Consider the following 71,349-nt stretch of genomic DNA (forward strand, 5'->3'; position numbering starts at 1 on the left):
CAACTTTGTCCTACTGTGTATCCAGGTATTGGAAAATCTACTAAAATAACAACTTTGTCCTAGTGTGTATCCAGGTATTGGAAAATCTGCTATAATAGCAACTTTGTCCTAGTGTGTATCCAGGTATTGGAAAATCTACTGTAATAGCAACTTTGTCCTAGTGTGTATCCAGGTATTGGAAAATCTACTATAATAGCAACTTTGTCCTAGTGTGTATCCAGGTATTGGAAAATCTACTATAATAGCAACTTTGTCCAAGTGTGTATTCCAGGTATTGGAAAATCTACTATAATAGCAACTTTGTCCTAGTGTGTATCCTGGTATTGGAAAATCTACTATAATAGCAACTTTGTCCTAGTGTGTATCCAGGTATTGGAAAATCTACTATAATAGCAACTTTGTTCTAGTGTGTATCCAGGTATTGGAAAGTCTACTATAATAGCAACTGTGTCCTAGTGTGTATCCAGGTATTGGAAAATCTACTATAATAGCAACTTTGTTCTAGTGTGTATCCAGGTATTGGAAAATCTACTATAATAGCAACTTTGTCCTAGTGTGTATCCAGGTATTGGAAAATATACTATAATAGCAACTTTGTCCTAGTGTGTATCCTGGTATTGGAAAATCTACTATAATAGCAACTTTGTCCTACTGTGTATCCAGGTATTGGAAAATCTACTATAATAGCAACTTTGTCCCAGTGTATATCCAGGTATTGGAAAATCTACTATAATAGCAACTTTGTCCTAGTGTGTATCCAGGTATTGGAAAATCTACTATAATAGCAACTTTGTCCTACTGTGTATCCAGGTATTGGAAAATCTACTATAATAGCAACTTTGTCCTACTGTGTATCCAGGTATTGGAAAATCTACTATAATAACAACTTTGTCCTAGTGTGTATCCAGGTATTGGAAAATCTGCTATAATAGCAACTTTGTCCTAGTGTGTATCCAGGTATTGGAAAAATCTACTATAATAGCAACTTTGTCCTAGTGTGTATCCAGGTATTGGAAAATCTACTATAATAGCAACTTTGTCCTACTGTGTATCCAGGTATTGGAAAATCTACTATAATAGCAACTTTGTCCAAGTGTGTATCCAGGTATTGGAAAATCTACTATAATAGCAACTTTGTCCAAGTGTGTATTCCAGGTATTGGAAAATCTACTATAATAGCAACTTTGTCCTAGTGTGTATCCAGGTATTGGAAAATCTACTATAATAGCAACTTTGTCCAAGTGTGTATCCAGGTATTGGAAAATCTACTATAATAGCAACTTTGTCCAAGTGTGTATTCCAGGTATTGGAAAATCTACTATAATAGCAACTTTGTCCAAGTGTGTATCCAGGTATTGGAAAGTCTACTATAATAGCAACTTTGTCCTAGTGTGTATCCAGGTATTGGAAAATCTGCTATAATAGCAACTTTGTCCCAGTGTGTATCCAGGTATTGGAAAATCTACTATAATAGCAACTTTGTCCTAGTGTGTATCCAGGTATTGGAAAATCTACTATAATAGCAACTTTGTCCAAGTGTGTATTCCAGGTATTGGAAAATCTACTATAATAGCAACTTTGTCCAAGTGTGTATCCAGGTATTCGAAAGTCTACTATAATAGCTACTTTGTTCAAGTGTGTATCCAGGTATTGGAAAATCTACTATATTAGCAACTTTGTCCTAGTGTGTATCCAGGTATTGGAAAATCTACTATATTAGCAACTTTGTCCTATTGTGTATCCAGGTATTGGAAAATCTACTATAATAGCAACTTTGTCCTAGTGTGTATCCAGGTATTGGAAAATCTACTATAATAGCAACTTTGTCCAAGTGTGTATCCAGGTATTGGAAAATCTACTATAATAGCAACTTTGTCCAAGTGTGTATTCCAGGTATTGGAAAATCTACTATAATAGCAACTTTGTCCTAGTGCGTATCCAGGTATTGGAAAATCTACTATAATAGCAACTTTGTTCTAGTGTGTATCCAGGTATTGGAAAGTCTACTATAATAGCAACTGTGTCCTAGTGTGTATCCAGGTATTGGAAAATCTACTATAATAGCAACTTTGTTCTAGTGTGTATCCAGGTATTGGAAAATCTACTATAATAGCAACTTTGTCCTAGTGTGTATCCAGGTATTGGAAAATATACTATAATAGCAACTTTGTCCTAGTGTGTATCCTGGTATTGGAAAATCTACTATAATAGCAACTTTGTCCTACTGTGTATCCAGGTATTGGAAAATCTACTATAATAGCAACTTTGTCCCAGTGTATATCCAGGTATTGGAAAATCTACTATAATAGCAACTTTGTCCTAGTGTGTATCCAGGTATTGGAAAATCTACTATAATAGCAACTTTGTCCTACTGTGTATCCAGGTATTGGAAAATCTACTATAATAGCAACTTTGTCCTACTGTGTATCCAGGTATTGGAAAATCTACTATAATAACAACTTTGTCCTAGTGTGTATCCAGGTATTGGAAAATCTGCTATAATAGCAACTTTGTCCTAGTGTGTATCCAGGTATTGGAAAAATCTACTATAATAGCAACTTTGTCCTAGTGTGTATCCAGGTATTGGAAAATCTACTATAATAGCAACTTTGTCCTACTGTGTATCCAGGTATTGGAAAATCTACTATAATAGCAACTTTGTCCAAGTGTGTATCCAGGTATTGGAAAATCTACTATAATAGCAACTTTGTCCAAGTGTGTATTCCAGGTATTGGAAAATCTACTATAATAGCAACTTTGTCCTAGTGTGTATCCAGGTATTGGAAAATCTACTATAATAGCAACTTTGTCCAAGTGTGTATCCAGGTATTGGAAAATCTACTATAATAGCAACTTTGTCCAAGTGTGTATTCCAGGTATTGGAAAATCTACTATAATAGCAACTTTGTCCAAGTGTGTATCCAGGTATTGGAAAGTCTACTATAATAGCAACTTTGTCCTAGTGTGTATCCAGGTATTGGAAAATCTGCTATAATAGCAACTTTGTCCCAGTGTGTATCCAGGTATTGGAAAATCTACTATAATAGCAACTTTGTCCTAGTGTGTATCCAGGTATTGGAAAATCTACTATAATAGCAACTTTGTCCAAGTGTGTATTCCAGGTATTGGAAAATCTACTATAATAGCAACTTTGTCCAAGTGTGTATCCAGGTATTCGAAAGTCTACTATAATAGCTACTTTGTTCAAGTGTGTATCCAGGTATTGGAAAATCTACTATATTAGCAACTTTGTCCTAGTGTGTATCCAGGTATTGGAAAATCTACTATATTAGCAACTTTGTCCTATTGTGTATCCAGGTATTGGAAAATCTACTATAATAGCAACTTTGTCCTAGTGTGTATCCAGGTATTGGAAAATCTACTATAATAGCAACTTTGTCCAAGTGTGTATCCAGGTATTGGAAAATCTACTATAATAGCAACTTTGTCCAAGTGTGTATTCCAGGTATTGGAAAATCTACTATAATAGCAACTTTGTCCTAGTGTGTATCCAGGTATTGGAAAATCTACTATAATAGCAACTTTGTCCAAGTGTGTATCCAGGTATTGGAAAATCTACTATAATAGCAACTTTGTCCAAGTGTGTATTCCAGGTATTGGAAAATCTACTATAATAGCAACTTTGTCCAAGTGTGTATCCAGGTATTGGAAAGTCTACTATAATAGCAGCTTTGTCCTAGTGTGTATCCAGGTATTGGAAAATCTGCTATAATAGCAACTTTGTCCCAGTGTGTATCCAGGTATTGGAAAATCTACTATAATAGCAACTTTGTCCTAGTGTGTATCCAGGTATTGGAAAATCTACTATAATAGCAACTTTGTCCAAGTGTGTATCCAGGTATTGGAAAATCTACTATAATAGCAACTTTGTTCTAGTGTGTATCCAGGTATTGGAAAGTCTACTATAATAGCAACTGTGTCCTAGTGTGTATCCAGGTATTGGAAAATCTACTATAATAGCAACTTTGTTCTAGTGTGTATCCAGGTATTGGAAAATCTACTATAATAGCAACTTTGTCCTAGTGTGTATCCAGGTATTGGAAAATATACTATAATAGCAACTTTGTCCTAGTGTGTATCCTGGTATTGGAAAATCTACTATAATAGCAACTTTGTCCTACTGTGTATCCAGGTATTGGAAAATCTACTATAATAGCAACTTTGTCCCAGTGTATATCCAGGTATTGGAAAATCTACTATAATAGCAACTTTGTCCTAGTGTGTATCCAGGTATTGGAAAATCTACTATAATAGCAACTTTGTCCTACTGTGTATCCAGGTATTGGAAAATCTACTATAATAGCAACTTTGTCCTACTGTGTATCCAGGTATTGGAAAATCTACTATAATAACAACTTTGTCCTAGTGTGTATCCAGGTATTGGAAAATCTGCTATAATAGCAACTTTGTCCTAGTGTGTATCCAGGTATTGGAAAAATCTACTATAATAGCAACTTTGTCCTAGTGTGTATCCAGGTATTGGAAAATCTACTATAATAGCAACTTTGTCCTACTGTGTATCCAGGTATTGGAAAATCTACTATAATAGCAACTTTGTCCAAGTGTGTATCCAGGTATTGGAAAATCTACTATAATAGCAACTTTGTCCAAGTGTGTATTCCAGGTATTGGAAAATCTACTATAATAGCAACTTTGTCCTAGTGTGTATCCAGGTATTGGAAAATCTACTATAATAGCAACTTTGTCCAAGTGTGTATCCAGGTATTGGAAAATCTACTATAATAGCAACTTTGTCCAAGTGTGTATTCCAGGTATTGGAAAATCTACTATAATAGCAACTTTGTCCAAGTGTGTATCCAGGTATTGGAAAGTCTACTATAATAGCAACTTTGTCCTAGTGTGTATCCAGGTATTGGAAAATCTGCTATAATAGCAACTTTGTCCCAGTGTGTATCCAGGTATTGGAAAATCTACTATAATAGCAACTTTGTCCTAGTGTGTATCCAGGTATTGGAAAATCTACTATAATAGCAACTTTGTCCAAGTGTGTATTCCAGGTATTGGAAAATCTACTATAATAGCAACTTTGTCCAAGTGTGTATCCAGGTATTCGAAAGTCTACTATAATAGCTACTTTGTTCAAGTGTGTATCCAGGTATTGGAAAATCTACTATATTAGCAACTTTGTCCTAGTGTGTATCCAGGTATTGGAAAATCTACTATATTAGCAACTTTGTCCTATTGTGTATCCAGGTATTGGAAAATCTACTATAATAGCAACTTTGTCCTAGTGTGTATCCAGGTATTGGAAAATCTACTATAATAGCAACTTTGTCCAAGTGTGTATCCAGGTATTGGAAAATCTACTATAATAGCAACTTTGTCCAAGTGTGTATTCCAGGTATTGGAAAATCTACTATAATAGCAACTTTGTCCTAGTGTGTATCCAGGTATTGGAAAATCTACTATAATAGCAACTTTGTCCAAGTGTGTATCCAGGTATTGGAAAATCTACTATAATAGCAACTTTGTCCAAGTGTGTATTCCAGGTATTGGAAAATCTACTATAATAGCAACTTTGTCCAAGTGTGTATCCAGGTATTGGAAAGTCTACTATAATAGCAGCTTTGTCCTAGTGTGTATCCAGGTATTGGAAAATCTGCTATAATAGCAACTTTGTCCCAGTGTGTATCCAGGTATTGGAAAATCTACTATAATAGCAACTTTGTCCTAGTGTGTATCCAGGTATTGGAAAATCTACTATAATAGCAACTTTGTCCAAGTGTGTATTCCAGGTATTGGAAAATCTACTATAATAGCAACTTTGTCCAAGTGTGTATCCAGGTATTGGAAAGTCTACTATAATAGCAACTTTGTCCTAGTGTGTATCCAGGTATTGGAAAATCTACTATAATAGCAACTTTGTTCTAGTGTGTATCCAGGTATTGGAAAATCTACTATAATAGCAACTTTGTCCTAGTGTGTATCCAGGTATTGGAAAATCTACTATAATAGCAACTTTGTCCTACTGTGTATCCAGGTATTGGAAAATCTACTATAATAGCAACTTTGTCCTAGTGTGTATCCAGGTATTGGAAAATCTGCTATAATAGCAACTTTGTCCTAGTGTGTATCCAGGTATTGGAAAATCTGCTATAATAGCAACTTTGTCCTAGTGTGTATCCAGGTATTGGAAAATCTACTATAATAGCAACTTTGTCCTAGTGTGTATCCAGGTATTGGAAAATCTACTATAATAGCAACTTTGTCCTAGTGTGTATCCAGGTATTGGAAAATCTACTATAATAGCAACTTTGTCCTACTGTGTATCCAGGTATTGGAAAATCTACTATAATAGCAACTTTGTCCTAGTGTGTATCCAGGTATTGGAAAATCTGCTATAATAGCAACTTTGTCCTAGTGTGTATCCAGGTATTGGAAAATCTGCTATAATAGCAACTTTGTCCTAGTGTGTATCCAGGTATTGGAAAATCTACTATAATAGCAACTTTGGCCAAGTGTGTATTCCAGGTATTGGAAAATCTACTATAATAGCAACTTTGTCCCAGTGTGTATCCAGGTATTGGAAAATCTACTATAATAGCAACTTTGTCCTAGTGTGTATCCAGGTATTGGAAAATCTGCTATAATAGCAACTTTGTCCCAGTGTGTATCCAGGTATTGGAAAATCTTCTATATTAGCAACTTTGTCCCAGTGTGTATCCAGGTATTGGAAAATCTGCTATAATAGCAACTTTGTCCCAGTGTGTATCCAGGTATTGGAAAATCTACTATATTAGCAACTTTGTCCCAGTGTGTATCCAGTTATTGGAAAATCTACTATAATAGCAACTTTGTTCTAGTGTGTATCCAGGTATTGGAAAATCTACTATAATAGCAACTTTGTCCTAATGTGTATCGTATCCATGTATTGGACGATCTAATATAATAGCAACTTTGTCCAAGTGTGTATCCAGGTATTGGAAAATCTACTATAATAGCAACTTTGTCCCAGTGTGTATCTACACAGTAAAAAATATTTTAAACAACTGTTTAAAACTTTTAAACAACACTGTTTACGCCGGTCACTCTAACAACTTCTGTTCAAAGTTTAAACAACCTTGGGTTGTTTAAACTTTAAACATCCAATTGCTTAAAATTTTAAACAATTTTTTAAACAACAGTTTTTAAACATTAGTTGTTTAAATGTCCACAGTTGTTTAAAGTATTTTAAACAACAAATGTTTAAAAGAAACAGTTGTTTAAAACAGTTGTTTAAAACAATTGTTTAAAATATACATAGTTGTTTAAACTTGCTGTTTAAAAATTTTAAAAATTTTTGTTTGTTGAAATCAATTTACTTGGGAGAATGGGCAAGAAGAACTAACTATAAAACATGCACATCAGCCCCATGCATCTGTGCATGAGCAGTGTGAATGTGATACATTCAGAGGTAAGTGTTTGGTTTAAATATTGTTTGATGTGGTTAAGCTTACACTCACACTGTACTTGTCACGGCTGCATACTACTGCACAGCTTGCATCATTTAGCATGTACAACACACAACTGTGTGTTTATATAATACTCTATCACATCAAACAATATTTAATTTTTTAAACCAAACACTCACCTCTGAATGTCTCAATTAGGTCTAGCATTTCCCACTTTTGGAGCAAGTCAATCACATAGTCATCCGCCATGATGATGAATCTGACCCTGATTTCAAGGAAGGAAACACCTCTTTGCAAATTCGATCTTTTTAAACAACGTTCCTTTTTGGTATTGTTCATGAATTAAACACACTGTTTAAAATTCAAGGACTGTCTTTTAAACAATGTTGTTCAAAGTTTGAACAACATCGTTTTAAACAGCGACATTTTAAACAGTGTTTTTGCTGTGTATAATAGCAACTTTTTTGCTATATTAGGCATCCAGTTGTTGGGGACAAGACTACTTAAATAGAAAATGTGTCCTAAATGGCCACCCAGTTGTTTGTTAACACTCCTCTATAACAACTCTGTCCTAAATAGGCATCCAGTTGTTTGTTAACACTCCTCTATAACAACTTTGTCCTAAATGACCACCCAGTTGTTTGTAAACACTCCTCTATAACATCTTTGTCCTAAATGGCCACCCAGTTGATTGTAAACACTCCTCTATAACATCTTTGTCCTAAATGGACACCCAGTGGTTTGTTAACACTCCTCTATAACAACTTTGTCCTAAGTGGCCACCCAGTTGTTTGTAAACACTCCTCTATAACATCTTTGTCCTAAATGACCACCCAGTTGTTTGTAAACACTCCTCTATAACAACTTTGTCCTAAGTGGCCACCCAGTTGTTTGTAAACACTGCTCTATAACAACTTTGTCCTAAGTGGCCACCCAGTTGTTTGTAAACACTCCTCTATAACATCTTTGTCCTAAATGACCACCCAGTTGTTTGTAAACACTCCTCTATAACAACTTTGTCCTAAGTGGCCACCCAGTTGTTTGTAAACACTGCTCTATAACATCTTTGTCCTAAATGGCCACCCAGTTGATTGTAAACACTCCTCTATAACAACTTTGTCCTAAATGACCACCCAGTTGTTTGTAAACACTCCTCTATAACAACTTTGTCCTAACTGGCCACCCAGTTGTTTGTAAATACTCTTCTATAACAACTTTGTCCTAAATGACCACCCAGTTGTTTGTAAACACTCCTCTATAACAACTTTGTCCTAACTGGCCACCCAGTTGTTTGTAAATACTCTTCTATAACAACTTTGTCCTAAATGACCACCCAGTTGTTTGTTAACACTCCTCTATAACAACTTTGTCCTAAATGACCACCCAGTTGTTTGTTAACACTCCTCTATAAAAACTTTGTCCTAAATGACCACCCAGTTGTTTGTTAACACTCCTCTATAACAAATTTTAAACAGTGTTTTTGCTGTGTATAATAGCAACTTTTTTGCTATATTAGGCATCCAGTTGTTGGGGACAAGACTACTTAAATAGAAAATGTGTCCTAAATGGCCACCCAGTTGTTTGTTAACACTCCTCTATAACAACTCTGTCCTAAATAGGCATCCAGTTGTTTGTTAACACTCCTCTATAACAACTTTGTCCTAAATGACCACCCAGTTGTTTGTAAACACTCCTCTATAACATCTTTGTCCTAAATGGCCACCCAGTTGATTGTAAACACTCCTCTATAACATCTTTGTCCTAAATGGACACCCAGTGGTTTGTTAACACTCCTCTATAACAACTTTGTCCTAAGTGGCCACCCAGTTGTTTGTAAACACTCCTCTATAACATCTTTGTCCTAAATGACCACCCAGTTGTTTGTAAACACTCCTCTATAACAACTTTGTCCTAAGTGGCCACCCAGTTGTTTGTAAACACTGCTCTATAACAACTTTGTCCTAAGTGGCCACCCAGTTGTTTGTAAACACTCCTCTATAACATCTTTGTCCTAAATGACCACCCAGTTGTTTGTAAACACTCCTCTATAACAACTTTGTCCTAAGTGGCCACCCAGTTGTTTGTAAACACTGCTCTATAACATCTTTGTCCTAAATGGCCACCCAGTTGATTGTAAACACTCCTCTATAACAACTTTGTCCTAAATGACCACCCAGTTGTTTGTAAACACTCCTCTATAACAACTTTGTCCTAACTGGCCACCCAGTTGTTTGTAAATACTCTTCTATAACAACTTTGTCCTAAATGACCACCCAGTTGTTTGTTAACACTCCTCTATAACAACTTTGTCCTAAATGACCACCCAGTTGTTTGTTAACACTCCTCTATAAAAACTTTGTCCTAAATGACCACCCAGTTGTTTGTTAACACTCCTCTATAACAACTTTGTCCTAAATGGTCACCCAGTTGTTTGTAAACACTCCTCTATAACATCTTTGTCCTAACTGACCACCCAGTTGTTTGTTAACACTCCTCTATAAAAACTTTGTCCTAAATGGTCACCCAGTTGTTTGTAAACACTCCTCTATAACAACTTTGTCCTAACTGACCACCCAGTTGTTTGTAAACACTCCTCTATAACAACTTTGTCCTAAATGACCACCCAGTTGTTTGTAAACACTCCTCTATAACAACTTTGTCCTAAATGACCACCCAGTTGTTTGTTAACACTCCTCTATAACATCTTTGTCCTAACTGGCCACCCAGTTGTTTGTTAACACTCCTCTATAACAGCTTTGTCCTAAATGGCCACCCAGTTGTTTGTAAACACTCGTCTATAACAACTTTGTCCTAACTGGCCACCCAGTTGTTTGTAAACACTCCTCTATAACAACTTTGTCTTAAATCGTCACCCAGTTGTTTGTTAACACTCCTTTATAACAACTTTGTCCTAACTGGCCACCCAGTTGTTTGTTAACACTCCTCTATAACATCTTTGTCCTAACTGGCCACCCAGTTGTTTGTTAACACTCTATAACAACTTTGTCCTAAATGGCCAACCAGTTGTGTGTAAACGCTCCTCTATAACAACTTTTTCCTAACTGGCCACCCAGTTGTTTGTTAACACTCCTCTATAACATCTTTGTCCTAACTGGCCACCCAGTTGTTTGTTAACACTCCTCTATAACAACTTTGTCCTAACTGGCCACCCAGTTGTTTGTTAACACTCCTCTATAACATCTTTGTCCTAACTGGCCACCCAGTTGTTTGTTAACACTCCTCTATAACATCTTTGTCCTAAATGGCCACCCAGTTGTTTGTTAACACTCCTTTATAACGACTTTGTCCTAAATGATCACCCAGTTGTTTGTAAACACTCCTCTATAACAACTTTGTCTTAAATGGTCACTCAGTTGTTTGTTAACACTCCTCTATAACGACTTTGTCCTAAATGGGCATCCAGTTGTTTGTTAACACTCCTCTATAACAACTTTGTCCTAACTGGCCACCCAGTTGTTTGTTAACACTCCTCTATAACAATTTTGTCCTAAATGGCCACCCAGTTGTTTGTTAACACTCCTCTATAACAACCTTGTCCTAAATGGCCACCCAGTTGTGTGTAAACACTCCTCTATAACAACTTTGTCCTAAATGGCCACCCAGTTGTTTGTAAATACTTATCTAGTAACAATTTTGTCCTAAATGGCCACCCAGTTGTTTGTAAACACTCCTCTATAACAACTCTGTCCTAAATGGCCACCCAGTTGTTTGTTAACACTCCTCTAAAACAACTCTGTCGTAAATGGCCACCCAGTTGTTTGTAAATACTTATCTAGTAACAACTTTGTCCTAAATGGCCACCCAGTTGTTTGTAAACACTTCTCTATAACAACTTTGTCCTAAATGGGCATCCAGTTGTTTGTAAACACTCCTCTATAACAACTTTGTCCTAAATGGCCACCCAGTTGTTTGTAAACACTCCTCTATAACAACTCTGTCCTAACTGACCACCCAGTTGTTTGTAAACACTCCTCTATAACAACTCTGTCCTAAATGGCTACCCAGTTGTTTGTAAATACTTATCTAGTAACAACGTTGTCCTAAATGGACATCCAGTTGTTTGTTAACACTCCCCTATAACAACGTTGTCCTAAATGACCACCCAGTTGTTTGTAAACACTCCTCTATAACATCTTTGTCCTAACTGACCACCCAGTTGTTTGTTAACACTCCTCTATAACATCTATGTCCTAAATGGCCACCCAGTTGTTTGTAAACACTCCTCTATAACATCTTTGTCCTAAATGGCCACCCAGTTGTTTGTTAACACTCCTCTATAACATCTTTGTCCTAACTGACCACCCAGTTGTTTGTAAACACTCCTCTATAACAACTTTGTCCTAAATGACCACCCAGTTGTTTGTTAACACTCCTCTATAACAACGTTGTCCTAACTGGCCACCCAGTTGTTTGTAAACACTCCTCTATAACAACTCTGTCCTAAATGGTCACCCAGTTGTTTGTTAACACTCCTCTATAACAACTCTGTCCTAAATGGCTACCCAGTTGTTTGTTAACACTCCTCTATAACAACTTTGTCCTAAATGGCCACCCAGTTGTTTGTAAACACTCCTCTATAACAACTTTGTCCTACATGGTCACCCAGTTGTTTGTTAACACTCCTCTATAACAACTCTGTCCTAAATGGCTACCCAGTTGTTTGTTAACACTCCTCTATAACAACTTTGTCCTAACTGGCCACCCAGTTGTTTGTAAACACTCCTCTATAACATCTTTGTCCTAAATGACCACCCAGTTGTTTGTTAACACTCCTCTATAACATCTTTGTCCTAACTGGCCACCCAGTTGTTTGTAAACACTCCTCTATAACATCTTTGTCCTAACTGGCCACCCAGTTGTTTGTAAACACTCCTCTATAACAACTTTGTCTTAAATCGTCACCCAGTTGTTTGTTAACACTCCTTTATAACAACTTTGTCCTAACTGGCCACCCAGTTGTTTGTTAACACTCCTCTATAACAACGTTGTCCTAAATGACCACCCAGTTGTTTGTAAACACGTATCTAGGAACAACTTTGTCCTAAATGGCCACCCAGTTGTTTGTAAACACTTATCTAGTAACAACTTTTTCCTAAATGGGCATCCAGTTGTTGGCACGAACTACTTGAATAACAACTTTGTCATATAGACATGCAGGTGCTCGAAAACATTGACATAGCAGTGGCATATTATAGCTGTAGGTTGTGGCGCCCCACCGCAATTATGGAAACAATTGTGAGCGGAACGCGCGAAAATTTGCACCAATAGGACATACGAGGGTTGGTCAATAATATCCCGCAACCATTATTTACCTCCACTCGTGCATGACTTAGATGACTGTTACTTACGATCAATAAAGTTTGTACCTTTGTCTTTCAAAACACACAACAATTAGTATCAGAGTACCTTTAATTACGTAATCTCATTTGCATAAAGTCATTGCCATATGTACACTGATAATTGTCAACATTGGCGGGAAATTTGAATTGTAGTTAAGGAACAAAGCAATTTACAAGCCCTATGTTTGGTATGAGGTAATCTGAGTATATTCAATTGATAATTGTGAAAGAAGAAATGTATCCGTCAACAGATCAGGAAAGGGAATGTCTTTGAACTTCACCAAAAAATAGGCCTTAACGACAAACAAAAATGGTGTGAAAATCGGGAGAAAAGAGCCCACACGGTAGACTAAAGAATCCAAATTATCTCCAAAATAAAACAAAAACAAATAATGATTATTGGTATGGTATGAGAGATCATAGTCAGGACAATAGAATGTGTTGCAATAAAAATAGAAATATGCGCATGCGTTGATGGTACGCATGATTGAAAGTACCAAAAATGTATGAAAAAAGTAAAATTTCATCAAAAAAGCGCTAAAAATATGACTAATACAAGGTTTGCGGAAAAGTAGCTGTGTGAGTGAATTGCTATACCGAGTCTTATGCTAGAATTAGACATACCTTTCGAAATTCAAATTTCTTATTCAATCCAGAGCCTCTCTATGGTGTGCTACTTTGGTTACAAAAACAAAACCTTTTGAAAACAAGGGTTCATTAAGAAAGAAATGTATGTGATTTCACCACTGGGATCTCCCTTTTAATAATCAGTAGATACCCAATCAAACCAGGTACAATTTGTTAAATGTTGTCATCGATTAAACTTTCTATCTCTTATTATGTAATGAACAATGGGTGATAAAGCCTACTCAAAATTGGAGATTTTCAACACGACCCCTTTTTTAAATAAAATGGTATAGATGTAAAAAGAGTACAGCATCATTTCTATGTTATCAGTCTACAAAGTTGCAAAAACCGCACCAGATTTCATACTTTTATTCTCGAGATATTTGGAATTATGTAACAATACCTCAATTTGGCGCGAGATTTTCTTGACTATTTTTCACCATAAATCAGGCAGTGTCCATACACTATTGTGTTTATGCTAATGTCATTACGTAATCAAATATTCAGCATCACTAATACATATTTGTTTTGAAAGACAAAAGTACAAACTTGTATTTAGCGTAAGTAACAGTCATCCAAGTCATGCATGAGCAGAGATACACCATAGTTGCGGGAACTTATTGACCAGCCCTCGTACCACTAATTAATTTTTTTATAATGAAGTTGAATATCGGTATTAAACATCACGACATCCGGACGAAAATTGTTAGAGCATCATCAGCCCTTTCTTGGAAATATAACACATGTGGGAATATAGGTAATCCAGTGTTTATTGGTGAGGAAAAAACCAAAATAGGATACATTTTACACGCGCTTTGCGTGCAATGGCCCATTAGATAGCAAATCTCACCTTCATTTGAGGCTAAAATAGTCTGAAATTGACAATTTCCCAGTAAAATCTAGAACAAAATATGCTCAACCCCCCCCCCCCCCAATTTTAGTGCTTCCGCCGCCATTGACTTAATTAACCTGTTCAACAGTTAATCGTTTTGAATTCTTTTGTGATATTATTTCAACTAAGGACCGTTCACAAACACTTGTTGGGGGGGGGGGGCTGATGCAAAAAGGGGGCCCTTAAAAGTTTTGACCCTCCTAAAGGGGCCCTGAAAAATTACCACAAATTATATGCTTTTCTATGGGGTTGCCCCATAATTTTCATGTCAAAAAGGGGGGCCTGAAATTTTTTGGCATCAGCCCCCCCCTAAAAAGTGTTTGTGAACGATCCCTAACTATGGAAATACCTCACACACAAAAATATAACACTAACAGTAATAGAAACATCTGTATTGTTTTAAACTTCTTTATTAAACAACTGACGGGACATAATACAATATGGTGATGTATATTGGTTTATCATGTTTATTAGCATTTATATAGTTGAAAGACCGACAATATTTTCCCACAAAGCACGCAATTTTTCGCTTGAATCGTAGGCTACTCTTTTGTGATGTTCAAAGTAGAACGATCGGATGTATCATACATATATCAGATTCATTCATCTGAAAGTAGTAACTGTTTTTAACAGTTTTGTAAACTAGGGACCACATGTCTATAACAAGTCAAACAACATTAAAATACATAAAATACTTCATTAACACAACTTCAATGGCCCATTGGATAGCAAATCTCACCTTCATTTGAGGCTAAAATAGTCTGAAATTGACAATTTCCCAGTAAAATCTGGAACAAAATATGCTCCCCCCCATTTTAGTGCCATTTTCAGGCTTTTTGATATAATTTTGGTGTGCAATATTTCACAAAACTGGTTTAAAGATGGGTATATTATCCAATTTGTCCAAAAAAATCTGAAAAAAGTGCATATTTTTCATTGCCTTTTAGCCAAGTTGTTTTCCAACTTTACTGTAACATAAAAATATTGCATATTTTTTGTGTCAAATTCTGTACATTTTGGGGGTATATATTTTTGAAGTCCAAACCGCACATTCGTTGTGTTTAGTTTATCATGGCCGTTAATAATATAGTTTTATACACGGTATAGTTAGGATTTATTCAAACTTTTTCTATAGTTAGATTTATTTTTTTGTAACCAAGCAAATACACTTTTCTCTAGGCCATTATACAATTCATACGGTATAGTAGAGTATTTTAGATTTATTTTCCCAACAGCAATACTTTTTGTTACCAGGCCTACTATTATTTGGTTCACCTCAAGTTCATTCGGTAGTTCGGTTCAATATTGCGACCAGCGAATTACGCACCTTTACTACGAACTTGAGGCGAGCCAATAAAGCGTTTTAAAAACATTTAAATGTCGGGTTATGTAAAGGTCATGAAAACGTTTTTAAAACCGTTATCATGGTTATTGTGAAAGAGTTTGGGCAAACATTTTTGAAAAATATTTTTTCAACACAAAAACATTCTGTTAAGGATGTTTTGCATCAAGTTTTCAAAAATGTTTTTTAAAACGTTTTTATACCCTTCATATAACACGACATTTAAACGTTTTCTGTAAAACGTTTTGTGTTTGCTGGGAAGTACCCACATGGCCCATATGAGGAAAGCCTTTTAAACATGTTTAATGGAAGAATAACATAATCACAAGTGACCAAAGTGCTGTCATCTTGGCTGCGTTTCCTTTCAAGATTGGAGCACCGCTGTTCCCGTTGTTGTCGCCGTTACATAAGTTTCCCTGACAGCACTGGAAACCATCATGACCGCACGTGATAGACACTCCTTCAATATCCTGGGACGCACACCCCCTGCTGGTCACACCACCAGAACTAATGACCTGCAAGGGAGAATAATAATTTTAAGACCAGAAGACTGCAAGTTTAGTTGTACACAAGTTATAAAACAAGAAGTAATTTCTTGAAGAAATCAGTAAATAATTAGAATAGCAGAAAAGTTAAAGCATGAAACGCATGAAACAGACTGGTTTCATATTCGACATTATTAATATTCGCAAAAAGTTAGGAAAGGTATAATGGGAAACTTCCTTTGTGAAGGCACCATGTTAACAATGCCTACAAAGGTTGCCTTTGCCTTGCAAATATACCGACGCGACATATCGTCCTCAATTTTCCGCACCAAATTAATCAACCTCCTTTTGCGCGCTACTAACCAATCACGGGCCGTGGGGACTTTGATTGACAGAATTGTCAGACGCGAACTATATAGTTTCTTCTGACTTATTTTATTTTATTTTATATATTTTATTTCCAGATGTAACGGTATACTTAATGTGCAGTTTGAAAGTGCGCCTTACATAGCATTGTCCACCTTGACACGATAACTTGGCTACGGTTGACGAATCCGGATCTAAGTTTCCTGGAGAGCAGTTGTCAGTTCCTCCTTCTATGTAGCTACACACGTAACACTGATCAGTTGCACCGCCGGCACCTGTCGGAAACAAACATTTTTATTTATTTTATTTATCGCTATTTGCATATTTGGAAATTGCTTTCATCATCCCAAATATCCTGACCAAATAATTTTATATCAAAATGAAATCAAAATCCTCGTTTTGCGCTGTTCTGCACAGTGTTACGCCCATGCAAGGGAACGTCAGTTAGGAAGACTTATATTTTAGTAATTAAGCCAACACAAAAATATAATTGTTTTTGGTCGCTGAGACACTTGAGAACAGTTGCTAGAGAAAAAAACGTCGCTAATTTAATGCACGCCTGATTACCTTTCCGGAAAGAGCAGAGTTTTTAATTGGTCTAAAACCTGATGCATCTGCTCACCAGTGGTGTATACAATACTGCGCACAAAAGGTTTTACTGCACTTAAAAGCAACTTCTTAAGGGGTGGGGTATGAACGTTTGGACAGTATTTTTTGTGGGACATAAGAGCACATCAGACATATCGAATTGCATTCTGAATACGAAGAATATATGTCCTTCTGATATCAAATAATTTTGATTTTTTGATATAATACACATTTTATGGCAAATGATTAAAAATTTAGATTTTTTAAATTTAACAGTCCTCGAAGTAAACTTTATAAATATAATGATATGTACATTAAGTGTATGTAGCTGGGATGAAAAGCCGACGATCAAATGAAAACTTTGAAGATATGGATTTTCCCCAAAAAATGTGTTTGAGGAAAAATCCATATCTTCAATACGATCGTCATTTGATCGTCGGCTTTTCATCCCAGCTATATATACTTTAGGTACATATCATTATATTTAGAAAGTTTACTTCGAGGACTGTTAAATATCAAAAAAAATTTAAATGATTTAATTTGTCATAAAATTTGTATTATATCGCGAATTTCAACAAATCAAAATTATTTGATATCAGAAGGACATTCCTCGTACTCAGAATTCAATTCGATATGTCTGATGTGCCCTCATGTCCCACAAAAATACTGTCCAAACGTTCATACCCCACCCCTTAAAGCCATATTATAACAATAACGGGAGGGCGAGTTAGCGTAGCGGTAGATCCCTCGCTTTGCACCACTGAGGTCCCGGTTTCGCCCGGCGTGGCCCAAGGACTCATGTGCACTTGGTTTATCCCGATTCCATGCTCGCTCTCGCAGGTTTTCTCCGGGATCTCCTGTTTCCTCCTGTATCGCAAAAATCGGTGATTAGTTGTTTGGTTATCAAAACTTCCTTCACCCAATGGAATTTGGGGAGCTGCACAGATAATTGGTGGATGTTACAATCTAAATGCGGATTGGTGTGCGCCGTTCGGCAGCAACCTAGTTGATGCGATCTGATTGTGATGATTCACCATTGCAGCGAAATTACAGCGCTTTGAGTCCTCTAAGATCTGGAGAAAGGCGCTTTAATTCTGTAAAAATAGATTATTATTTATTTTCCATAAAATGTTAGCTTTTACTGTCAGATGTGTCCCCTTTTAATTTTGAGCCGAACAAGTGAAGTAAAGCAAAGAAAATTGGAATTTACTACTAGCGCCAATGCGTGTTACTCCAGCGGTTGTAATACGTTACGACCCTCTGGGTGTGTGTGTATGCCTGTCCCGCACGCCGTGTACGTACTGTATGAACATCGCATATGTCATGTACGTGTTCGACTAATATTTCCATCGTATAATATAAAAAAACGACGGTTCCTGCGTTTTATTCAAAATCTAGGATTTTGACAAAACTACCACACCTAAAGTCTTGATTTTTGCAAAGTATCTTTGTTTACTAAATTACATTACAATCGTGTAAAAACCAGAATTTAAAACAAATTGAGGGCGTTCTTCTCTGCAAATGTTATAATATGGCTTTAAGAATTTGCTTTTAAGTGTACGGAAACTTTTTGTGCGCAGTACTGTATATATCACTGGTGAGCAGATGTTTCAGGTTTTACACCAATAAATATTTAGAAAACTCGGCTCTTTCCGGAAAGGTAATCGGTGTGCATAAATTAGCTTGTAAAGGAGGTCTTTTGAGCTGCGAACAGTCAAAATCAAAGGCCTTCCTTGGTTTTCTGATTGAAAATCGTCTGAAAAAACAACAACTCAGAAATGTGAGGAATGAGCATTGAGCAATTTAGGGTCTTTTAGAGCTGAAATTATCAAAATCAAGGTTCTTTCGGAGCTCTATTTTGGTCAAATTTAGGGGGTCTTTCAGAGCTGCGAAATCTAAAAATGGGGGGGGGGGTCCGGGGGAGCATACCCGTATGGTCATTTAAGTGCCCCCGGGCCTCAACGGATCTCAGAATGCTTCCAACTATACAGTATTAGTATAAATAATTACCATTGCACAAGTTTCCGTCACAACATGTAATACCGCCTTGACCACATATCACCGATCCGGATGGCACACCTGGTAGTTCGTAAGAGGTACAGGCCCGTGCAAACGATACTAAGTCTCCAAGTTCGCTACTCACAGTCTGAATTGAAAAATAGGAGTTTTAACTTAGTAGGGATGACCATCATAATTTCATGTTTTCGAATTATGAATTTTCAAAGTTTCCCATTCTGACCCGTCATTGGAACGAAATAAATTGACAAAGTCTAAAAATAGCAATGTGAGCAAAATTGGTATAAGCATATATTTACCTTTTTATATTTCTTTATTTTAATATATATGCAAACATGAAACAAGCATATTGTGAAAGTATCAAAGGGGTTTCTTATGAAATGGCACTTTACTATAAATCAATAGCATTAAGTATTTCTTCAAACCGAGGCACTGAAATCATGCTTTCAGAAAACATTTGCCAAAAATCATCCATAATGGCCAAAGTGGCACAATATCAAAAGTCCAGGTGAACCTTTTTTCCACAATAATATAGGCCTACACTACACATAAGAAAAATACTAATGTACTACAAGGGATTTTCAACATAGGAATCCAAACAATCAAGTACCAACATGCACAGCTTTGTCCTGATATCACTTCTGGGGTTTTAACAAAATGTTTAACCTCTATTGTGATTGGCGGCAGCAGCATAAGGTATCTCTTTGATAGCTGATAATGCCCAGCCATTCAGCAAGTGGCTAATAACTGACCTTGATAGGCTTGAATGAATACTGTCATCTGCTACAAAACCATCACACTCTAGGACCTGGTCACTCCATATGCTACAGGGAGCACAGTACTTTAACAATGGAGTGAAAGACTCATTATGGATTAGGCGCGTATTTTAAAAGTACAGCTCCTGTGCGTGTATAGCAGCAAGTCAGTGCAGATGGTATAAATATTATAAGAAAATGTTTAGGGTTGAGATGAGGTGAAAAATACAACAAATGAACACGGAACTTCACATTTATGTTCAGAAAGGTGTCTATTTAACATGATTCGAAAGGTGTATGGAAATTCCAAAGGGAAGCTGGTGATTCAATTTTTAACTCGAGATCTACTTGTCCATTTTTTTAACGGTAATAACGACAACTCTGCCAAATTACAGCTCAGTAGGTCAAGGTTTTTACCTGATCTTATTCATCTGAATATTTTGTGCCATTCTGAGCAGCAGCTGCACTTGGCCACTGGCAATTAAGCGCACTGTGGCGATGGACCAATTTTGACTCACACTTACAGAAAAACCAAATAAGTTATGTTGCTGTAATTTGCAGGATAGTTACAAAACATAACTGGCATTAACATCTCCAATTTTTACAGAAAATGTAATGTTAAAAATCAGGTGGCAAGTACGGTTTTTCAGAAAACATCAAAAAAATACACGAGTCGTTTCTCCCTTCATTTCCATATTGAGCCCATAGACAGTAGACTTCGGTTGTATATATAAATGCGCATTTATAAATGCGCACGTGACCAGATGGCCAGCGCCATATTTGCATTACATCACTGTCAATCACTGAAATGGCGACCATTGAAGGAGTGGCTAAAGTTGTGACCTTGTTTCGTGGCTAGCACTGGCAAGGAACATTGGCTGGAGGTTCGATGCTATAAATTTGCAAGGATAAATCATGGATATCGAAGGATCATGATGATTGCACAGCACCCCCCCAATGTACAAACATAACTAATGTTTATTTATTTTATTTATTTATTTATTTATTTATTTATTTATTTATTTATTTATTTATTTATTTATTTATTTATTTATTTATTTATTTATTTATTTATTATTTATTTATTTAATTATTTATTTATGTACTTAGGCGACGAAAAACGAACAATTTTGAACAAATTGGGAAACAAATTTTTCCTGTACAAATGAATGCCGACCCCAAATTTCGGAAATTTCAGGATAATTTTTTTTGGTATTTTCTCAAAATGAAATTTATTTACAGATTTTTGTGATTTTTTGGGTTATTTAAAAAAATTGAAAAAAATACCAACCGACCGACCGACCCTACTTGAAAGGTCCGTCCGCCCGTAGAACAAGGTTTCTTTTTTTTCTCGCCTTACTTATAATTTTATAAATATTATTTGCCCCCCCCCCCCTTTCCCCCAAAACCACCCTCCCCCCTTTTACACTCATAAATTAATTGTTTTTTGCTAACTTTCCCCTTCCGTGTAAAGTAAAACTTTATAAGCCGGTTGAATCAAACTGAACAAAATTGACGTATACAATTACAATATAATACCATGACAATAATGTGTATGACGAGATCTAACTTACTAGCTGAATAAACCTCAAACCATGCATCACATACGTGATTGTACGTCAAATTGTCATATAACGTATGAGCGTGATGTATATTATGCGAGTCTTCCTCAACATCTTCCAGCCGGAATGATTAGATCATGTACAGTCATCTACGTGTTTATACTCTAAATTGTACGTCAACATGGTCAAAGGGTGTACAGATCACCGATTTAGCATGGGGGACACAAAAAGGTGCTTAAAAACACATTTTGAATTAGTTTTTTGTCAATTTTTGATGTGAGCATCTGTGATGTGAGCGAGCGAATGAGTAAGTTAGGGTTGAGGAGGTCGGGCGGGGACATCTAGCCTATTAGTTCGAGAGGGTCATTATTCCGAAAAGGGCTAAAGTTATAGTTTCGTCAATTGACGATAAAATTAGAGTTAAAATTAGGGTCATGGTTATTGTTCAGTGGCGGCACTACGGGGGTGGGGATATTTATCGTGACTCCCAAATAAATAAATCCATGACCCATTCCTTCCGAAAAAATGACAGCCCCCTAAGTTCCCTATCATCACGTGCAAAAATTATCAAATATTCATAACCTCATTAATAAACGCGATGCGTGCGATCCAATCATATTTTATTATTTGCGAAAACGCGAACGCAAATCGAGGTCATTAATATCTCACAATTGACCGCAAAATGCGTAATTGTTCCAATGTCGCACACAATTGACTTCTGCGTGCGCGATATTGTGCGTCCAACAAACTGCGCGCGCTGGCTGCCGTATTTGGATTGCGCGCTACCATATTTGCACAGATTGTGATACGCACTTTTGTTATTGGTCGTTCTGTTTTAGCCTGATCGATTTTTGGCAAGGGAAGATGTAAAAATCATCTATTTTATAAACTTTTGAGCAAAATTTTGTGTTATTTTGTAAGGTGAAGAGATTAAAGTGACGGTTATGAATGAGGTTAATAACTTTGCATCGGTAATATGTCGGGCATTGTGAAAAAATCTAAACATTTTGCTTTGACCTCGAATATCCTCGGGGCTACGCCCTCGGGATATTCCTCGGTTCCAAAGGCAAAATGTTTAGATTTTTCACAATGCCTCCAAATAACCGATGCGCAGTTATTAACCTCTAAACATCATCGGCAGCTACTCAGTTCTGACCTTAATGCCAGTAAGAATCACATTTCGTCATCAATATAGCCAATTGCCACGCCCATTTAGCACGGAAATAATGAAATATAAGTTTTTAAATCAGCTATATCTAGCTTTTCCGTCATGAATTTTTTTTCCGTGATGGAAAATCCAAATAAAGAGTTTATGTTTCGGGTCAAATTATTTTGCCCTTTGCAATCAATGCCATTATTTTGCAAAAACAATTTTCCTTGTAACCTGTCATTTTCGCCTATACTTTTGCGTGTGGAATTTGTGCACATCCGGGTACCTTACATCGTTGAACACGGTATGGCGACATGCGCATTTATATATCCGAAGTCCACTGATAGATAAGATATGAAACATGTGTATAAGGCAAACAGTAACGTGTAAAAGTCCAATTATTGTGGAGAAAATGAAGGTTTATTGTGCGCGAAGTAGCCTAAACAATGAGAAAAAATGCATGTCACGATCACCAAAATGGTTATATCTGCAACTATGAGCCAACGCCGGTCGTATGCTTTTCTGTAATGATAGATATTAACTAACTTGAGCTTGTATTAAATTTTCAGCGAAAATGATTGGTGGAATAATCGAGTCGTAGGTTGGAAAGTTGCGTGACCATTAGCGACCAGTGTCAGCAGGAAAATTAACAGCCGGCCTTGTCCATATATCGATTAATAATTGTCAAGATCGTCCAGTTGACTACAGTGATATTTATTTATTCATATAAAATATACTGCCCTGTCTTACAAAATATCGAAGTCAATATAAAACGTAATTTCAAGCCATTTGACTGAACTTACAAACAGTTTATAAAAGATTATTGTTGAACGAGACACTGAATTAGAAATAACATTGCAAAAGGTGCGAGAATAGGTTACCAGGTTGTGATGGTCTAGTGGCTAAGCCCGTGCCTGTAGTGCGGGAGGTTGGAAGTTCGAAACCTACCATAGCGGTTTTATTATTTTATTTATTTTTATATTTTTAATTATGAACATATTTATGATATTAGTAAACAACTTTCAGGAAGGGTTTCTGATCATTTGAAGCAGAAATAATGAGGTAAAATGAAAGAAAGCATTTTTTTAAATCTTGACCGCTTAATGGTGTTCTATTGAAGATAATTAAAGTTGCTCTAGACAACGAAACGATGATTCCAATTAGGTGTATGTCTGGGTAGGGTGTAAGGACGGTGTAAAAATTACAAATAATATTATGCCAAAATATCAGGTTTGAAATTCGTAAATTATGGCTGACGCTATCTCATTTTTTTAAATATGTACGCATAAAGAAAAACATTGCAAACGTGTTGCATAGAAATATTTTCAAATGATCATAATATTGACGGGCCTACACACATACACCACAGGCCTAACAGAACAAGAGAGAGAAAAAATCAAAATGCTGTAGGATTCGAACCTTCAACCTATCGCACTAGACCATCACAACCTGCTGGTACCAGACTCGTATCTTTTACATTCTTATTTCTCATTCAGGGACTCGATCAATTTAATATTTTTAAAAGTGCTTTTAAGTTCAGTCAAATGAGGTGATATTACTTTTTATATTGACTTCAATATTTTGTAAGTCAATGCAGTATTTTGCTTGAATAAATAAATATCACTGGAGTCAACTGGACGACAGGCCGGCTGCTATTTTGCTAGTGACACTTGTCACTAACGGGACACGCACGATTGCGACACGGGCCATTTTGAGAGTAACTTTCCAACCTACGACTCGATTATTCCACCAATCATTTTCGCTGAAAATTTAATACAAGCTTAGCTAATATCCATTATTACAGAAAAGCATACGACCGGCGTTTACTCACTGTTGTAGATATAACCATTTTGGTGATCGTGACATGCAATTTTTCTCATTTTCCCGGCTACTTTGGACATGTTCAAGCTTCTTTATTTTCAATATAATTCAACTTTTACTCGTTTTTGTTCTTTGCACAAATGTTTGGTATCTTATCCGTGATCATGGTACGTAATTTAAGCAAAAAACGACCCGTGTTTCCCATTTCTGGAGCTATTTCGCTAAAACATATGTTTGCCGGCCAAATTTTCATCATTTAGTTACGTAACCCGTGTTCACCAACCCGTAAAAATTTTCTATCGAACAAAAGAGGTCACGAAGTTGCCGTCGTACTGTTATAATTAACTTTGCAATAGAGTAATTCGCTGTCGTAGTGCACGTTACAATATGACCGTTGCTAGGCCAACTGGATCACGCTTTCTTTGTTACGAACCACTGATCGAAATGATCACAACACAAAGCCTATGGCATATCAAAATTCGGAACAGGTGTATGAGCCCAGGCTTGGAGCAGTAACCAATGGTTACTAACGTGCACTACGACAGCGAATAAAACACTTTCAATAACACGTGGTTTATGCTACATACTTAAAAAATATGGGATCAAATCAAATCAAATTTGAGTCGGTGCATTTAATTGGCAGTCACTTGCAGAGTCAAAAAAGGACCCTTTTGGAGTTCTTTTCGCCCGTGGTGACCCCCTTTCTGCTACCATGGAAGTATCTACTTTCTTTCTTTTTTTTCGCCGCCGATGGCGGCAAAGTTTTTTTTTGCAATTTTAATGTATACCTTTATATAGAGTTGAGTGGGAAAAATTTGTTTTTTACCTTTTCAGTGTCTCACTAGTGGGCGAAGTTTTTTTTCTTCAAAAAAACTCCCATGCCCCTCCCCCCTGGAAATCAAATGGTGCGCCCATATAATTGTTAACCAACCCCAGTCCATGCCGCTTGTGCTGTAGGCCTATTCCCGGTGTACGTGATCATGCATGCATTGTATAGACGAATCCAACGAGCCAAGTCATGGTCAGGATTTGGTCGGCCATCTTTGGTTTCCCGCTAGCACCAACCTGGGGGTTTGAGCACCCGATTGTGCAAATAAAAGCCGCCTAACCCCTAGAGAAGATGCAAAGACGAGGAGGGTTAATAGAACAATATACAATAGAGGTAATCCTGTCGCATCTATTCATACATAGTCCTTTTGTTCATCCATTTGTACATCTATGAATAGATACGACGGGATTACCTGCGGAATTATCTCTATTGTATTATTCAATTAACCCTCCTCGACCTTCTCAAGGTGTAAGGCGGCTTTTATTTGCACAACTGTTGGAACTGTATTGTGTTGTAAACTTCTTTTGTCTACCTGTGTTTTCGCGGAAGGTGTAAAACGGGTGATGGAATGCAGTTTAAAATTTCCGCCAAGGCCGAATCATTTCACATTTTGGATGCATTGTAGCCGACGGGGACCCAACTAAAGGCTGCTAGTCAGGTGTAGGAATGCGTGAATTTGGATTCCTCTATATGATACATTCTTAAACACTTGATTGAGAACGTTCCTGCAATCTTATTGGTTCTTACCCAGCTTTACCCGTGTGATATGACACGATATCACACGGGACAGCGCGTGTGCGTCGACGCGATACGCGTACTTGCTATTTGGACCAATCGGAGGCGCACAGCAACAACGGGACTGATCGATTTTAAGCCCTAGGTAATTCCTTGCAAAATGTAGGATTTAATTTGATTAAAATTTGTATGATATTTTTATTTGAATTGAAGTGTTTAAGAATGAGAATAAAGGTATCGTTTTTAGCCGCTGTCGTGCATCTATCGTCTGATATAACACGGGCGACATCATTATTTTTGGCGTAAAACAACTCGGCTTCGCCTCGTTGTTTTACTTAAAATAATGATGTCGCCCGTGTTATATGAGACGATAGATGCACTCCAGGGGCTAAAAACAATACCTTTATTCTCTAAACAATAGATCTTGAAGACCCCAATCCACAAGCTTTTCAGCAAGTCACTCGTCGGTCATCTTGTTGTCTGCAATGCATTTCTGCCCAACACAAATGAACACCATGTGATCAAGGTTGGGCAAAACTATACTTTGCCCAACTTTATTGACAGGAAAAGAATGTTCTTTACCAAGGTTGGTAAAATTTTACCCAACATTGGTAATTTTGAACTCTGAATTCACCCAACCTGTGTAAATACCATATTGACAGGTGTGACCATCCATGTATTAAACTGTATTTTGCCCAACTTCAAGAATCTTAACCATTGTTGGGCGTTTTTTAACCAACTGTTTTCTGCCCATCCATTTTTTATCCAATGTTCTGTAGGAATGCAAAAATACCTGTGTCCAAAATATCATAATGTTTGTATGGTCAGCAGCTTATCCCGAGATAATATCTCGAGATAATAAAATTATCTCGAGATAATAAAATTATCTCGAGATAATAAAATTATCCCTAGAAAATATCTCGAGATGATAAAATTATCTCGAGATAATAAAATTATCTCGAGATAATAAAATTATCCTGAGATAATAAAATTATCGGGGATGAAATTTTTTGCATCTCTCCCTACAAGGGTTTGTGAACGGTCCCTAAGGGGAACAAACTTTGACAAAAATGAGCAGGCCTACTAAAAAGGCCTATAGGGGGTAGGCTTGCTTTTAACCCATTTCTCTTGACGGCTGACGGTAAAATTGTTCACTTGATTGTTGGGAGTAACCTTCTGTTCGTTTATCTGCGAATATTTTTCTCTCCTTTTTTTCGAGGTAGGCCTACTAGGCCAGCATGATTATGCTCGATTAGCCTGGATTGAGCACTTTGTTTGAACCTGGCTGGTCCCATCAGGACCCAAGTGTGTCTCCACACGACCGCGACCGTTTAAACAACAAAACAAACAAACAAACAAACAAACAAACCCACCCAGGCCGGGAAGACGACTGCATCAAGCTGTCTTGACCAGCTCCAGGATCTTGTTATCTCATCTTTTCGTCACTAGGAAGTCGACTTGATCAGGTCCAGGATCTTGTTATCTCATCTTTTCGTCACTAGTAAGTTGACTTGATCAGGTCCATGATCTTGTTATCTCATCTTCTGGTCACAAGGAAGTCGACTTGACTATATCCAGGATCTTGTTATCTCATCTTCTGGTCACTTAGGAAGTCGACTTGACCATATCCAGGATCTTGTTATCTCATCTTCTGGTCACAAAGAAGTCGACTTGACCAGATCCAGGATCTTGTTATCTCATCTTCTGGTCACTTAGGAAGTCGACTTGACCAGATCCAGGATCTTGTTATCTCATATTCTGGTCACAAGGAAGTCGATTTGACCAGATCAAGAATCGTGTTATCTCATCTTCTGGTCACAAGGAAGTCGAGTTGACCAGATCCAGGATCTTGTTATATCATCTTCTGGTCACTAGGAAGTCGATTTGACCAGATCCAGGATCTTGTTATCTCATCTTCTGGTCACTAGGAAGTCGACTTGACCAGAACCAGGATCTTGTAATCTCATCTTTTCGTCACTAGTAAGTTGACTTGATCAGGTCCAGGATCTTGTTATCTCATCTTCTGGTCACAAGGAAGTCGACTTGACCATATCCAGGATCTTGTTATCTCATCTTCTGGTCACTTAGGAAGTCGACTTGACCATATCCAGGATCTTGTTATCTCATCTTCTGGTCACAAAGAAGTCGACTTGACCAGAACCAGGATCTTGTTATCTCATCTTCTCACCACTAGGAAGTCGGCTTACCGGGATAATTATCTCGACTTTATTACAGATTACGGTGGCACTTTTAAGCTTCCGTACGATTGAGTCACGCCTTGTCATTCGTTTTAATAACATTCAAAACATTTTTGAACTCAGGGCTTCCAAAGCTTGGAATAAATTGCATGTTACCCAGCGTCCTGTCTAATTTCTCACACATAATATTTCACGAATGGATGAAAATTTCATTTTAGGGAAAAATAATGGGGGATTCCGACCCCCGGGGGGGGGGCACTCCAACTTTGGAGGTGACGCGTATGTAGGGCTGTTAAGACCCCTTTTTCAGCACCGCTGTCACCCAAAGACCCCATATTTTTTTACGAACACATGCTCTGTCACCCGAAGACCCCTATTTTTCCATTTGATCTGTCACCCAAAGACCCTTGCGGTACAAGTTCCATTTGAACAGCAACTTTCATTTACCACTGATTTTGTTACTTATTTTGAAAAAACAAAGACATTTGAAGCCATTTATAACTAGAAATTCGATTTTTGAGGTTTCTGAGGCGCTGTTTCGGTTCTCACCCAAAGATTCCATTAAAAAAAGGTTATGTTCTCACCCAAAGACCCCATATTTTTTACATTTTGCTCTCACCGAATGCCCCTTAGTGCGAAAGTGCCAGCCCTACACCTATATCCATTTCAAATTGAAGTGCCCCCCCCCCCGGGTTTCCGACAAGGCCTTGTTGATTTAGCAATGAGCATTATATCTTTTGCAATCGGAGAGCCTCGTTTTCAATGGTATCACACGTAGTTATGAATCTCATGATCGACTGAGTCACGCCCACAGCCTTAATTATTTCTATTAAAAAAAAACCCGCATTGCGCATTCATTTCGCAACTGCTACGGGCTTTGAGATATACATGTAGTATTATTTTTAGCCATACATTCGAAAAATGAAAACATTTGGTGCATTGGCCCGATAAACATTGCCTCCAATATTGTTGTGTTTGAGTTATGAACCGATTTACCACTCAAATTTTTATGTTCTTTATTGTTTAAATACACAAAGTCTTCAACTAAAAATTGACTTTCACATGTCACGTAACATTTATATTATTAATATGAACTATCTTTATCCTAAATGTACGCTCCTTTGTTGGAAAAAGTACTCTAACGGCAATTTAGTCCTATTATAGTGCCAGGGCACCCAGCCGTTGGCATTATTATGTTTTGATGAATCCAAGTGTGTGAAAATAGTTGATCTAAACATAATAATGATTAAATTGGATGCTTTACGCCCAATATTTATTGGTCTCGTCCAATATTATCTCGACCAAATATGGGCTCAATTGGTCCAATTTTATATAAAACAATAGTTTAATAATATATAGCAGCTTGATGCCAATGAAGATGTTGGAAAAACTACTAAATACCAATTTGTCATAATGGACATAGGCATACATGTGTTGGAAAAACTATACTCAAATAGCAAGTTTGTCCTGAATGGACATCCAGGTGTTGGAAAAACTACTATAATAGCAACTGTGTCCTGAATGGACATCCAGGTATTGGAAAAACTACTATAATAGCAACTTTGTCCTGAATGGACATCCAGGTGTTGGAAAAACTACTATAATAGCAACTTTGTCCTGAATGGACATCCAGGTATTGGAAAAACTACTATAATAGCAACTTTGTCATGAATGGACATCCAGGTGTTGGAAAAACTACTATAATAGCAACTTTGTCCTATGGGCATTCAGGTGTTGGAAAAACTACTATAATAGCAAATTTCTCCTAAATGGTTATTGCCTCTTAATAAGGGGGATTATTAACTTTCTGGGATGTGTTTTAACTACAATACCAATTTCGTACTAGTGGATGAACAGGTTTTGAACATAACTCTAGTACCGTCGTCCTAAATGGGTATCAAGTTGTCCAAATCCCCAAAACGCACAATCATGGTGCAACTTCGTTGTTGGGAAAAAATACATTAATAGCAACTTTAACGTGCGCTAATCACTAAACCAGATACAATTATTGGTACATGTAGGACTACTTCGTTCGTAAGAAATTCGGTAGTATGGCGCCACCATAAAGAAATAAAAGATAGAATAGAAATGGCGGTGTCTTTAAATGTTGACAAAATGTCAGAGCATGCATCATTTATATTGGCCCGTTACCTTGGATGAATCATCCAATGTCAGACACTGTTCTCCCACGAGGCCCTGGTTAGGGTGTATACATTCAGCCAGGCGTTACCCTGATGGGAACTGACTGTGAGGTCTATGTCATTCGCTGCATCTGCCACACAATTCAAAATACAGAGAACGAATAATACAGTTTTTGGATATAAATTGCCCGGGATAAATTGCTGGTGGGTAGGCATATGCTCACCCGGAATTTGAGGTGGTGGGTCTTTGGAAGCTGATGCCGTACGGGTAAAAGGGGGTCTTTTGGAACTGTGAACTGGTAAAATTAAGGGTCACTAGTTGATAATCACCTGAGGAAAAACCCAGAAATGTGAGGAATAGGGCCTAGTTAATTTAGGGGTTCTTTAAGAGCTGGAACTTTACAAATTAAGGGTCTTTCGGAGCTTCATTTTGGTCAAATTTAAGGGGTCGTTCGGAGCTGTGAAATCCAAAAAGGGGGTCTTTCCGGGGAACATAACCGTATGGTCATGTCTTATCACTAGCCTTAACTCTAGCCCTATAGCCCTAACCCTAGCAAACACAGTTTCATATTCTACATAGCGAATCTTATTTTATTTTCGACATGGCGAACCTTATTTCATATTGGACATAGCGGACCTTCGACAAATAGCGAAGTTTTTTATATCCGACATAGCGAACCAAGAATAGCAGTTCGACATAGCGAACCTTCAACATATAACCAAAAAACAAACACGCTGTAACAAAATTTGTAAAAAAAAAAAAGAAAAAAAAGAATTTTATTCTTAATTCTACAAAACAACACACGTAACAAATGTAAACAATATAGGTTTATACAAGTAGTAAATGCCTAATTAGTATATATAATAGGCCAATGCCAATGGATGAAAAGTTAAGTATCAGAAAATAATGACATAGAAGGGGAGAAGAGGAATTGTTGGTCGACCGTCGAAGCAGCCAAGAAAAAAAAATCGATTTTCATTATCTGAATCAATATATTATTGAAAAATAACACTTGGTGTTTTGCAAAAACTCATTCTACAAATCATATACTTTGAAAACTTGCTTAATTTATTGTTGTTAATGAGTTATGTACGTTTTACAAAAGTGTTGTTGTTTCAGCCCTCTTTACAACATAACTCAAGAACCACAGGACCTACAAAAGTATATCTATGATATTTGAATTCTTCTACACGCTCGCTATTAATTGAGCAATGCAATTTTTGCTAAAGCTCACTACCATTCGCAAGATGCTGTGAACTACATTTTTTTGCTGCTTCGACCAAAAATGTTTATCTACCAATTATTTCTTGCAGATTTATAATTCGTTTAGCAAAAATATCGTCAAATTTGAATTTCGTTCTGGTATACCAGAACGAAATTCTATTTTGTCAAAAACCACGCCACAGTATTCCTCTGGTCATAACGATTCAGAAAAAGTATAGTTTGACATATTAGCGCCACTGTTCTTGAGTTAAAAGCAGCCTGAAAAGCAGAATGGTCAAAATTGGGGGCGTTCAGTTTTTATGGCCACACAGGAGTCAAAAACTAAAAGTGCTCTGATTTCAATGAAAAAGGTCTCAAATTGTTCGTCATGTAAAATGAATTTAAGTTCATTTTACATGACGAACAGTTTGAGATACACAATCTTTATACAATTGGTACTACATCCCTTGATAAATTTGTTTTTGCATTTCTCTCAAAAAAATAATAACACACTGGTAACAAAAGTTATCTACATTATAGGGGCAAGGAACCCAGTTACTACATTGGAATTTCAGTGACTCAAGACAAGCGGTATGTAACGTAGTTATGATAAGAAAAGAGGTACCGCTATACCTCATTTCTTAACATATATATATATAATGAACCACTTGTCTTGAATCAAATATCAGTGAAGTAATAATGAGTTCCTTGCCCCTATAATATACATATCTTTTGTTACCAGTGTGTAGTTATTTGTTTGAGAAAAATGCAAAATTAGGCGCAAAATTTATCAGGGGTGTAGTACGACCTTAAATTAATTAACATAAAAATTTCTTTTAATTACACTGAGTTGATCATATAAAATAAAATACTTGAATGCATTCGATTCTTTATGAATGCCTTCCTTATATCCCTAAAAATACAATGCAATGTCCCTTTATTACAACAGTACAATGAGTTGATGATACAAAACCTGTAAAATACAATTGCGGCACCAGGGGTGTGTTCCAGATGACCCCAAATTTTGGGCGTTTTCCCCCTGGTCAAAATAAAAAATCAAGGAAAATTTCCACTTTTTAGGCCAAAAATGTAAAACCTGGTGCCGCCACTGAGTGAATAACAATGGGCTATTCCGGTTGAAATCCATACACCCTATAGAAGACATGATCTTATTCTTCCAAACAAGGGTTGTGGATTTGAATTGGAGTCACCCTTTCACGTAGCCCCATTTGAAATTCACACTCCCTGTGTGAAGATTATAAAGGTCATCTTCCATAGGGGGTGTATGAATTTTAACTGGAATAGCCCAGTACATCACATGGGTAAATACATAATTCATTCCATCCTTACCCAGCGAACACAAAACGTTTTCGTCATTATTGTACGGGGATCTGCCACATAGACTTTCGGATGCTGACTTTCTATATATCAACTTTTTGCAGTTTTTCAGCTACCCATCAGTAAGGCCTATACCAATTTTCAACAAAAAGCACCCAAAAATCACACAAATTTGCCCTATTTGGGCGATTTTAATGGCACTTTGACCAAAATGCACTAAATTAGGCGCATATTGGTCTTCACTGAAAACCTACCCATACCAAAATCGCTGAAAAGGTACCCTAAAACCCGTGGCACATCCCCGTATACCAGGGAGAGACCCCCGGGATATATTCATTCTGTGTATATGTAAAGAAGCCTAAAGCTACAAATATGTAAAATCCAACGAACTGGTGAAAGTTCAAAATCAACAAAACACAACAATATTCATAAAAATGTTGTACAGTTGTACAGTAGTTGAAGTTACCCATCTCCAGAGAAGATGAGAGGCTTTGTATAGTTGGTTTCACAAAGATCTCTCATCTTTTTGTAGGAAAACCACTGCAGCTATGTCAGTTGGATCATGGAGTAAATCAGCCTGTCTTTGTTGAAATAGGTCAAACGATGAATGCAATTAACAGCCATACTTACAACACTGTATCAAATCAAAAAAGAAAGGAATATAGTGAATTGAGTGTTTTTTCATAACTAGAAAGCCCCCCAAAAAAAAAAAAATTAATTAATTAATTTAAAAAAAGAAAGACAAATAAATAAACGTAAATTGAATAAATAAATATGGTCTTAGAAGAACGGCTTCGTGAAGCGTTGATTTTAATGAACCTGTATGTATCACTCAATAATACGGTAGGCTCAGGTAAACCATGGAAGTATATAGGCCTACTAGATGGCTAAACCTGTAATGTATCATAAATCAGAATTATGCTGTTTTCATACTTCATCATGTTTATGTCGCTTGCCGCTGCCGCTGAGCGGCATGACGCTTCATCGTGCTGAGCGCCGCGGCACACCGCTGTGCGGCAGCGGCATGACTCTGAAAGCAGTGGCGCGGCGGCACTACTTTTTGCGGCAATTGTGTGCAAAATTTATTGATTTTTCCCTTCTGAAATTCAATTTTTCCCCATGCCCAATGCCCCCGAAAAATCCTTGACGCCGCGTAATTCTTTACACAGTTTTGTTCAAAAATTTGTTGTTGAAGGTTGTGTTGAATTATTCTATTTATAATTGTCTGGGTCAAAGAGTGCATTTTGACCGATTTTCAAAAGAAATACAGACACCCCTGTATGAAAAACATAAAACATAAGATTTGCGTAAGAATAGGTTAACTTTACAAAGATTTTTAATGACCGTTTTGGTAAAATTGACCTGTCATAGGCTATAGACAATATCCCACAATGCATTATTCCAGAGGGTATGACGTAGCCGTAACAGACTCATCGACCGTATGCTATATTTGAAAGGTCACAGAGGGTCATTTATAGCCTGAATCCTTCTGGAAAATATCGCAAATTACAGATTTGCGTCACCTTGGTCACTGTCGGATTTCATTTGGCATAGAAAATTTGGGATATTATTATACCAGGTACTTACCAAACAACACCAAATGAATACCCATGGAAAGAAGAAAATGGTGATACAACAGTGCAGGCAATGATTGACACGATCCCTACAGATAAAAACATGAGAGACAGAGTAGATGTCTGTTAGTCCACTTTCACATCTGTGTATCATCATGCTAAGGAACATTTAGCCTTAATTTAATATGAATGTCATCAAAATATGACTAACCAAGTTAAGTTATAGACTGCACGATTGCAGTGATCTCCCAGGAGGTGCTGGACTACGTCCCCGTTTCCTCTTCCCATGTGGTGGAATATAATAACGGGCATCTTCTGTCAAAGGCTCGTCGTCTTCAAGACGCAGGATATGGTCGAGAAATTTGAGTTGATGAATCTTGACTCTGGCAACCAGTGGAGTGGTGTTGGTCAGATTGTAGATGGTTTCATTTGGAATCCGAACTCACGCTTGATGTTTAACATGACTCTGTACTAAAGGCATTGATCTTGTTTTTCTTGTCCTTGATGATTACCCATGACTCGCACATGTACAGAAAGACAGTAACACAGGTTGTTTCAAACAGTTTGATTTTTGTTTCGATTAGCTTCGATTGGTAGGGATGGGCTTCTCCAAAGGCGTTTCAGTTTCCAGAAAGCTGTCCAGGCTAGTGCTTTCGTTCTATTTAGGTCTCCAACACTAGAGCCCATTTTAGAAACTGAGTACTTGTAGTCTGTGACGTGGTTGATGGTCGTTACAGGTTGCAGTCATAATTTATATTCTGTGTGATGACAACGTCTCGATCTGCTGCTTCTGCATTTGTAGTCCTAGTAAGCTGCGACTGGGCTCGGTCTATGGACGATTCCAACAGGGCAATATCACCAGCAAAATTCAGCATCCTAGCAGGAAACCTCCTTGACCTTGACCAACGTGGGAATAGGTAACAATTCCAGCGTCAGTTCCAGAAGTTGATTTCTTCAGAAGGTAGTCTACCAGGATAATGAACAGGAATGGTGCCAACACCCCGTCCAACATATCACCCTGAAGCACTCCAGTTGTTACTTTGAAAGGCTCTGAGATACTTCCATCTATACCATAACGGCACGTATAAATATACGGCACGTAAATAACATCATAGGAAGCAAAATGGCGCCTACTTCTAGTAAGTGGATTTAAGAAAATGGGCTGGGATACATATTCTTCAATCGTTTCTTCCACTCGCTCTTCCCATAATTTATTGACTTCCCTGCTGCACTGCATGTCATGCACGTAGAGGGTTTGTGCAACAAACTGAGGGCTAGCTGCATTTTTGGCGATATTAAGGTTTTGGTACCAAAATAATCCTATGAACACTGGAAATATTCTGGCCACAAAGGGCTATCTGCATTGAAATTTGTACTTAAATTACATGGATTTCAAAATCAGACGTCCGGAGCAAAAGTGCTATTTTGTTTAGTGCAACAAAGGGCTGCCTGCACCGTCCATAGAGTTTGTGTATGCAATGCAGGGAGTCTCTGATGTTTATAGAGCAACAAAGTACTATCTGCATCTGGGCTATCTGCAAACGTTTTTGCTCATATCTCGAAATGCCCAATTTGTAGATAGCCCTTTGTTGCACTAACCCCTCGATATGTACTTACTTTTGTTGTTGGTTAACAATAGTTGTCACCTGGACTTGCTGAGGAGCAGGAGCCGCTTGCTGCTGATTATTTACGATAACTACTCCCGGCTGTTGATTGGGTGGGTATCCCTGTTGAGGTGGTGAATAGCCCTGTTGAGGTGGTGGATAACCCTGTTGAGGTGGTGGATAGCCCTGTTGAGGTGGGTACCCTTGTTGAGGCGGTGCCTGCAAACAGATTTCAATTTCGTTAACATGTTTTACACATTCACCATTGAATGTGAATTGGTTTTGCAGAGAATTTCATAACTATAGTTTGGACACAATTGCATAGAAAATTTGTCAACAATTAATACCCCTAAAACTAAACTCTGACTAAAACACGATATCTTGATATTATTTATTTTCTCCCCTTATACCCATGTATGTGGTGCGGAAGGAGGCAAAGTGAACAAAATATATCGCCCCTGCCTTTTTGAAGGAAGAGGGAGACTCTTTGGCCGCCATTGCCATCATGGCCATATTTCCGGTTCCCAAAACGCCCGGCTGGGTCATTTACGGAAATGGTCGGCAGCTCTTTACACTACTTGAATAATGTTGAACCACGAAACGGACGGGGAACCGTCACTCAGACCCGCTTCTCAGAAGGCCCACTATCCAGAAAACCGTCAAATTCTGAATAGTGGGCTTGTTTTCATTTAAAATGTCCCGCTAACCAGAAGGCCCGCTAATCAGAAAACCCGTTAATCAGAAGGCCCGCTACTCAGAAAATATTTTCTGAATAGCGGGTATTTTTCTGAGTAGCGGGCCTTCTGATTAACGGGTCCTTTGCACACCCTCTATTCAGACAACCCGCCACTCAGAAAACCCAGTTCTCAGAAGTTAGGGTTAGGGGTTAGGGTTGGGGTTAGGGTTGGGCCAGGGTTCGGGGTTAGGGTTAAAACAGCCCACTAGTCAAAAGTCTGGATAGTGGGCATTTTGAGTAGCGGGTCTTCTAACGGATACAGCCCGCTAGCCAGAAAATCCGCTAGTCAGAAGGCCCGCTAGTCAGAAAATTCTGAGTAGTGGGACTTTTACATAAAATTCAACAAAAAGCCCACTATTCAGAAAGTCCGTTATTCAGAAGGCCCGCTACTCAGAAAATTCTGACTAGCGGGCCTTCTAAATAATGGGTTTTCTGAATAGCGGGTCTTCTAACTACCGGGTCTGAGTGACGGGCTGCACCCGAAATGGACAACCAACTTTCTTTGGCTTCTCCCTTTAAAAATACAGCGGTTGGTAAGTATATTCCCCACGCGATGGTGAGTTAGCACAGATGACCACTGGCCCTGATGACTTTGAAATTACATGTACCTTCAATTTTTGTGAAACATATTCATAGTTACCACTGGTTACTCGCAATCAAAAATTGACAAAATAAACCTGAAAAAATGCAGAGGTCTTACATATCGATATTGGTTCACCTCAAGTTTGGAAGTGACGTCAATACTTTTACACTGTTGCGCCCCATATATAATGATAAAATATCTATGTGCGCGATTCGATAGTGTGACCAGCACCTTTAATACGCACCAACTTCACTACCGAACTTGAGGCGAACCAAAATAGAGATGCATAATACTTTAAACAGCTCGTAATCGGCGGGAATTATTAGGCTTTTATCACTGCGCCGAAAAGTAAAGGCTTAATGTACGATTTCCTTCAAATTTTAAATTTGTCATTATATACTCAAAATGCTGAAATAATACTAGTAATAAGTATCGGGAATGGTTTCTGTTAATTTTGAGCTGAAATAACGAGGTAAAGTGAAAGAAACACTGCTTGTTATTTTGGCCGTTTAACACGCAGTTCTATGGGAGGACATAAAGTCAATTATGACTTTATATTATGTCGAACTTTGCTCTGTTTACCTACAAACACAAGAAATTTGGCTGATTCCATTTAGGTGCAAGTTGTGACATGTGTAAACATTACAAATATGCCAAAAAATCAGGTTTGATAAAAATTAACCAAATTCATAATTATAGATCGTACATTATGACTTTAAGAGTGATATCTGCCTGGTCTATATTTTGCGTGTTAAAGACAAAGTACAGGACTTCAATTAATAATTTGTAATACTTCTGGCGAGATGTCATAAGACAATTCTCTAATATAAAATATATTAATCCGCGATGTTATAAGCCCCGCCGATTACGAGCTGATCAAACTGTAGTTGCCGATTGTACGTACCGACATGGTTTATGGTAGGTGTCAGACACAGATTCAGCTTCACTAGATGACTAGTAGTTAAAATATTCACATGCAATATCTGTCTCCTGTTTGTGTCAACTGCATTGTGAATACAAGAAGGCAATACGTGGATTTAGGGTTAATACTTTGTCGGAGTCCACACCACTCTTCGTCATACATAAATTCTCCCAGCCACATTTCCCTAACATAATATGAATTTTTTGGAAATTTAGTTCGGCAGAGGTGGGGCTCGAACTCACGCCGCGCCGCACCGCTATCGTGAATTCTGAATGAGCCTAGCGCCTTAGACCGCTCGGCCACATGACTTAATCATGTTAATTGTTGGTATCCATCTTGAAACGTTTTTGAACATATAATCGCAACTTCAACATAAGCTTACCACGTGACAAGCAAAGACAGAAAACGTGCCATATTTTGGAATTTTATTTGCTTAAAAACATTAATGTGTATTAATAGCGCTCAATTGTTAATAACTGCGTGTTCTACATACAGAAATCCGACAATAAATGGGCCTCTCATACATGTACATTGCACAATACATTTATATCGATTTTGACTCGCCGCGCGCTGCACGGGCTACTACTCCTATATACATGTGTCAGTATATTGGAGCCTACCATTTTTCGTGTAGGCCTTACAATAGGCGAATCCAACAAGCCAAGTCATGGTCAGGATTTGGTCGGCCATTACCGGGTCCCCGCAGCATATTCATATTCATATTCATATTCATATTCATTTTATTTCCATAAAAAACTGACATTCACAAAAACAATCAAATTAAAAATTTACAGAAAACAACACATTATGGAGGAAGAGGCTAGAAGGCCAATAAGGCCAGATATATCGCCTCCCCCTAGAAATTATAAAGTTACAAATAACATTTATACAAAAAAATCAATCAAACATCACATAAAAAGGAATCACTAACCAAAAGACAAGACAAGGACGGTGCTCAAAGATAATATATTAAGTATATTTTGAGATTAACATTTCTTTTAATTGATAACGGAAATGTTTAATAGATCTGGAGTTTTTCACAAAAATACCTAGTGAATTCCAAAGGATGGGGCCTTTAGTACGGATTGCGTGATCAGAAAAAACTTTTTGTTTTTAGTCAAATTTAAGTCGTTTACATGTCTTGTCTTGTAGTTATGTACATCAGAGCGTTTGGAAAAATAATTATTAAATATAAGAGGGAGTTCATTAATAGAATACTTGTACATGAATGTACCCAAATCTAGTGTGTACATATCTTCGATAGTTAAGATGTTATAGTTTGCAAACAACGGTCCTGTATGTTCTCTGTAGTGACTGTTTGCTATCGTTCTTATAGCCCACTTTTGGAGTTTCATTAATTTACTTAAGTAAGTTTTACAGGTATCCCCCATACAAGTATTCCATAATTAAGATAGGGCATTATCAAAGTACAATAAAGGGTATGTAAAATACGTTCTGGTACATAATGTTTTAGTTTGGTCATGACACCAACATTTCTTGACACTGTTTTTGAAATACAATCTATGTGGCTTTTCCAAGTGAGACATTCATCTATTAACACACCAAGAAACTTGGTTTGTTGTACTCTTTCTAAGGTAGTGTAGTTAAGTATGATTCTCAGATCATTAATTTGTGTCATATTTGGCGTTCCTAGTATCATGTAATTTGTTTTACTGGCATTAACAGACAATTTATTTGCTCTGAACCAATTGCTCACTTCCTCTAGTTCTTTGTTTATAAGATTGACTTGCTTTTCTATGTTTTCATGTGAATATAAAATTGTTGTATCATCTGCAAAGAGGATGAAATCAAGTATATTAGATGTATTAGTTATATCATTTATATATAGTATAAATAAAAGAGGGCCGAGAATAGATCCTTGCGGAACTCCGCAAATTACATTTTTCAATTCTGATGAATGGCAATTATAAGATACATATTGTTTCCTGTTACTTAAATAACTTCTGAACCAGTCTAAGACAATGCCACGAAGGCCATAGTGTTCTAGTTTGTGAAGGAGAATATTGTGATCAATTGTATCAAATGCCTTAGACAAGTCCAAAAATATTCCAACAGTCGTCTCGTCTCGTTTCTCTCAACCGCGAAACTGGTGTTGTGACTGCCCAATTGGGTAGATTAAAGCAGCTTAAAAATCGATGTTAGATTCTTTTGTGTTGTATAAACTGTCATCATTCTTTTGTCTACATGTAACACGGGTGATAGAATGCAGTTTAAAATCCCCTTCAAGGCCGCATCATTTCACATTTTAGATGAGATGGACCCGACGGGGACCCAGCTATGGCTGCCATTGAGGTGTAGGAATGCGTGAAATTGGATTCGTCTATACACGGTCTGGATTTTTGCATTTTATAGGAGAAGTCCACGTGGGTCCCCAAAAGTTTCTTCCAGATATTGGAGATTAGATTCCCATAAAGACGAAACGGTAATTTTTAGTGGGGACCTACGTAAATTTTACATAAAATTTTCACCATCAATTCAGTGTTAATTTCCACTAAATTCAGAAAATATTTTGGCGTATATAAAATTGAAATAAAATTCTCTGCTTTCTAAACCACATAAACTGTAGCACCATTGGGTATCACGAATCGTCAAATATGATGTACAGTTAATATTCAAATATTTTTTTATACATTATGATGCTTCAGTTTTTAAAATATTTAATTGAAACCCCTCCCACTCGGCTATTTTAAAAAGGTAATCGGGCTTCCTCAGCATGTGCAAGAAAATAGCATTAATTTTTTTTCTTATTCTAGCAGCCTTTTAGAAATACTGGTGAACGGCGTCCACTGCTGTACAGTAGTCGGAGTCAATTTGTGTTTTTTAAATTCCTTCCCACAATGCAATATCCCGCCGGCGAATACGAAGGGCGGTCAGTAATTTAATGAGAGTTGACTTGTAACCACATAATGGATTATTTTCATGGCATTTTTCTATGGTCACATAAACACTGTACCTTTCAAACAATACATGTAAAAATTACATCGCACACTTGATTACGTAACAGTATTAGCATAAAATCAATGGTCTACAGTCACTGGTTGAAAATGATTTTTTTTAGGGAACTAAGAGGCTGAAATGAGATATTGCTGTATATTTTAGATTTTCTCGGGAATTAAAGTATGGAGAGTGCTGCAGCTTTTTGGAGTAGTAGACTATAGTAGACCACAGACGTGCAGCTCATATAACCATTTTTGTCGGACTGGAAAGGTTTTAGTTTACTTTTATTAGGGAACAACCCAAAAGTTCGATGAAGCCCTATAAACGAAAGTCCTTTCGTTAGTGGGGGAGGGGGTCAGAAAGTCCGATTACGTTAGTAAAAAAGTATAGTTAAAACATCGGTCAAAGTTGATCTTTTTTTAAGGATTTGATATATCATTTTCAAATTTTAGTATTTTCCGAAGTACGATATTGACATTTTACTGCAGTGGTATCTTCAAAATGATTTCAAACCAATATGGAATGCAGTACTCGCAACCCGCAACGTCATAAGTTCATTTTTAAAACAGCTGTCCAAGCAAACACAAAACGTTTTTAAAACGATTTAAGCATGTTATATCTGGTTTGGTTTTTTGGTTTTGGTAAAAACGTTTTAATAACATTGAAATGTCGGGTTATATCAGGAAACTTCGATATCTGGGAATTGCGACTGAAAAAGGTCACGATTAACACAAGTGGTATATCAGCTCTATACGAACTGAAGAGAAATTCCAAAAAATAGGTCAGTTTATTGCCCGGAATTTGGTCACATTTAATCAATATGATAAAATATTTTAAATATTTTTCATGGTATAAGAACTATATATTCTACAGTCTGATCAGCTCGTAATCGGCGGGAATTGTTAGACTTTTATCATTACGCCGAAAAGTAGACCCACATCATGACATTAAACGTGTCATGGTTGAACTATCTGGTCTCTATTGTGCTTGTTAAAGTAATAGACAACGTATCGGACTTGAATGAATAGTTTGTGATGCTTCTGACAAGATATCACAAGATAATTTTCGAAATAAAATATATAGATATTAATCCGCGCTGTTATAAGGCCCGCCGATTACGAGCTGATCAAAGTATATAGTAAATCAGTTATTTTAATATGCAGGATATTAATCATCTTGCAAATGGTTATATATTGGTCATGAAAACGTTTTAGGGGTCTGTTACCGTCAAGCAAAATTTTAAATATGTGGACAAACTCAAAAAAATAGAAATCCTTGATTCTTTTAGCATGGAAAGGGTTTAGGGGGGACATTTTAAAAATGACATTAAAAAAGTTGCATTTGGCCTGTTGGCATGGTAACGGACAAAACAAATATTAGTCGAAAATGACCAAAATTTACAATTTTCATTTTTGAAAAAGGGCAAAGTTTGGTCGAATGCCACAAATATATAAGATGTGATATAATTTTTTAATTTTTTTCTTCAGATAGGGGCATGCTTTGGTAGTCCTTGCAAATAAAGAAAGAGCTTGTCACTCTTTTAAAAGATCCTTTAATTTTAAGTAGAAAAAACACATTTTTGGGCCAAAATTGTAAATGTCATTTTACCCCAACATTGAAGGGGTGTAACTGTAAAGAAGAAGTTGATATTTTGTAATTGTATGGTGGCATAGCTAGAGTGAACCCTTGCTGACAGATATATAGTTTCAAAAATTGGGGTCTCAACTTCTAAAGAAGTTCTGGCTTTTAAAAGTACCAAGTTTTTGAAAAAATGTGTATTTTTAAGAGGAATTTATGGCAAAAAAGACAAGTTACGCTTAAAAGGATTGTGTTTAAATAACCGTAATGAAATAATTATTGAATATATTTCTATTGATGAAAAGATTAAGTGACTTCTTAAATTTGAGTCTCAGTTTTAAATGGTACAAACAAGCTATATTATACATACATGCCTTTTAAGCATGTTAAGCAGATTAGTCAGATCGCAGCACTATTCAAATACAGATAGAGGGCAGCGCTTGACAGGTTGCTTTTAGCATCAGACAGCTAGCTACCCAGTACAAACAACAAAGTTCACCAACTTTACGAGAACACCAATCAGGGGCTGTGCAATAATGATAAGCCCTGTAGGAAGGGTAATTATGGGGGGGGGGAGGGTGTCCAAGAATTTTTGGCAACCCCAAAAGGGGGGAGCAATGTTTGGCAGGTCAAATGCACCTATACCATGGTTCCTAGCCGTCGCAGAGGAGCTCACAGGGTAGTGTCAATATACCGGTAAACGACATCTGATTTGCCCAGGTTTTTGTAAGTTTGCCACTGCTTTTAGCATCAGACAGCTAGATACCCGGTACAAACAACAGAGTTCACCAACTCTACGAGAACACCAATCAGGGGCTGTGCAATAATGATTTGGCCAGCCGGGGTTTTGTTTGCCACTGCAAGCTAGGTGGTGGCAATGGACATTGGAGCACATTTACGGGGCAGACTATACTACAGACACGCTCTGATAAGGGCTTAGAAAAACAGTGCAGAAATGTTCAAATATGCCAAATTCTTTGCTCACTACGCTTGCATTATACATGTATATCTAGACCATTATTATAAGGTTTGCAAATTGGGAACTCAAACATATGTCATGTGCGGGGGGGGGGCAAAGATTTGTTGGCAGGCCGGAAGGGGCAAGCAATTCTTTTTGGCACGCCGTTTGGAAGTTTTAAGCTTAGCCCTCAACATCAGGAAGCATGTAAAGTTTCATCTCCAGCAGATGGATCTTCAGGGAATTCAACATCAGAAAATGTTAACCACGAAACTTTTGAAAATCATCAACATCATGAACTATGTGCTGCTTTTAACATCAGGCAGCTACTAGTACTAACCCAGTACAATCAACAGTGTTCACCAATTCTACGAGAACACCAATCAGCAATAGGAAGTATGTGAAGCTTTATCTTCAGTAGATGAATCTACTAGCTACGGTGGATTCAAGAGGTATTGCAAACGCTATTCAGTTACCCAAGGAAACATGTACATCGACATACATAAAGCATTGAAGCATTGACGCTAGTAGCTCTTATTCAGTCAGGAAAATATGACAAAATTACAAACATCAAAATTAAAAAGCCTTCTAGCCAAGATAAGAGGAAATACAAACGGACAGCAATGCATTCTTTCTGAATCAGAGATATGATTAGGTCATGAATTGGCCCTAAAGGTTATATACCACTAATAGGCCTGGGCGATACATGGAAATACGACGAGTAACTATTTGTTTGCATGGCATCTGAAAAGACTGCTTTAAAATCGCTGAAATTGACCAAGTAATATAGCCAAAAAAGTACTTTTTAGGGTTTGATGCTTCAAAATGGTATATATTTCTCTCATTATATGACATTTTTGTTGTAATAGTACCAAAATTCATGCGCACGGCTACGGTTGTTAGTAAATATTCGCCCTACCATATTGTAACTTTCAGCTTCGAGTGCGCACTGCCATTTTGAGGTGTTTACGGTTCAGTGCGTTAAAACAAGAAAAGTCTCAGGTCAACCTATGTTGAGTTTTTGATCATTTGGCATCTAAATCATATAGTTTCACCTGATATTAGTGGCATTTAACTGTGAGAGTTCTGAATATGAGAAACGTCCACCCGAAATTAGCCATTTTGCCATTGAACCCCGTGTAATACATAATTAGTGGTATTACCTATAGTCAGCAAGAAACAAACAAACCCAATTTCCAAGAAGCAGAAAGAATTTATTATTGATGGGTATGAGCATGGAGAGGTCACTGGGAATCCGGGCTGGGAATAGAGAGACCCTTCTGCTGTTGCTAAGCAAATGCGTTTTTTGGCGGATGTAAAATAGCAACAAGAGGGCATTTAGCATAATTGTAATACATAATTAGTGGTATTTAACCTATAGTCAGCAAGAAACAAACAAACCCAATTTCCAAGAAGCAGAAAGAATTTATTATTGATGGGTATGAGCATGGAGAGGTCACTGGGAATCCGGGCTGGGAATAGAGAGACCCTTCTGCTGTTGCTAAGCAAATGCGTTTTTGGCGGATGTAAAATAGCAACAAGAGGGCATTTAGCATGTTTAGCAGGCCTACATCTGAGACGAGTATCTGACCCCACAACACACAAGTAGTTTTTTTCCGAGAGATCAATGATGAACTTGCAGATCCTGCAGATACAATGGTATATCAAGAGTGCCTAAAGCAAACGGTGCAGAAACCAGAACTTTATCATCCCATTACTCCTATTACTTAAATTTGGGGACAAATAGATTATTTAGAGTACAAGATGACAAACTTAGCAGTGTCAGCATCAAAACTCTCACAGACATCTGTCAGCCACTGTTCATGATCTCATTAGAAAATCCCACACATGAGCGACTCCGTTTATAATTCTAACAACAATCTACACAAAGTAAAGACTTGAGCATCACTTTATGATGGGTTGGCAATGGTTTCACCATGTCCACATTTAACTTTTAAAAAAAATGTGACATTGCATTTTAAAAACAATAATTCAAGTGCATTGTCCAGTACCCCATGTTTTTATAAACTTTTTTCTATTGTTTTGTACAATGTTTGATCTTTCTTACATTTGAGATTTGTTTTCAGTATCATGCAGTCTTAGAACTAGATTTATAGATAACATTGTATAAAACAAAGAAAAATGTTACTTGGTATGTCAGTTGCTGTTATTGCTATAAAACCCCAGATAAGGTAGAAACAACTGGTAAAAAGGACTTTAATATTATAAATCCACGAAATTATCACATTCTTATTATGTTTAAACCATATTTAGATTATTGGTGAGGTATTTCAGATAAAGTCAATCAATGAGTCCAGTAGTGAATATAGGCCTAAATAAGAAGTAGAAATGATTATTATACATGGAAAACCCCTAGCCTACTCCAGAGTAGTGACCAACTGAAATATAATGTGTTTTATTTGGTTTCAATAGTTATAATCGATTTATCCATTGTTTAGGAAGAGTAGAGATTGTAAAAGACAGATAACCACCACCAAGAAATTAATGCCCATGGTAACAATTTTGCGCCCAACTTTGCACATTTTTCATGCATTAAACCATATGGCTGGGGGAGGGGTCACTGGCAGTTTACTAAGTGAAAATTACTTAAATAAATGATAACTAATGGTTATGATGGGTCAATGAACTATTCTGGGTATGTTATTTGCAAATCACAAGCCAATAAAGGATTTTTTATACTGTGAAAGTGCTATGTAATTAGCTCATTTTTATCGAAAATAGCGAACTTTCTTCAAAGTAAAACTTCTTTATGGGGTAAAGACCCCAATTTTTTTATTGGTTGGTTGATCATCCCCATTCATAGTCATTCTCATCCAACCCCTGACTTTAATCAGCAAACTTCTTCTTGAGAGTTATTGAATTTCAAAGTTATACCACTTTTACTAATGAAAAAAATTGCAAAAAGGGGATTTTGCATTGCATATTACACAATATTCTAGGTGGGTGAGAAAACTGGCAATACTATTTTTGTAACGTCTAATACATAGGTATTTATCAGCAGCAATTTAAATTGTTCCATACTTCTAGCAATTTCATTAATGCTAGCTAGAAAAATGTGTCTTTTTCGAACTGTAAAATTGAAAAAATGAACTTTCCCTGTGGCAATCTTCAAAGAACCGTTACCATGGCAACAAGGGATTTTCGAATTTTTGATCAAGTTACAAAATCATTAGACCCAAATACCTTTCCTATCACAAGATTTAGGCAAATTCCATGAACCTTTATTTTTGGCTTTGTCCGCACATTGCTGAATTGATCCAGACCCCCAGTCTTAAAACGTTTTGTATGAAAACACACTATACAAAACTATTTCTAAAATGTTTTCAAAATGTTATTGTAAAATATTTTTTTAAGAACATTATGTTAGAATATTTGCAGGAGGTTATCAAAAATGTTTTAAATGTTTAATATGAAAACGTTTTTTACCCTTTATATACCCTTTATATAACCCGACATTTAAAGGTTTTCTATATAGCAACCTTTTCTAACCTTGGTGGCGAATGATGTCGAAAACGTTTTGTGTTTGATACCAGATTCTTCTTTTTTATTTGAAAATCCAGCAAGTGCTTTTTTTTCGTGCCAAAAAGATAACGAAGAAAAATATTTTAAAATATATAGAATGCATTATTCGTTTCTTCCAATAACCTAGCTTGTCACACCCCTCCACAACCCCATGCACCATAGCGACGGCCCTGTATCCTATATGAATACGGGTTGGAATTTTCGATATTTGTCACTTACGTTAGAGGGGAGGGGGAGGGGGTTAGCCTTCTAACGAAAGGACTTTCGTTTATAGGGCTTCATCGAACTTTTGGTTGTTCCCTTATAAGGCCAATGAAAGTCAATTCATAGTTTCCGGTTACATTTTTAATGACTGTGTAGGTGACCATTTCATTTTTCATTAGGCATAGGCCTATTCATTATTTCATACCATTTCATTATTGCATCTGTTACAGGTGTAAACCAATAAATACCCATGTATACATGTGATAAATCACAGTTTGTAGTTTACAGATGTAGTTTACAACCACATGAAGGTGATTGTACAACTATTATCAAAATTTTCACAATTTTTTTTGCGGGATGAGATCAGAGCAGATCAAAAAGTGCGGGAAAGAGAAGTGAGTAGGTATTCATTATTAAATCATTATTAAGTTAACCATATACCATGCTCCTAGCCTCCTACTGCAAAGAAAAATCCCTGAAAATCAACAGAAAGAGATTTATGATATATTTAAAACCACAATTATTTATTGGTATGTTAAAGTTTGTTAGAAATCAACATTTTATTCAAAATAATGAAATATTTGGGAAGCAATTGGTTTTGAGCGGAGTAGGGTAACGGGAAACTATAGGAATCGACTTTCATTAGCCTAAGGGGCTGTGCAATAATTATGAGCCCGGGGGGTTAAAATTTCCAAACGGCTCGCCAAAAATCGCTTGCCCCCCCCTTCTCGGCCTGCCAAAATCGCTTGCCCCCCCTAGGCCCGCCAAAAATTCTTTGCCCCCCCCCTTGCGCATGCCAAATTTTTGGGATCCCAATTTACAAACCTTAAATGATCTATATAGGCCCCCCTACCTGTTGCGCAGCGAGCAGGAAAATTTGCATATTTAAGCGTTTCCGTACTGTTTTCCTAAGCCTATTTAGAGCGTTTTAGGCGTCCCATGAATGTGTGCCAAAAATCGCTTGCCCCCCCTCTCGGCTTGCCAAAAATTGCTTGCCCACCCCTTTCGGCGCGCCCAAAATATCTTGCCCCCCAATTTTACCCTCCCCAGGGCTCATAATTATTGCACAGCCCCTAATTTGTGTCAAATATATATGTGTTATTTTTGGCAATAACAAGGTTTTTCTTTCTATAAACATTTTGATATTGCCAACAATAGCAAACATGAAATTCTGCCATTTCTGTTGACTAATCCCCAAACATTAAAACGGGAGTCTCCCTAGAAAATATTTGAAACCGTAATTAAATACAACTGTTATTCAACTATTGTTATAGGATCATAAGAAATTCCATCCAAATATTCAATATAAATGGGGTCAAAGGTCAACTCTCATTACATACTGATCCACCCTCGTGTATAGAGGAAAATTTTGAAAGCCTGCAGCTCAATTTTTTAATTTTTTATCGTGCCATAAAGTTGAAAAAGCAAACCACCTTAGGTGGTTCAGCAGATAATTGAGCTGAAAACCCTTTCAAGCTTTTGTCCATATTCATGCACCCCTGGCCATATTCCAGGGACCCTAAGACTAGGACAGGGAAACTTGTGTGCTCATATTGTACTGTGACAAGTCATATTAATCATTCCATAGGTATTGTTGGTCGAAGCAACCCAAAAAAAATATCGATTTTTATTATCTAAATCAATATATTATTATTGGAAAATAGCACTTTGATGCTTTGCAAAAGTTCATTCTACAAATCATTTGAAAACGTGCTTGATTTTGTTGTGAGTGAGTTATCTACGTTTTACAAAAGTTTTGTTGTTTCAGCCCTCTTTACAACATAAGCTAACATATTACTCAACAGTATAGGCCTATCTGTGATATTTGAATTCTTCAACACACTCGCTATGAAATGATTGATGCAATTCTTGCAAAAGCTCACTACCATTCGCAAGATGCTGTTAACTACCAAATCGCAACATGTTGAAATAGTTGCACCTTTAACAACGAATGTTATTGTCATTAGCAATAGTATTATTGCATTATGTGCAATCCGAGAATGGGTCCCGGGTATGGGTCATATCCATTGAAAATGTAACATGTTGAACTTTCTGTAGAGAAATCTGGTTTAGTGGTGCATGACGATTCGTTTACACAGAAAGACACAGGACTCGACTATCCCAGATTTTTGATATCATGCAACATTATGCTGAAGTTGATAAAGATTTAAATTTTGCATTACCATTTTGGATTTCCAAAAACATTAATGTTTAAGAGAACTTTTAACTTTTCATCCCAGCCACATACACTTTAAGAACATATCATTAGATTTATACAATTTACCTCGAGGACTGTTAAATTTAAAAAAATATCAATTTTTAATCATTTGCCATAAAATGTGTATTATATCGCGAATTTCAAAAAATCTAAATTATTTGATATCAGACGGATATTCCTCGTATTCAAAATGCACTTCGATATGTCTGATGTGCTCTCAGGTCCCACAAAAAATACGTGAAAACGTCGCTATCCTAGCCCTTAAGAAGAAAGAAACAGATTTCACCAAACAAAATACTAGATAAAGCTGCACATTAACATGTGAAACCACTCTAGTGTGCAGAATTTGACGACGGCCCTGTTGAGGTCCCAACTTACATTTTAAAAAATCCTATAAAAAGAAGCCAAATTCGTTATTTACAGGAAAACATTGCAATTGCTATCATAAATTGACTAATTAGACCCGTGACTTTTATCATGAACGAATAGAAAATTAAAACAAAGACAGAAATCGTATATCATGATTTTAAGAATGACTTTTCAATTCTACAAAATTTCACAGTGGTTTGTTATCATTTGCTAGCAGTGATGACTTACATTTTAAAAATGTAATTTCTCTATAATATTCTTCAGTTTTACGGGTTTTTTAGAAAATATTAAGATATTAATTAAATGATAAATACCTGTTTTAAGCTCGACGAGTTGGTGTAGTTCAATCAGGGAGGTGCTGGTTCAATGACGATAGACGTGTAACCGCGTCACCACGTAATTCATTTGCAGTCCGATTCAATCACGTGATAAAACTCTCTGAGCTAGGTTCTGGCGCCCGTCGCGCGGCGATGAGAGTTGAACTTTTGATCAACCTTTTCGCTCTCTTGCGATATCGCGACCGTGGACGCTTGTGATTGGCTGCTTGAAAATCAAGGTTTGCATTCATGGAAGAATGGACAGCATGCAATATTTTCAGTCGTGATAGCGATATATATACATCTAAATTTCATCGCGCGATGCTGCGGTGTAAAAAAAATCACAGCATCGCGAGATGTTGCGATGTGGAGTGTGAATCGGACTTTTAGACCAGATTCGGCTCCCGGGGGCACTCGAATTTTTTTTTGGTAGGGGTGTGCCACCGCCAGTTTCGAACTTGAGGTCTAAGGAACTGATCGGCCAGCCAAAAAGGAGGGTCTAGGGAACTGATTGGCCGGTCAAAAAGGGGGGGTCTTGGGAACTGATTGACTGGCCAAAAGGGGGTCTTGGGAACTGATCGGCCGCCAAAATCTGAAAAATCTCGGAAACTAAACCCGCAGGCCAAACCAGGGTTCAATTTTGTTGCGTTTTTGCCACAGATTTTTGAAGGAATCGATTTCACTTTGAATTGTGCATTAAATTATTAATCAGGAAAATCATTAATGCAAAATAGGTCTGGTTTGGCCCATTACGATGGAAACCTCAACAAAGCAAAACAGCATTCAAATCAAAATTACTAGACCCTGTAGACCTACAATCTATGCTATTAGCCTACTGATAATTATAGCAGCATTACAAAAGCCCACCATAAAAAACAAACCCACAAGAATTATTTTTTTCAGTGCCGAATAGAAAAACATTTAGACTACATTGAACTGTCATGCTTATACCATGAGATGATTGAGTGAAGTGTGCAGAATTTGACAGCCACTCCACTCCCGATTTCACTAGACCAGTAGATCGTAAATTACCTTTTAATTCATTGTTTATGGAGAGCTGCAAGGATGTGTACATAATTATTTAAGGTACTTTTCCTCATATTTGGCAATTTTATTCCAAAAAGAGATCTCAAAATCATTTATTTCTAGCTAAATGTTCACCAGCTGGACTCTCGCGATCGGCATTGCTGCAATGTTTATTAACAGTCAACCAGTGTTGCCACTACTAAAGGAGCCCAAAATCCCACCCAAAGTTCACCTTATTCCTTACAATGTGTTTCAATGGGGAAGAAATTAATGGAAAATTCCTTTGAAGTTTTTGGGCTCGCAAAAGTAGCTTTTGGGTCTGCTTTTGGGCTTGAAATAGTAGGACAGAAAACACGCCTCTCAAGATGCCGATGAGAGCGGAAATCGATGATCTGAGGGTCTATGGAACGGCAAGAAAAATTTTGGGGCTTCAGAGCGGGCAAACAATGAATTCAGAGGGTCTAAGGAACGGCCAGTGGCTCTGAAAAAGGGGGTCGTCGCCGCGGCACATACCCGTATAGCTGGGAAATGTGAGTGCCCCCCCGGGATTCGGCTGAATGGGACTTGTAAATAAAGAAATAAATCAAATTTATAACTACTTGATATCATTGAATTCGGAGGTCTTTGTATTGCAGAAGTATAATAATGCCGGGATTTCCCCTTATTTTCCCTAAAAAATTAAACTTTTGCGGGCCCGTCGAGCTTTGTGGCCATGATGCATGATGTAAGAATGCGTTTTTAGGATCAATTATTCTGTAGGCCTATGCATATAGAATACCATACAAGACTTGAAAAGTGATCCGTGTTCCGCATTCCGAAAGGCTTTTTTAATATTTTTTTTTCTAAGAAAATAATAAAAAAACCAAAAACAAAATTTTATACGGCGTTTGAAATCCCTTTAGGTTAAGCCATGATGACCGTGATATTTAATTATTATTATCACTTCCAAAACTAAGACTAAATGACAATTACAGGCCTAATAATAATTCATCGAAAGGTAAGCCGTTAAAGCGGGTCAAACGTGTTTCATTATTTTATAACAATTATCATCATATTAAATGATTTTATGATCGATTCCGGAACCAAGAGTATTATCAAAATTATTAATAGTCTAAATATTTCATCGTCAATTCTTTGAAAAAAACGAAACAAACAAACAATAGCGGCCAAAGCAATATCAATCAAGGTTAAACTATGGCTGTGTTGTGTCGCGCACAACACAGCATTTAGCTTCATCATCATCATCATCATCATCGTCATCATCATCGTCATCATCATCATCATAATCATCATCATCATCGTCATCATCATCATAATCATCATCACCATCGTCATAATCATCATCATCATCATCATCATCATCATTATCATCATCATCGTCATCATCGTCATCGTCATCATCATCATCGTCATCATCATCATCATCATCATCATCACCACCATCATATTCATCATCATCAATAATATTAGTATTCATATATAAGTGCAATTTGTTTTCAACCGGTTGCAGTTTATCTCTTTAATTGGAGACGATAATTTTTTCGCAAATTTGTCAGCATTTTTAGACCGTTGCGTCGGTATTATGTAATAATTATTGTTAAGGTTCAACTCACTCACCTTCTATAACAAGAAAACTATTGGTGGTACTATAAATCACTGCGCTTTTTTTACACTAAACAAGTAAAATAACGACAATGTTGCCAAGTGGTTCTTTGTAATGAACCGATTATTATCAAGTTCAATTCAAGTTTAATTCCCGGAGTTCAATTTTATTATCAAATCCATTCAGGCATTTGGTCCATAGTATTACAAAATATTTTGCATTATAAAACGTCACAAATACACAAGCAACATACAATGACAAGTTATTTTAAAATATAATATAATGAGAAAAACAGTAGGCCTATACATTACTAATCCTTTTGTTCTGTTTTGAAACGCAGAATCACTCCAAGTGGGACATTTCAGACCTTACCATCTTATAATTGTTTTTATACCTTAAAGTATCCAAACTTTTGGTCAAAATTTAAAAAAAAAGTCAAATTTTGATCCTTTTTTAACCATATTTTTAAAATTTGAGAAAAGATTGTCTAGTTTTGTGTCTTTAGATCATAAAATTAATATGCAATTTCCATCAACTTGGAAATGAGTTGCTATGGTGGACGAAAAAAAATTGTCATGGAAAATCAAATTTGGCGCTTTTCTCAAAAAATGAGCTGATTTAGTGCAAAATTCTGCCGTGCTATTTGGATTTATTCCTTGCATAATTTCCATTCTGAAAATGTATTCTTTTATGCATTACTTTTAAAAAATACAATACAAAACAATGTCTAAAATTTCCCACTTTGTGTGATCCTGCGTGCTACCTTAAAATACCTGATTGTTTTCATAATGTCACATATGATGGCATTTTTACATAATATCTGCAACATCCCGTTGTTGGAAAAAACACCATACTTTGTCCTAGTTCTGACATGGTGCTAGGCTATCCAGGTCTTAGAAAATCTTCTCTTGTAGCATAGACCATCTACGGTCTATGCTTAATAATTTGATCTAAATGGCCATCCAGTAATTTTTTTAAAAACTATACTGTAATAGCAAATTTGTCAGATTAAAAGTTTGTGCTAAATCAGCACATTATCAGTCCGACTGATGTTTCCACCTGGCTGAGTAGCTTGTTAGTTTGACCTAGATCAGACAGTATAAATGCTATATAATTGGTGAAATAAAAGTCAGTGACAACCTCTGGACCAAATATGCCTACGTTTTCTTCTTTCCAGTTAGAATCCAATCTCCTCTTCCTTACTCAAAATAATAATCATACTTTTTTTTCACGGCAGTGAAATGATGCCACTTGCACCCACATCTCATATGCACAGTTTATCCCTTACATATCCTGTGTCTTGAATAGCTATATGTGGTTAACCAGTGTGGTTAAGAGGCTAGGAAATAATTCCTAATATCTCATACCCTAGTTTGTATGCCTTTATCTAATCTTGCCACACATGACAACTTAATATTTAGCTTTACACCCGGGAAAGAGTCTGTTGAGTGGAGGAATTTTTTAGCCTTTTTTATAAACATGTTTTCAATTGGCTTATAGCCATCACACGCTGACAATACACATAACTGATTGGTTAATCAAAACTACCATTTCATGGTCAGGCCTAATCACAAATTAACATATCATCTGTAATTAGAAAACTATGCAGCAGGCGATTTACTTCAGAAAAAGTTTAATATAATTACATTGCACAAAACTAAGTCCATTATCTATAGTTAAATGAATGGTTATTGACTCTTGTAATAACCCAGTTAATTGAATGTTTATTGACTCTTGTAATAACCCATGTGTATAAACCTGTATAATATTGGTGTTCATATAAGCTGGACCATGACCCTGACATAAAAATTCCTTTAAAAAAGGAACGGGCGCCCATTGTGAGCTTGGTCGTGATGTGGTGAATTTCATGGTGTTTAGATTTGGCATTAATTATCTCTTGCAAACCCGGTGACACCTCATTATAGAAATCAGACCTGTTGATAGGTTGTAAGAGGGGATAGCCAATGGCATACATTGGGCCATATATAAAGAAAGTTTTGCTACTTTGCAACGCAATAAAAAACTAAATCCAAAATGAGGTTTTTAAGAAATATTGTTTTCCAGAGTCAAGACGCAGGTATCATTATTAAGCCTCATATCACTTATTTATTGTCGAATAAGTGCAGAGTAGGTTAGATATGAATATTGAATGTTAGACCAAAGTAGCTCAAAGTACATGTACTATACACCTGATCCATGAACTTGTCTTTTTTAAAGACAAATTCTTGTTTTCTATTCATGCTCTTCTTTAAATTAGGACCCATGGTCGAAGTATCATATACTGGACTCCCTCTGATTTTTAGTCTGGTCAGAATTTTTGTGTAGTGCTGGCAACATGAACTAGGGAGGAAGTATACCTTGTGGGCATGGTGTGCATTTTGCTCAAACACTACCTGCAGTGCACAGTATGCCTGGGGTAAAGTATGATAAGAAAGTCCACTATCTAGCAATTCAAATGTCAAATAGATTTTCGCCAGCCCATAGGGCTGGTATCTAATTCTTAGATGGGATTTGTGTACACTAAAGATTAGCTAAGATTATAGCCTTCTTCTATTGGTATGAATTATTATTTTTACTTCTTGTGGTGGAAATGTTTTTGATGTCTGCTAATTCGATTTGCAAGGAAAAGAAAGTATGTTTTGCCGTTTCAACGAATGAAAACGATTGAGTATTGCCAAAGTTATGTTTGAATTAATTATGACTTAAAAAGTTATCGCCAGCCCATAGGGCTGGTATCTAATTCTTAGATGGGATTTGTGTACACTAAAGATTAGCTAAGATTATAGCCTTCTTCTATTGGTATGAATTATTATTTTTACTTCTTGTGGTGGAAATGTTTTTGATGTCTGCTAATTCGATTTGCAAGAAAAGAAAGTATGTTTTGCCGTTTCAACGAATGAAAACGATTGAGTATTGCCAAAGTTATGTTTGAATTAATTATCACTTAAAAAGTTATCATAGGTTAGGCCTACACATATAATAAACATAAACTTGTTCAGCAAATAAAAAAAAAATGACATGGTCAACAATTAATAATTAGCGGGGAATGATCACTGGAACGAGGTCATATCAGTGGACTACTGAGCATAGCATGATGTTTGGTTGCCTGTGAGTGCATAATTGATATGTTGATAACAGATCTAATAATGTTGTAGAATCAAAATCTTCATTATATGGACCACATTGAAGTCAAAGTAATTATCTATCCTATCCTGTATCGTTTTATGGATAAAAATGACTCAAAATGTTATTGATGATATTATTGCTATCTTTAACATCAGTTTTGTCTTTTCAACGGGAAAAATCCGATGGAAAATAGAGTTTTTAGGGCTAGCTATAATATTGAACAATATATCCCATATTTTGACATGCACTTATAGAAAATAAATAAATTATTGTCTTACTTTATAAATTATAAATACTGTAAATGACACATAACTAAAGTGAGGCCACTTTCTATCTTTTTTATTTGATTCATAAAATTACATTCAACAAAATGATTGAAGACTGAGAAAACACACAATGCAGACTATTACAGAATGGAGTAGGTAAGATGCCATGTGCATAGCTTTGCAAGAGTTTCGGACTAACAATCAACACATTCAAGAAATACAGTATAAAAGTGAAGATTGTAGTGAATGATCAGTCCTTTATCATGTGCTTGCCACTATCTACTTTATAGTAAACTATACATTGCGAAATAATATAAAATCATTTTAAAATAAAATGTGCATGTAAGTTGAGTTTACATAGCGAATTAACTAACAACTGCAGTGTATTTCTTGATTTTAATAATAAGCATGGGTAAAAAGCAGTAAAGACAAAAATACAGAACAATTTGGAGTAATGAATTAAAGAGTTGACAGGAGTTATAGGAGTTAATGTTTTTTGCTGTTTCAGTGTGCATGTTCTCACCATTGATGGTTTGGTGGACTGTCATGTAACATGGATGTAAGCGTGATCCTAAAAAATGCCTTTCACGGTGACCCAAACTATTTACAAGACCTCTTCTGCATTGAGGCTGGCCTTCCCTTTTAAAGGGAATTTTTATCACAAAGTTATGATAGTAAATAATTATTTTGAAAGAATAGATAACTTCAAAACTTTGGAAAGTAATATATAGAAATTTTTGGACGATGTGGCAAAGCTTCCATGAATTTTTCATTCACTAACTATGGACGCCAAAGGACTTGAAACAAGTCTAAAAATAGAGGTATTAATTTATTATTTTCTTTGAAGGCCCTAAATGCTTTCTTCAGAAGATAGCAAGCAAAGCAAAAAATATGCAAAATAATAATGTTCTAAAAAACATTGCCTAATAACACGCGTTCTATAGATGAGGATTCAGTACGCAAAATCACGGGGCAAAACAGCTATAATTGACCACGCGCTTAGACAAAAATAGACAATATGCCGAACATACAGGGTGAGTTAAAAATAGTGCAATAGAGCAAAGAATCGATATTTTGCTAGAACCAAGTCAAACTTTCCCATTATTGAAATATTTTATAAATGCCACACTCAAAAGTCACCTTCTGTGAAAATATGAAGTGAATCGCGACTACCGTTTAATTTTTATAAGTCCTTTTGCTGCGATACCCAATTTCGTTATTTGTCCACGAGATACCATGTATTTTGAATGAGAGCATATAATGCACGGTAAAGGCATTAGCTCTGAAACTGACATCAACTTAAAAAGGTTGATTTTTGGGTTATTTTAATTTCTTTTTTCAGTTCAAACAAACTTTCTAACATTACTTTAAGTCCTTCATACCTCACTCGACTCCAACTCCAGTTTTTTAATCCCAATATGTCCAACTCATGGATATTTTGTAATTTACTCCACTTCAATTTGCGCGCATTTTATTTTGACATTTGAAAAAACCCGCCTACAAATTTGTATGTTTTTGATTGAGAATAAACATCTTTAAAGTAAAGGTAAAATGAAAATAACAACAAATAATGTTTCTTTTCCTTAAAAAAGACTAAGGGCAATAACACTTTGGGTGCTCCATTTAATTTCAATGCCAAAAAGGGTGTTAGAAAATGGCAGTTATTCCAAATCTACTTTACACCATACACAGAGTGCGCTGACATTCAAATTTTAGATGTCTCTTGGACAAACATTAAAATTGGGTATCGCTATAAAATGTGTCATAAAAACAAAACGGCAAATGCTAATTCCTTTATTTCTTCACACAAGGTTGCTGATGAATATATCATATATAAAATGTTTTCAAAGATAAAAGGTTCAACTCGGTTCTTTAATAAAAATGGATTCTTGTCTCTATTGCACTTTTTTTACTCACCCTGTATAAAGAAATGTTAAAATGACGAAGCTGACCAAGATTTAAAACGGCACTTATAAACCAGAGATTATCATGGACATGAAGGGGGAAAAATGCAAAACATGGCTGGTATTAAAAGCAAAACAATGATGATTCAGTACGCAAGAAATTACCCTTTGTCTTATATAAACCCGTGTATAAGTGGAGTAAACTAGCACTGACTCTCCAAAGGAGTCACCTGATTATCACAGGAGAGTCAGTTGACTCTACCTGTGGGGTCAATTGACTCTACATTCAGAGTCGTCGACGGAGTCAAGAAATTTATGACTCTTCAGGGGAGAAGGTTCCGGCTGACTCCTTTGAACTTCAAGTGGTTTGCGAGGAGTTTATTTTTGAGGCATTAAACAGTCTTAATACAAGCAAGAGCACTGGACTTGACAACCTTCCAGCCCGTTTTATCAAAGATGCGGCAGAGGCTATTAAAGGGCCAATCACTTTCATTATCAACCGTTCTCTTCGGTCCGGCATTGTTCCAACTCGAATGAAATTGGCAAAAGTCATCCCTCTCTACAAAAAGAAGAACAGGCTGGATGCAGGAAATTATAGACCCGTTAGCATTCTCCCAGTTGTCTCCAAAATATAAAAGGTTGGCTGTTTCCAATTGAACAAATTCCTGGTTGAAAATAAACTCCTTTATGAACTCCAATCTGGCTTCAGAGGGTCATACTCAACTGACACTTGCCTCATTCACCTTCAAGATCATATCAGAAAGAAAACGGCTGCTGGCTTCTATACTGGGATGGTTTTATTAGATATCCAGAAGGCATTTGACAGTGTTGACCATAAAATCTTGTGTAACGAACTGTCTGCCATGGGTGTTAAGTCCACAGCCTGGTTTTTCTAATCGTAAACAAATTGTTCAAATTGATGGGGTTGAATCTGATCCTCTTGTCATAACATGCGGAGTCCTCCAAGGCAAGTCTTGTTCACACTGGCCTTACATTTGAATGTTACTCGCTACATGTAAGATATCTTACATGTAAAATCGTCACTTGTAACTTGCATGTAGCTACATGCGAGTGCGTTTAGACGGGCACTACATACAAGTTTACATTTGAATGTAGTTACAAGCGACTTTACAAGCGATCGTCTGAACCAGCCTAATATTTTAGGTCCCCTTTTATTTCTATGCTATGTTAATGACATGTCCACTTCTATTAATTGTATTATGTTGCAGTATGCTGATGATAGTGCTTTGATATATTCCGACAAAGAGAGAGAATCAGTCATGTTCTTCGTGATAACTTGGAGAGCTGCAATAAACGTCTTATAGAAAATAATCTCTCTCTGCACACAGGCAAAACTGAACCGATTCTCTTTGGATCGAAGCGTAAGGTCAATAATGTTTCTAATTTTTCTATCATCCTTAACAATGGTCAAATAATAAAGTCTAAGCATACTGTTGTTTATCTTGGTCTAGAACTTAATCAGTTTCTTGATGGTGAGGAAATTGCAACCAAAATTGTGAAACAAGTTAACTCTCGTTTGAAATTCCTCTAACAGACAAGCAAATTTTTTAAATTAAAAAGTGAAGAAAATGGTCTGCTCAGCTCTTGTTTTGTACTTGTGCCTGTTTGATTATTCTATTTCCTCCTGGTATTGCGCCATTTCTAAATATCATTCGATCAGATTGCAGCGTGATCAGAACAAAGTTATCAGATTTATTCTGGGCAAAGATCACATGTATCATATTAACAAAGCTGACTTTCAGAATTTAGGCGTTCCAAATATCAGGACAAGGGCTGAGCAGCTCCGTTTGAACCATGTTTTTAATATTTTTCACGATGTTTGCCCAAGCTATATGAAAGAAACCTTTGTCAAATTATCTAATCTTCATCGTTATAACACTAGGGGTAGCAATTTTAACTTTCAAGTTCCAAAATTAAAACAGCAGATTCTGCTTCCTTTTTTACAATGCAATCCATGATTGGAACAAGCTTCCCGATGATATAAAATTGTGCAATACAAAATCAATGTTTAAAAAAGATGTTAAATTATCCTTTTAGACCACATGGTTATATAGTTTTTTTACAGTATTAAAATATTGTAATTTAGGTGTTTCATGTTTTAAATAGTTGTAATATATATATATATATATATATTCATTGTTTATTGTGTATTTTTAATGACCCTTTTGGAAATAAGTCGCTGACTTTAAGGGACATCCTTGGCATATTGTCATGTCAATATTTATGTTTTAATTTGTATTTTATATGAATTGTGTTTTTGTATGTTATGTGTAATATGTTTTTGACTCTTATGATGATATGCTAAATAAACTCAAATCAAATCAAATCAAATCAAGAAAAGTGGGATGGTTGGATCCTTAAAACCGGTTTAACCCACCAGTCTGGTCCTAAGTCCAGAGAACTCAGAGATTCCTGCTTCGTGGACACAACGTCTGAGGATGTCCTTTTGAGTTCGCTACACTTGAGCTTGTGTGTACGCAGGTGCTCGGGATCATTTCGGCTGATGGAGTTCATGTCAGCACTGGAATATGCTCTGAGGGAAGCGGGATGGTTGGATCCTTAAAACCGGTTTAACCCACCAGAGTCTGGTCCTAAGTCCAGAGACCTCAGAGAATTGATTGATGCCTACCCAAGACAAGTAGATATGCAGTTCAAGAAATGCTTCCAAAGACACCTTCAAAGAGGCATTATAATGGAGTGCTCATCTGTATAAGGGTGAAATAAGGCTCCGAAGGTGACTGCGCTGGTGCATGTGCTCTACCAATGAATTACTTCTCCATCTTCAGAAGATAGCAAGCAAAGCAAAAAACATGCAAAATAATGTTTCAAAAAAACTTAGAAAAAAAAAGTCAATAGCCCGAATGCAAAGCTATAAAGAAATGACGAAACTGACCAAAATTTAAAACGGCACTTATTAGCAGAGATTATCATGAACATGAGGGGGAAAATAAGAAACAAAAATGCAAAACATGGCTGGTATAAAAAAAACAAAAACAAACAAACAATGATTATTCAGTAAGCAACCCTTTGTCTTATATAAAGCCTCCGTAATTGCTATCTTCAGCAGATAGTCAAAACAATAATCATTAAAAAAAATCATCAAACATAAAGAAAAGAATAGTGGCATTAATATTTTCTTTGTGTGCCCTTATACTATCTTCAGAAGATAGCAAGCAAAGCAAAAAACATGCAAACACGCGTTCTAGATGAAGATTCAGTACGCACATTCACGGGGCAAAACTGCTATAATTAACCGCGCGCTTAGAAAAAAATGGCCAATAGGCCGAATGCAAAGCTGTAAAGAAATATTAAAATGACGAAGCTGGCCAAAATTTAAAACGGCACTTATATAGTAGAGATTATCATGAACATGAATGGAAAAAATAAGAAACAAAAATGCAAAACATGGCTGGTATTTAAAAAGGAAAAACAAAACAAACAATGATGATTCAGTACGCAAGAATTACATTTTTGTCTTATATAAACCCGCCGTAATTGCTATCTTCAGTAGATAGTCAAAATAATAATCATAAAAAAATCATTAAACATAAAGAAAAAAATAGAGGTATTAATTGTTTTCTTTGCACGCCCTATATGCTATCTTCAGAAGATAGCAAGCAAAGCAAAAAACATGCAAAATAATATTCCAAAACAACTTTGCAAAATCACGGGGCAAAACTGCTATAATTGACCGCGCTATGAAAAAAAAAGTCAATATCCCGAACGCAAAGCTATAAAGAAATGACGAAGCTGACCAAAATTTAAGCAGAGATTATCATGAACATGAGGGGGAAAATGCAAAACATGGCTGGTATAAAAAAAAACCCAATGATTATTCAGTAAGCAACCCTTTGTCTTATATAAAGTTGCCGTAATTACTATCTTCAGTAGATAATCAAAATAATAATCATTAAAAAAAATCATTAAACTTAAAGAAAAAAATAGTGGTATTAATTATTTTCTTTGTAGGTCCCAAATGTTATCTTCAGAAGATAGCAAGCAAAGCAAAAAACATGCAAAATAATAATGTTCCACAAAATATTGCCTAACAGATGAGGATTCAGTACGCAAAATCACGGGGCAAAACGGCTATATCAATTCGGGGCACTCGTAATTCACGGACGTCTCTGATTTCAAAGACGGGTCAGTGATTTCACATACGGGGGTCTGTGATATCACATACGTCGAGCTTTGTTGACAGCTGGGCACTCGATGCAGCACATCGGAACGAAGCTGAGTGTATTAGAATAAGCTTTCCTATCTTTAGCAAATTATATCTATCTGTGCAAATTCTGATAAATGGTCCCAGAACACACTTAGATTGCAATGGCCAAAATCAAATGTTTTGAAGTAAAAAAAAATCCCAAGAGTACCCGAGTCTGCGCTCTAATTCATGATTTGGATAGTAAAATTAGCAGACAATCAACTTGGGCTAGCCTACATCCCTGATAAGGCCTACTCACAAAATTATTCCCACTGCGCTGACACGTTCACCAAAATTACTAATATCGTGTGCGACTGAGTTTTGAAACTAGGGAGTATGTGATCTATGAGACGTCTCTGAAATATGATACTGTTATGTGACATGACGCTTCAGAGGCGTCCGTGAATTATGAGTGCCCCCGAACTGATATAGGATATATGAGTCTGTGATCTTCAGTTGTGTATTTTCTTGATATACCTAGTACGCCTTGTTGATCTTGTCTCTTGCTTCAGTCAGGCTCTTGAATCACTTGAGCATGAGAAGCGTATCTAACGTGCTTTCTTCACTGGCAGTTTTATCTGTAGCTTCCGTGTGGGCCGTTATTAACGTTTCATACTACAAAAAGTAACTAACCCGCCTTAACCCTAACCGCCTAAGGGCTTTTTGGCGACGGGAAGGGAAAGAAGGAAGGAATAAAGAAAGAAAAGAAAGAAAGAAGTTGTTTGCTCTGGGTGGATTCGAACCCGAGACCCCTTGCCACGGTCTTGGGCTTCGCTGGCCAGCGAAACCGTGCCTATATATCACTTAGGGCGATTGCGTCATCACACCACGTGGGGTGCACGCACGAACAGCGCATATATCGAGTAGTATTTTGTAGTACACCGTCCTGTTAGGGTTAAGGAAGCCTATACTGAGTTTCGATAGTGGTAACCTAACCCTAACCGCCTAAGGGCTTTTTGGCGACGAGAAGGGAAAGAAGGAAGGAATAAAGAAAGAAAAGAAAGAAAGAAGTTGTTTGCTCTGGGTGGGATTCGAACCCGAGACCCCTTGCCATGGGTCTTGGGCTTCGCTGGCCAGCGAAACCGTGCCTATATATCACTTAGGGCGATTGCGTCATCACACCACGTGGGGTGCACGCACGAACAGCGCATATATCGAGTAGTATTTTGTAGTACACCGTCCTGTTAGGGTTAAGGAAGCCTATACTGAGTTTCGATAGTGGTAACCTAACCCTAACCGCCTAAGGGCTTTTTGGCGACGGGAAGGGAAAGAAGGAAGGAATAAAGAAAGAAAAGAAAGAAAGAAGTTGTTTGCTCTGGGTGGGATTCGAACCCGAGACCCCTTGCCACGGGTCTTGGGCTTCGCTGGCCAGCGAAACCGTGCCTATATATCACTTAGGGCGATTGCGTCATCACACCACGTGGGGTGCACGCACGAACAGCGCATATATCGAGTAGTATTTTGTAGTACACCGTCCTGTTAGGGTTAAGGAAGCCTATACTGAGTTTCGATAGTGGTAACCTAACCCTAACCGCCTAAGGGCTTTTTGGCGACGGGAAGGGAAAGAAGGAAGGAATAAAGAAAGAAAAGAAAGAAAGAAGTTGTTTGCTCTGGGTGGGATTCGAACCCGAGACCCCTTGCCACGGGTCTTGGGCTTCGCTGGCCAGCGAAACCGTGCCTATATATCACTTAGGGCGATTGCGTCATCACACCACGTGGGTGCACGCACGAACAGCGCATATATCGAGTAGTATTTTGTAGTACACCGTCCTGTTAGGGTTAAGGAAGCCTATACTGAGTTTCGATAGTGGTAACCTAACCCTAACCGCCTAATGGCTTTTTGGCGACGGGAAGGGAAAGAAGGACGGAATAAAGAAAGAAAAGAAAGAAAGAAGTTGTTTGCTCTGGGTGGGATTCGAACCCGAGACCCCTTGCCATGGGTCTTGGGCTTCGCTGGCCAGCGAAACCGTGCCTATATATCACTTAGGGCGATTGCGTCATCACACCACGTGGGGTGCACGCATGAACAGCGCATATATCGAGTAGTATTTTGCAGTACACCGTCCTGTTAGGGTTAAGGAAGCCTATACTGAGTTTCGATAGTGGTAACCTAACCCTAACCGCCTAAAGGCTTTTTGGCGACGGGAAGGGAAAGAAGGAAGGAATAAAGAAAGAAAAGAAAGAAAGAAGTTGTTTGCTCTGGGTGGGATTCGAACCCGAGACCCCTTGCCACAGGTCTTGGGCTTCGCTGGCCAGCGAAACCGTGCCTATATATCACTTAGGGCGATTGCGTCATCACACCACGTGGGGTGCATGCACGAACAGCGCATATATCGAGTATTTTGTAGTACACCGTCCTGTTAGGGTTAAGGAAGCCTATACTGAGTTTCGATAGTGGTAACCTAACCCTAACCGCCTAAGGGCTTTTTGGCGATGGGAAGGGAAAGAAGGAAAGAATAAAGAGAGAAAAGAAAGAAAGAAGTTGTTTGCTCTGGGTGGGATTCGAACCCGAGACCCCTTGCATGCCAAGCACTGGGTTGGCGCCACTTTGCCACGGTCTTGGGCTTCGCTGGCCAGCGAAACCGTGCCTATATATCACTTAGGGCGATTGCGTCATCACACCACGTGGGGTGCACGCACGAACAGCGCATATATCGAGTAGTATTTTGTAGTACACCGTCCTGTTAGGGTTAAGGGATCTGGAATGAGCGTTTTGACAGTATTTTTTGTGGGACATGAGAGCACATCAGACATATCGAATTGCATACGAAGAATGTCTTTCTGATATCAAATAATTTTAATTTTTTGAAATTCACGATATAATACAAATTTTACGACAAATTATTAAAATTTGATATTTTTCACATTTTTGATATATAACAGTCCTCAAATTAATTTTATAAATCTAATGGCATATTCTTAAAGTGTATGTAGCTGGGATGAAAAGCCGATGATCAATTGAAAATTTTGACCTTTCATATTGAAGATATGGATTTTTTCCCAAAAAGTCCTAATGTGTTTTGGGAAAAAAATCCATATCTTCAATACGAAAGGTCAAAATTTTCAATTGATCGTCAGCTTTTCATCCCACCTACATACACTTTAAGTATAAATCACCAGATTTATCAAGTTTCCTTCGAGTATTGTTAAATATCAAAAATATCAATTTTTAATCATTTGCCATAAAATGTGTATTACATTTGTACATTGCGAATTAAAAAAAAATCAAAATTATTTGATATCAGAAGGACATTCTTCGTATTCAGAATGCAATTCGATGTCTGATGTGCTCTAATATCCCACAATAAATACTGTCCAAACGTTCATATCCCATCCCTTCAATAATGGCCATTATTCAAAAATGGGCTATTGTATTACAAATCTATAAAATGCGTTGGAAGCAGAATTTAGTTCTGCGCATTATGACACCTCATTTGATACGATAGCCCAGAAAACAATAAAACACCGTCAATTTAATGTAGTGAGGTCCAGATTTGAAAGTTGCACTTACAACAATACAAAATCACTCAGATTTTCACTTCTATGTGAATTTCCACACACTGGGTTCGTCCCGTTCCTGTATTTCATATGGAAATTCCAACATGCTTGTGTATATCACGTCTGCAGGGCAAATATGTCTAATTGTGTGGACAAACTTAATTTTGACCCTCTGACATAAAACTGGAGCCACACTTTTATTTCAAATTCTGTGTCACTCAATTTTTCACCAAATATTACATAATAGAAGATGTTCTTTCAGTACACGCAATCGCAATTTGAAACAGACTTTTCAACTTGAGAAATTAACCTTTGAAATTGGGTCAAGTTGTTTTTGGACCACCCTGTACATATTAGGTCCTTTGAATCATATCAGATGTCACCATCAATTCAAAAATGTTATGTTACCTACGATTTGGACTCACAATTAAATATCGAGGTATCAATTTGGACTCGTAGGACTCACAATTAAACATCAACGGAGGTATCAATTTTGAAGACATTTATGTTCAAGAATTGTATTTGCGAATCAACATCAATACTACAATTTTACAAAATATTTACACAAATTGGAAGACAAATTTGCCATATAAAAACATCATAATGATAAAATACAGTTAAGTTGTAAGCTTAATTGCAATGAATACAAATCTTTGGATACAGAATGATTTTAATATACAGTATTCATTCCATTAACTGCCCATGCCCCTATAAGCGCCCACCCAGTGACTTTACAACAAGCAAACTGATATAAATTAACTGCCCAAACAAATCTGAATCATGGTCTGAAATATATGACACACTGATGATGATAGCTGAATATTTTGGGCCTTTTTAACATCTTCTTGGCCTAAACAATGTAAAAAATAAGCACCTACCCAAAATGATTTCAATAAGCGCCCTGGGCGGTTAATGGAACAAATACAGTACATGTACTAAAGAAGGTCTTGGCACATCATGACCTCACTGGGCAGGAAAATACGCAAGTAGAACTTGTAGAGATGACAGTGTCAGGGGTCATGATTCGTCATTTGGCAGGAAAAACCTCCTATATGACATTGGCCCCTGAACATGTTTAAAACAAAACTACCAAGAGGTTATATGTAGGAGGTTTTGCTTTAAACATGTTCAGGGGCCAATGTCACATAGGAGGTTTTTCCTGCCAAATGACAAATCATGACCCCTGACACTGTCATCTCTACAAGTTCTACTTGCGTATAAGAAGTAGGCCTATATTGTTTGAGCAAACCCCTTTCATAGTAATATACATGCTTTCATGGGTGTGTATACTTCATTAAATCTTTTCGATGTGTAAAAGCTTGCATGCACAAAATACAAAATAATTTTGTGCATGCATTTGAATGTAGAAATTCATTTTGGTAACAAGATGATGAAGTCATGCACTATCCTACTGGGTATTGTTACAAATTTTTATGCTTCTCATATCAACTGCTGCAGCAATATAACTCAAAATGTAAGATAGAAATCAGAACATGGAAAATCGGACCACCACGCCTATTTAATTTGTAAACATGTTCAAGTTTTATTTCCTGCATATTTATAAAGAAGTTATTTCAAATGATAGAGTCAAAACAAAGAGGCTGTATGGAGTTATCTCTATAAGCTACTCCTAAATATCTTTATACAGAAAGGCACATGTTAATCTTATAATTATGAATACAACAAATGCAATGTATATCATTCCTGAAATTCATTTCAATACAAATCCTCCTACATATAAAAACTATATACATGTTCAATGAATATCGATCACCCAAAATAACATGGGAGATTGATGGAGTGTAAAGACCTTCTAAAAGGTTTAGCAATAACTGAAGACTCATAGCCATTCATGCAAACAATTTTATTTTTGTTTTATTAGGATTGCATCCCTCGTATTCAGAATGCAATTCGATATGTCTGATATGCTCTCATGTCCCAGAAAAAATACTATGCAAACGTTGCTATCCGAGCCCTTAAAGGCCACTACAAATATCTGGAAAACACATTAAGTTGGGAGCTGTACAAAGCTTGGTGGTATAGAGGTGAACATTGACTAGATTATATTTTAAGCCTACTTAATTGGGTTGTCCTTGAAAGTTTGCCTGGTCAACTGGATCCCCCTTTAAGAATCCAAATATCCAACTTTTGGCCCTTGCTGAAGAGTACAGAAGTTACACAATATTGGTTCTCAAACATCTCATGTACATGAATCGTACATGACAGGTTTACAATTGGATTAAACATAAGCCAGGATGGAGGTTTCATGTAAAGGTAAGTACAGCAAAGTGCTGCAGATTCTGGTAACAGCAGGCTTTTGGATTTAGCTACTGTTTGCAAATTTCAGAAAACTCATTTAGGGATGATTTTCTCTAAAAATCTCAAAAAGTGCACATTTTGCATTTTTTTCTAGCAAACATTTTTTAGATTTTGGCAAATACAGGGATTGAGTTTGAAAGCGTGCGAGTGCGATCGCACAACTCCGAGTGCGATTTATAGCACACCTTAATTCCTAAACCTCTTACCGAGTGCAATTTACTAGCACACCTCACAGCCCTCCTTAACATTTCCAGACACACAATTTGTAGCACGGTTGTTATTTTTTTAAACTCAACCCCTGCAAATTTGAGCAGAAATTATTTCAACCCCTCCCCCCAGGTTCAACAGAGTCTGGATTATCCAAGCAGAATAGACCCAAAGAGTACCGATTCAAAATTGCCCTATGTGCAATGCTATTATAATAAATCCGCCACATTGAAATTTTGCTCATGGAGGGCATGAACAACATGGATAATGCACTACATGCAGACAAACCAACACACACTTTGAACAGAGGTTATCCACTTCACTCATGTGTGACTTCTAACAAAAGGCGCTGATTCCCGTAGTATTCCTCATTCACGCCAATTCAATGCATGACCTCGGAGTTACCTGCATGACTTTGGCGGACTATTTTGAAACAGTCATGGTTTCACATGCAGGTACTTCTTTTGAAAGTCCTAAACAAGGTATAGCAGTCGCTGATAGGATATGCAGCTTATAGAACACCGATAACCTCTATTGAGGTTTGTCCTCCAGTAGCGACACTCAAACATGATTGAATCACCACTCTTTGGTTCTAATTTATTGGAACTATCCTACTAGCCCATTCAGTGATTTGCTCATCCGGACGATCGTAAAAATCATCAAAATTCAGATTTTGGTACCTTTGTCATTGTCATAGATGTGCTAACATAGCCTCAAGACTGGTTCAGCCGAAAGCCGTGTATTTAAGACAAAATAAGACATTTTACACGAATCTGTAATTTAGATACTGACAGTATCTAAATTAGCTACATGTATTTGAATGGTGCTTCAACTTCGTCAGTACTGCTATTTTCTTCATTTTTTTGCCAAATTTGTCATTTCAAAAATACCAAATGACAATTTGAATGACTTATCGTTCACTTTTAAGCAATTTATAAACAATTTTAATTTTTTTACACTTGCGCTGGGATCACTGAATGGGTCTTTAACCTATTTACAAATTCAATAACCCAATGGGTTCTTTTTTTTATCAAAAGTTCCTGCTAAAAATTCTAGCCCTATATCATCTACATATAAATCAAGATTTAAAAAGTACAATTTGGTGAGCCACAAACTATCATAAAAAAATCTATACACATTGTTCTTTACATCTCTTATTAGTACCAGCAATAAGGCTAAAAAAACTAAGCTATGTCTCAAAGCCCACGGCTATTTCAAAAATGAATGCGGAATGGGTTTTTTTAAAGATTTTTTTAACAAATGGAAAAACAGTGGCATGAACGACAGGAATTATAAACATAATTTTTCACCAGGTTCGCTGTCGCAAATAATAAGATGTCACTTGCAAGTGTTCAGAAGTACACAGCATACAATTTTGGTTGATTTACACAATTGAATTACAAATTTATATCAATTGTTTTATACCTAAACAATGTGAGTTTCGAATCAAGTTAATTTTCTTACAAATTTTCTCAGAATTTCATGATTTTATGGCAAAAACTATAAAAAAAAAAAAAAAAAAAGGAAATTAAAAATTCATTTGCCATTTCATCAGCTGACATGGATGCACTATGAAAAAAGAACATGCACTGCGGCTTTGAGACATAGCTTCTTTTTTTTAAAGCCTCATTTGAATAGTTTCCACATGGTAATGAGTGACATATTACTAGTACTGCTGACACTGATTTAACCCCATGGGCACTACCAGATGGATTATCAACATTTACAGAGAGCTAAAGCTGAGAGATCTCTAAGCTGTATTTTGATTGCTGATTACTCAAGATGATTATATCATGTAATTAACCAACAACCAGAGGCACTATAAGAAAGTGCCAATATGCTGGCAAAGTGATGTAATGAATCAGATTAACTACCATAGCAATAGGTGAAAACAATTTTTGAATATATATACCGCGCTGCACTGGTACATGTACGTTCACAGTCATTGAACCATCATGCTGATCACTCGCATCTTTGAAAAGACCGGTATTGTTTTTAATCTATGATTGCAGAAATACACAGGTGATGAGTGCAACCTGCTTGTAGTACAGCGCCATGTATGTTCAAAATTTGTTTTCACCTATTGCTATGGTAGCTAATCCGATCATTACATCACTTTGCCAGTGTATGGGGTTAACATCTAGAATCACATTTATAGTCATCGCTGCATTCTAAAATGATGATGAATAAAATCAACCGGTATGTTGTGCCCCAGTCTCCTTTATACAGTCCGTTATCATAACTCTTGACTGTTCTCCACATAAATGTAGGTTTGTGGAGTGATCTTAAAACATTTGGGATTCCATTAAGGGCGTACTACACCCCTGGCCAATTTGGTGCCTATTTTTGCAATTTTCTCAAAAATTGTAGCGCATTTGATACAAGTAAGATATGTATATTATAGGGGCAAAGACTACAACTACTGCACCGAAAATTCAGCAACTCAAGGCAAGTTGTTATTGATTTATTGATCAAATACTGGTTTTCCCTCATTTTTGACTGTAACTCCACAACTGTTGTCCGTGCAGAAATAAAATTTCCAGTGCAGTAGTTGTAGTCCTTGCCCCTATAATATACATATCTTACTTGTCACCAATGCGCTATAATTTTTGAGAAAATGCAAAAATAGGCACAAAATTGGGCAGGTGTAGTACCCCTTAAAGGAAAAGGCACTACGATTCTGTGACTTGTTTGTACATGTTGAATCCTGACATGGCTTAAGGTGAAATGCATAATGCATCATTATTTGAGTGCATAACATATTTGATT

General features: G+C 36.9%; 1 protein-coding gene and 1 long non-coding RNA gene across 2 annotated transcripts; both read right to left on the reverse strand.

Annotated features, from left to right (window-relative positions):
* Nucleotides 1–14,732: 14,732 nt before the first annotated feature.
* Nucleotides 14,733–19,584, reverse strand: LOC140165412 (uncharacterized). The gene is made up of 3 exons (XR_011860712.1): nt 19,104–19,584; nt 16,647–16,780; nt 14,733–16,169 (listed from the first exon to the last, which is right to left on the reverse strand). It is a non-coding gene; the product is annotated as an uncharacterized lncRNA (long non-coding RNA).
* A 9,574-nt stretch (nt 19,585–29,158) lies between these two features.
* On the reverse strand, nt 29,159–50,525 carry LOC140166384 (uncharacterized). Its single transcript, XM_072189834.1, has 5 exons — nt 50,408–50,525; nt 38,244–38,345; nt 36,034–36,239; nt 34,430–34,505; nt 29,159–33,476 (listed from the first exon to the last, which is right to left on the reverse strand). Exons 2-5 carry the CDS (start codon nt 38,247–38,249, stop codon nt 33,456–33,458), a joined length of 309 nt encoding a protein of 102 aa, XP_072045935.1. The 5' UTR covers nt 38,250–38,345; nt 50,408–50,525; the 3' UTR covers nt 29,159–33,455.
* Between the last annotated feature and the right edge of the window lie 20,824 nt (nt 50,526–71,349).

This window comes from Amphiura filiformis, chromosome 12, assembly GCF_039555335.1.
Source record: "Amphiura filiformis chromosome 12, Afil_fr2py, whole genome shotgun sequence".
NCBI lineage: Eukaryota > Metazoa > Echinodermata > Ophiuroidea > Amphilepidida > Amphiuridae > Amphiura > Amphiura filiformis.

What these genes read in the sequence shown, in the direction of transcription:
- LOC140166384 (XM_072189834.1), bottom strand. An exon ending in ATTGTTAACCAACAACAAAA is followed by an intron (nt 34,506 to 36,033) that starts GTAAGTACATAT and finishes TTTTATCTGTAG; the next exon opens with GGATCGTGTCAATCATTGCC. An exon ending in TATTCATTTGGTGTTGTTTG is followed by an intron (nt 33,477 to 34,429) that starts GTAAGTACCTGG and finishes GATTTGATACAG; the next exon opens with TGTTGTAAGTATGGCTGTTA.